This window comes from Euphorbia lathyris, chromosome 2, assembly GCF_963576675.1.
Source record: "Euphorbia lathyris chromosome 2, ddEupLath1.1, whole genome shotgun sequence".
In the NCBI taxonomy this organism is placed as follows: Eukaryota; Viridiplantae; Streptophyta; class Magnoliopsida; order Malpighiales; family Euphorbiaceae; genus Euphorbia; species Euphorbia lathyris.
Genome location: NC_088911.1, coordinates 35,485,776 through 35,557,864, shown reverse-complemented (window position 1 = coordinate 35,557,864; position 72,089 = coordinate 35,485,776). Strand labels below are relative to the sequence as shown.

Genomic DNA, 72,089 nt, shown 5'->3' with positions numbered 1-72,089 from the left:
TTTGCCTGCATCATCAGACCCGTATTTTTCTTTGAGGGTATCCCAAATTTCTTTGGCAGACTTTTTATTGATAAAAATATCGAACAGTGGGTTCGACATATGATTTAGGAGATGACCCCTAACTGTTTTGTTGTCTTTTTCGTATTTTGCAGAACGAGTGTCGTACTGCTGAACAATTAGAGACATGCCAGGACCATTTGGGTCAGAGGGTGGATCCTGGACAACAACATAGTCCAGTTCGAGCTGTTCAAAGAAAATCAGAATTTTCTGCGACCATCTTTTGTAATTAAGACCGTCTAGAGGTTCAAGTTTGGAGAGGTCAGGAAGGGATTTCGCAATTAAAGTAGACATGATTGCGAAACAGAATCGCTTTCAAATTATTAGAAACAAATGAGGGTTACAGAAAAAACGAATTGACATTAAGAACGGAAATCGGAAATCGAACTGTGCCGTGGCGAAGGCCACTGCCTTGAAAGCGATTTCGGCAGATCGAGGTGCAATTTGTAACTCCGGTCGCTCCCCAAGGTTAACACAGAAACCTTCGAACCTGTGCACTCAAAGTCGAAGATTGTAGAACAGCAGAAGAGTATTTTTAATTGCCCAGAAAAACGATTGAAAGAAAAGTATGTTTCCAAAGCTGGAAACTGGTTGTATTTATAGCCTTCAGAAATATGAACGTTAGAACGTTCATATACACGTTAGAACGTGGAGCAAGACCAGGAGAAAAATAAGGTTCGGTTTTTTACTAAATAAAAAGTTGAGGAAAAGTTCAAAGAAGTTAAACGGATAAAAAGAAAAATAAAATTCGGGCTCAGTCGGGTCGGGTGTCGCGCGAACGAACGAGCGAGCGCGCACGTGTGATATATTTGCTAAAAACCACTTAACACAATTTAAAGGCTTCTAAAGCCCAACTCTATATATACCCACTCAAAGGGTTATAAGTTTCCCATGTGGGATTGTAAAAGTGCTCTTGAGAGCAAAGTGGTTAAAGACAAATATACCCCACACTTTCAAAGCCATTTTTATTCAACACACCAAAGTTTCAAAGCCATTTTTCTAACACTTACCACCAAAAAATGCAACAAATTTGGGTGTCGAAAAGGACCATACCGACATTGAAGAAAAAGGAAAAGCCGAGTAGAAAACGGAGCGTAATAAAATTAAAGTACATTACCGACCATGTTTCATAACTCTGTCGACCATATCATGATTGATCCAATGTAGGTCAACAAGCATAAAAACTTCCAAAGCTTCTCTTAAAATTAAAAAGTAAAAAAATAGCTAGAGATTTTTTTTTTGTTTTCATTAAAAAAAATAATAACAAAAAATATAAAATGCCAGTCGTCTCACCGATAATGGGCACCACCTTGCCAAGATTGACAAGTTTGTAGTCGTCTCACCGAGATGGCACCATCTCTCCAAGACTGACGAGTTTATAGTCGTCTCATCGAGATGGGTAGCATCTCGGTGAGACCATCGTGATTGTTTTAAAAAAATTATTTATGTTTTTTCCGTTTTGTTCATTTTCTACTTTTCATTTCTCATCTTTTTAGTTGTTAGCTTTTGTAAATAAGTAACTTGCAAGTATATTCTGTTTTGCATTCATTAAAAAAAAATTGATGCAAACAAGCAAGAAAGAAAACTGAATTAATGATAAAAATAAGAACAAAAAAGCGACAAAAGAAAAAATTTCATGAGCTTGAAACTAGCTCTACAAGTCCCAAAATTTCAACACCACGTTGAAAAAATAAAGCCAATGTAAGAAGATATCGAATTGAAAATTATGAGATCAACTTTGGCAGTTTTGGTGCAAGTAGCCATGAAGACGTTGAAGCTTACTATGGCGCGATGAACTAAGTCCAAAGTACATGGGTTAAAGAGGAGCCGCCATAATGTAAAAAACAACCATGCGAGCAAGCTATCATCATATCAATGCCCGATGAAGATGGCGGGGGGGAGGCAACTCGGGTCATCAAAGATAAATCCAGCAAGGCAAACAGATTCTCAATTTTCAAGTTCACATATTTCAATTTAGAAGTCGTAAGAGAAGACTCCTTTGTAAAAAAAAATATGAAGTAGTGGCGAAGAAATAAAAATACAATTTAGCAGCGAAAACAGCGATGATGCTTAATTGGGGTAAATTACGTACATGGTGTACAACTTTTACCTATTTTCACACTTTGGTGTACAACCTTCAATTTTGCACACTAAAATGTACAACCTTTTGGTGACCTCCCACTAAAGTGTACAACAGGTAAGTGTGACCGGTCAACCCGAAGTCAACGCGCCACCTCAGCAATTTAACTTTTCTAAAAATAAAAAATTAACCCAATAAATATAAAATTACTTTTATACCCTTTATAAAATCATCTTATTCAACCTTCATCCTTATTTTCTTTCTACTTCATTTTCAAAAATTATTTCTCTCTCTTCAACCTTCATACTTCTTTTCTTTGTACTCAATTTTCAAAAATTATTTCTCTCTCTAACTCTCATCTCTCTCTTATTTTCTCTCTCATCTCTCTCATCACTTCTCTCTCTAACTCTTCCATCTCTCTCTTATTAGTTTGATATTTTCTGCACCAATTATTAGTTGTATAGGTAAATACTGAATTTCTTTCTTCCCAAATTGTTGTGGTGCAATTCAGGTTGAGGAAAAAGGAGGGTTGTTAAAGAGCCTTTTCAACATAGGATATAAGCGACGATTAGCAGATATAGAAGGAAGCTGGTTTGGTGCTTGGGGACTAGAGGCATCGTTGTGGGATGCCATTGTGTTTAAGTCGATACGCGCTGTACTTGGAGGAAAAATTCGATTCATATTATGTGGTGGATCATTTAAATTTGCAAAGAGGAATGTAGTTTCAAGATGTGATGATAAATATATATTCGAACGGAATATATGATAGTGTTAGTGATATCTTCAATTGTAACTTGTTGTCATGTTTGCTTCATTGGGCATTTCTTTACCATCCTTGTTTTAAGATATGCCCATTATTCAAGTCTATCATGAGTGAAGATCTTAGCATTTAATTATTTATTTTAATATACGTGGATGAAATTTGTGAGTTTGGATTTGTTATTTCTTGAAAAGGAACTTTCATTTTAACAGTTGAAAATAGATAAAACAAATTTAGATACCAAGTAATGTGAACTGAATGGTTTTTAAAGACATCGATCTTTAACTCAATGTTAAAGCAATTGAACCAAGATGACAGTTTATTACTGGCCTTGAGATTTTTGAATTACTGATATATAGAAGGAAGAGATATGCATATCATTTAATTGTGACTGCTTCTCGTCTAAGACGATTAACTGGTCATTTACTATTTACAGTGTTGTGCATTTGTGAAGTGCCTTCATATTATACAATAATTTTGCCTTCGAGAATAGCAACTAAGGTTGACTTTCTGTACACATTTTACATCTTCAGGACTCCGATAGGTCAGGGTTATGGCTTAACTGAAACTTGTGTTGGAGCTGCTTTTTCTGAGAAATTCCTCGCTTCAGCTGCGACGTGATTCCATCCATCTCCGTTACTGGCTGAGCTTTCAATTTTGAGCAATGGAAAGAGAGAATGAGGTAAAGGAAAGGGAAAGAAAAGAGAAAACGAAGATACAAAAATAGAAAGAGGAAAATAAGAAGATGATGTCTGATTAATTTTCTAACTAGTTTATAAGATTAGAGAGAGATATGGAAGAGTTAGAGAGAGAAGTGATGAGAGAGATGAGAGAGAAAATAAGAGAGAGATGAGAGTTAGAGAGAGAATGAGAGAGAAATAATTTTTGAAAATGGAGTACAAAGAAAACAAGTATGAAGGTTGAAGAGAGAGAAATAATTTTTGAAAACGGAGTAGAAAGAAAATAAGGGTGGAGGTTGAAGAATATGATTTTATAAAGGGTATAAAAGTAATGTTATATTTATTGGATTAATTTTTTATTTTTAGAAAAGTTAAATTGCTGAGGTGGCATGTTGACTTCGGGTTGACCAGTCACAATTACCTGTTGTACACTTTAGTGGGAGGTCACCAAAAGGTTGTACATTTTAGTGTGCAAAATTGAAGGTTGTACACCAAAGTGTGAAAATAGGTAAAGATTGTACACCACGTATGTAATTTACCCTGCTTAATTGAGCCAGATTTGGAGAAATAAGCAGTCAGCTTCCCGGTCTTGCCCAAGATGGAATCAATCAGACTCACACTCTGGGCGTAGCTGCGAGTTCAAATTACAAAAAAATCAATTCACAAGTTCGAGTTTATGGATAATTGAATTTTAAATTCTTAGCTTGTTAGACTGGCTAATATGTGAAGAATTGAAATTGCAAACTTGTTCATGCGAATCAAGCAATGATTAAAATAATAGCAAATGCACAAAAAAATAACTACTTGCCCATTTGATGATTGAAAAGACATGAGAATACTTTTAGATTTTGTTCTTCCATGATTACTAGTAAAAAAAAGATGAGTATGGTAGGGAAGAAGAGTGTGTGTAACGTGATGTTCAAATGGAGAGGAAGAGTTTTGTAATTTTTTGAATTTTTGAGTGATTTGGGTTGTAAACCCCATATCGGGTCACATTAAAAACTGTTAGGGATTATTGCCAGTTAATCAACTGTAGTTTGATCTTTGTTCGTTAACCATTGATTGAATAAAACCTTTTGGATCCGTTTAGGGATAAAAACTTACCCGGAATGTCTCTTTTAGAGACGATTGAAGAATCCACAAAGTAGCAAAATCTTCGTAGTCAGGTGCACGAACAGCTATTGAGCTAGAACCGGTGCTAGCCAAAGAACGGAGAAGAACTAGAGAGATTATGTAATTTTTCAAAATATTCACCCACTTTCCATATGAGTGTGGTCGAACTCAATATTACTCCAAAAAATCAATAAGTTGGTCGAATATCATAAGAACTAGTCTTGTACCCGTGTGATGCACGGTATGCATACTATTTTTAAATAATATTAAATATAAATAAATTAATATTAAAAATGTATTAATATGTAGTTTACAATCTAACTAATTTTACTATAATAATTCACTATAAATTATTAAAAATCTCTTTGAATAGTACATTTTGAGTACGATTACATATCATTTTTCATCATCAGAATAAGAATCTTCAATCTACTTTTACGTTTGACTCTAGATATACTGCAATATACATTTGACCATGATTAAAACCCGGACAGAGTAGATATAAATCAACATGTGAAAGTGATTGTCCTTCACTTTTGTTTATTATCATCACAAAACAAACCGCCAAAAGGATATATATTAGTTTTAAAAAGGTTACTAAACTTTATTTTACTTTAATAATATAATTGAATAAAGTCATCACAATCATTTCAAACATAAAAATCCATCCATATGTGAGGACAGACAGATAAACAAAAAATTTAAAAATTATATATATTTTATTTGATTCAACTCTTTGAAATTGTCAAGTAGCACTAAAAAATATAGACATACACATGGTTGTCATAGTATATGTAGCAAAGTTTTTTCCAATTTAATGTGACTTGATTTTGTTTGTCTAAATTGGTTAAACTGAGTTTATGAAAATAAAATAAAAACAATGAATTTATTGAAACAAAATAAAACTATGTATTTTTTTTAAAATTGGCCTCAAACTTCAATGACCATTATTACAATTTTCTTAATAATAGAATAATCTATAATTTAGATGGTGCCCGCTATCCTCACTTCCTTTAAAAACAAAGTAAAATTACTTTGTTATTTTTAAACCAATGATACAAAGACAAGTCACATGTTATTTTTTAGAATTCTTTACGGATCAACTTGCTACCTTCTCTTCCAGTCTCTTCCAATTTTCCTTTCTCCTCTCTCGATAGTGGCGAAGAAATACTACACCTTCATCTTCGACTTTCTCTTTCTTCTTATCCCCTACACCTTCATCTCCGACTTCGACTTTGACACCTCAACCTCTCCATCCTTTACATTCAGACTCCTTAGCCAATTTCTATCATTCTCAAGTTTGAGCACCAGCTTGAAGGAAAAAAAGAACTCCGATTCGATAGCATCTAGAGTAGCGAAAAAGGTGAAAAACAGTAAGAGCTCCTTCTGTGGCAGTAAAAATCGTGGGTATCTTGACTATTGATTCAATTTCGACAAGAGCGCATTCGATAGCATCCTCTTCTGGGCATCTAGATCGATTCCTAAGATCCTCTTATGCACTACGTTCTACTCCTACTGCAGATAGATGTCGACCCGCTTGACTGCTTGACTTTGCCTGCTTTCCTGTCTCAACAATAAGATAAGAAAGGAAATCAATCACTAAGCTTCCTAATTCATTATCCTCTGTATAGTCCAGGGCGTGTTGTGTTCAAGATTTCACCAAAGTGAGGGAAGTTTCAGTCATAAAAGGCCTTTTGATCATCTTGTACTCCAAAAAACAGGTGAGCAATCTGATCAATTGATTTTAATCATGGGGATTTATTTACATTGAACTGATAGGATTAGATTATATGTTATCTAGCAATTTCAATTGACTGAATTAAATTAGATTTTCCAATAATCACTTTATTTGAATACTGAGAAAGCTCTCAACCAGAACCCAGTAGAAACTTGGTAAATGCTTGGACCATTACTACATCAATTCTGTTTTTGATGACATCCTTTTACATTAATTTTCAATTTCTGAATTTTAAGCCCATTAGTTGGTTTTCATTATTCTTATGGCTTATATATTGTGGTCTTTGGTTTGAGCATACTTGGTTTTGATTACTTGGCTAATCTATTGCTGGTAATAATGCAAAATATATGCTTGTTTGAGGAACAAATGCTCCTTTAGTAATTAGACGTAACAGAAAGATTGATTTTTAAGAAGTAGAAAAGTTGAAAAAGAAGTAGACATAGAAAGTAGTCAATTTGAATTTGATGATAATGGTAATTAATACAAGAACTTGTGTTTGATAATGAGCAAGTCTATTGTGAGTTTAGGGATGATTGCTCCTTGGAGTAGGATTTTGGTTTAGCATTTTGGGTAGGCATAAAGACCATTTGGGCCCCTAAATTATATAGTCAAAACCAACTAGCCCCTCATTCTCTTTAAATCATCAAATGAGTCCCTAACCTTTACAAAAACCAATATTTGAACCCAACCCCTTATCTAAAGAACAGAGTAAACCAGATCCTGAAAATTGATTCAGTCATGAAGGTCTCAAATCTTTCAAAGATCTACAAAGATGGATTGCAAAATGCAAAGCTACACAATGGAGGATTTGCTTTCATATCACAAGAAAAAACGGCATCAGATTATGCTGAAATTTGGTTTCTCCAATCCAATAAACTAAAACGGAGCACCTTTGGTGTTTTGTTCCCAAAACCATAAGAAGCCATGTAAATGAAATTGAAAAAAAAACGAACAAAAGAATGGGAAAGTTTAGCTTGAAAACATAAGTGAAAGGAATAGTATATGTATATATAATCGAAAGGTGAAGAAGAAGAAATTATTTGAAAATAACCAGTGATGGATAATTAAAGAGGAAGGAAGGATAATAAATAATGGGAATAAAAATTATAGATGCAAGTTGATATGTAGAAGTAGAAAAATGGATTTGGGAATCTATTATTTGAAGAATGAGAAATGAATGAATATATAAATGAGTAGGAGTTCGTGATGCATTTTAATCTATTTGTAAAATTATGGTAAAGTGTTGGTTGGAGAAATAGATGTGTTTTTCACGGATCAAATTTCAAGATGATTGGATAGCTCTACCACTTTCATGGACGAACTCATGCTGCTGATTCTCTGGTTTACTCTGTTATTTATAGAAGGAGTTGGATTTAATTGCTAATTTTTGTAAAAGTTAGGGACTCATTTGATGATTTAAGGAGAATAAGGGGTCAATTGATTTTGACTATATAGTTTAGGGGCCCAAATGGGCTTTATGCCTTTTGGGTATATACAAATACAATATTGATGCTAAGTTAATTCATTTTAATGTCCCAAGTATTAGCATTGTAGAAGTTTGTTTTACTTGTATTTAACATGCTTGTTCTTCCTTTTTTTTCTGCCTCATTTCTATCGGTTGTGCTTATTCAATTGCACTTAGGTCCTAGTAATTAGTTCCTTGTTGACTTGGGTATTTCTCATGTTATAAGGGTTGGTGGCTCTTTCCATACATATGGCATATCTTTACTAGGTGTTGGGACATCAGTGCTGATGTTTCTAATAATAACTCTGAATGTCAGTACACAATGAGATTTTTTTGTAATGACTGTCAGAGATTAATATAAGATATATGATTGGGCTTTAACTATCAGTTCGAGCTTTTAGTTCAATCGGTTCCATGATATGGTATCAGAGCCAAAACCAAAACCTAAATTTAATCCCTCTAATCCTGCAATTTTTCAATTTTTTTATTTCTTCCTTCTTATTCTATGCTTCCGCTGACCTGCTTCTTTTCATCTGCTTCCTATCAATCTATTGATTACAGTTCAATTCGTTACCCTTTGTACAATATCAAATTCCAATTCGTTACCTTTTGTTCAATATTAAATTCCAGTTAGTAACTTTCTTCGCCTTTATTTGTTCATTCTCATTCGGATTTTGTTATTCTTGCAATTTTTCTTTTGATTCCTCAATTCCGCCGACTGCCTCCTTCCTCCCTGCTCATCATTTTTTTCACGCGTTCATCATTATTCATGTCTGTTTCTGAGTTCCTCATCTGTGTCTTTTCTTGCTTGCGGTTTGTGTCTGCAGTCTTCTGTTCTTCCTTCTGGTTTGTCTGTGTTATTGGTTCTTGAGTCAGTGATTCTCCCCTTCACTTTTTTGTTCATCTATGGCTGATTCCCAGCATATAGTTACCTCTGCCCCTACTACACCAGCAATATATGTCGCTGCCATTCAAAAGAAAATCTCCTGATTATCTATCATGCGTGTCCAGCTTTTCTACCTGGTTATTTCTTCTTTTTCTTCTGACATTCACCATCTAGCTTGTGGGTAGATTTTGTCTAACTTTTTATTTCCTCCGATTTGTTCTTGCATTTCATCATTAATTTTTTGAAAAACTTCTTCTTTATATACTCTTCTTCTCCCTTCTTCCACTTATTCACCGTTTTCCCCTTTCTCTCTCTACTGAATCAACGCTCACTCCGTCTTCTTCGTCTAATTTCAGCACTCCTTTTGCTTTGATTTGATTTCGTCCATTGCTGATCATTAGCAGCTCTTCTAATCGGTGTATTCGTCGTTGTCTTCTTCCCTATTTGCTTGATTGATTGAGTGATATCGATTCTTTGTCAGATTTCTCTGTTATTTGTGATCATTGAGGTTTTTTTTTTTGGTTCAGGGTGAGTGGTTATAGCTCGGGGGTGCCAACCTAGTTGGGATGTCCGAATGTTTCCCCCTAGTTCCAGCCTTTACTCATTGAGGTTGTTTTTGAGTTTTTGGGAGGTTCAATGTTTTGTTGCTTGGCTAATCAAACTTCTTTCTTCTTCTTCCCCGGTCCATCTTGTTCCAAACCTAACACTATTCTTCGTCTGTCTATCATCTTCAATTTTTAAAACGCTATTACTGGTTCTAGTTTTCAGTTGAGTTATTTTATTTCCCATTTTTAATCAGTTTAACCAAATCCTTTCTATCTCTTCTTTGTTCCCTGCTTGTCCAACTTCTCTCATCTTCTCTGTTTCAATTTGAAATTCCTAAATTCTACTATTCTCTTTGCCGAATCAAATTCAATCTTCCTTTCTCTTTTCTCTTAATTATTAATAGTTCAAATTCTGTGGGATTCCTTATTATCAATCCTATTTCTTCCTTCTTCTCTTCCCAATTCTGTTTTTTTATCCATTGTTTTTTATTTTTATTTTAGCATTTTATTTATCCTCTAAGATCGGATCAATCCACTTGAAGATATGGCTTACGCCTACCTCTTTAAATACATCATCACCGGTAACACTAGAGTTGGAAAATCATATCTTCTTATTTAATTCACTGATTGGAGGTTTCAGCTCGTCCATGACTTGACCACGGCATCCGCTTCATTCTGACTAATCAAGTTGCGGCTATCTTAATCAAGCCTCTTGCAAGAGCTCAGTGCGTTATACTTTGATCTTGCCTTTTGGTTTGCTCTCGCTATCGACTTGAGGGAGGGTGTTGGAGATAATTATTGTTAATTATCTCTTTAGATATCATTAGATACTAACGGATAACTATTAGACTTGTTTAGAGTTATCTAATAACTAGTGTTTATGTTTATCTATATTACGTATTGGCAATCCTAGTTAAACTCTAACTCATGTAATCTACTATATATACAAGGCTCTATAATCAACTCTGATTGAGGGAAATTCATTAAACACATAGTATCTATTCTATTATATCTCTATCGTATATTCAACAATGACAACAGTACATTTTGATGTATTGTTCTTCTCAAAGTCGTGGTTTTCTTTGCAGGTTCATTTTGACAGGGTGCTATGATGGTTTTGGAAGGTGAAATAGGGCAGACGCTTTATGTACCCTTTCTAGTTTCTGTGTTAGAATTCTTTGTTTCCTTTTGTAGTTAGCCTTCCTTCTGAAACATAATAGATTATGATCCAATTTATGTAAACTTTTGTCTATACTTCAGGGTTTGGAAGGCTACACACACATACTCGAGGGGCATGATGATGCTATTACTTCTGTACGTGTCCTCAACCCAAGAGGTATAAACAAGGAACTATCTCTTTTTGCTGAGCCATCTTCCTTGTCGTCACTTCTCTAAATGTTCTATTGTATTTACTTGCAAACTAAAGGATGAACACAAGCTTATTCGTAATAAAACATATTCAGTGTTCACCTACCTATGACCACAAACTGCATGCTGTAACAATTAATTCCTTTTCAAATTCAATCTGATGGAAAATTTATTCTGATGATCAATTGCCATTCTAGAAATTGATGGTGCTGATACTGAGGCATCGCTAAAGAACTAACTAAATATTATATTCAGAACACGTATATTTGCTTACTCTGAAATTAATCAATTGCTGATGTAAGTGGGTTTGACAAATGAATTTGTTGAAGTGGGGGAAGGAGATGGTCATACACAAATATGAAGTGCACTTGCAATTTAGTGGCTTGCTATCATTATCGTTTTGCTGGTTGTTTTGTTCACTACGAAAAGGATAAAGCTGGATCAAATAGGCATATGACATATTTATAAATGATGGAATGAATTCTTCATATGTTTTTAATTGGTATTGTGAGACTTAGAGCAAATGTGACCAAGTTGTCTTTGATTTGTCTGCATAGGTTTCTCATCTAAAGAATATGGGGAAGTTGGTTGAAAATATCTTACATGTCTATGTTTTTGTTTGTTGTTCATTGTGTTGAATTTATAATTTAGTTGAGTTCCCTTCAATCCAAAATTATATGTTTGAATCTTTTATAAGTAGTATGATGAAAACAAATGTGAATTCCGGAAGTACTCCTTTGAAGAAAATGACATGTAAAAAACACGACATTGCATCTTCTAAGGTATGTATGATATTTTTTATATATATATTTTATTCGGTTTTGTAAGATGATTGTATTTTTATAAGAAATGTAGTTGTGGTTTAAGTTGTTATTAATATGATGAAGCAAATAAATTAAAGACAATCAATAAAATAGATATTATTAAAATTTTCAGGTATATTTCGAAAGTCGATGCTCTATCCGCAAGTTTGTGAAACTAGTATTGAGTTTTGATAAACAGAAGACTGATGCCGTGAAACAACTTGGACTAGATGGTCTTCTTAAAATTCCAAATCAAAGCTTGAAAAATAAATTGATTGTAGATCTTGCGAATAGTTTTGATGCGGATAAATGTGAATTCCATGTTCATGGACGCACATTAAAACTTGCTGCTACAGATATTGAAAGAACTTTAGACCTGTCTTCGGAAGGTCAAGATGTTAAAGAGTTCTTAGGTGACTATGACATTAATATCTTGAGTCGTTTAAATATTCCTGAGAAAATGGTTAATGTTATGGAATTGTACAATGAGCTCAAAATTTTACCTAGTGGTGAGGAATTCCAAGCTAAGTTTTTATTGTTTGCTCTTAGTACAATTATTGCCCCATCTTCAAGTATACACGTTCCCAAAAAAAATATTGCCCTTTTAAATGGCATGTCTAAAATTAGAAGTATGAATTGGGCTGAGTACACATTACAGTGTCTTCGAGATGGACTTTCAAAGTTCAATGGAAGTGATTATAGTGATGGTAAACAGAGAATTAACGGTTGTATTTTTCTATTGCAGGTATTACATTAAATTTTTATTTAATATTGATTGCCTTGTTTGCGATTATAAAAAAAATTAATAGTTGTATTTTTTATAAAGTTTATAGATTTTTTATTTGGAACATACATATATTGGATATCCAATTTTATCAATGAGCAAGCAAGAGATTCCAACAATACAACTTTGGGATGCTAGTGTTGTTAATAAAGTTCACAACACGATTTTGAAGAAGGAAGGTATTAAGAGTGAAAAGGTATGCAATATATTTATATCATTTCACTATTCGTGCATTTGGAATTTGTAAATATTAAACCAACAGTTGAAATAATTGATTTTATTGCGATGTTTTGCAGGTTAAACTTTTATATGGAACTAGTACGGAGTCTTGCTAATGAAATGTGAGTTAACTCCGAAGAATGACATTTCTAATTTTAAAAGTAAATATAAATTATGAATATGATTTAATATCGATTCGTATTACATAGGATATTCGCATTGTGATCCAAGATCTTAAAAACGATATTCACGTGGCAACATAAGATTTGAAAGTTCAGTTGGAGACTTACAACCTTGAAATTTTGAATACCAGTATTGAAAAAGCACAAAATGTCACCGGTGTTAACAACTTGAAAACTAAAATTATTGATTTAAGAAATGAAGTTAGAGATTTCAAAAGTAATGTGCTATTGAAATTGGATCAAATAGCAATTACTACATCAGATTCCTCTTCTCGAGGCTTTCATAATCTATCTACTGAAGTATCAGATCTAAAAAAATTGTTGAAGGGAATATTGAAACAAGAACCTCGTTTGCAAGATCCAAAAGAAATTTTTATTCCAGTTGAGGAACGCACTCCAAAATTTTTTAGTAAAGTCTTAGGAGCTGCTAAACAAACAAGAGTCCGTAAGAAGCGTAAATCAAAGAAAGAATTACCTCACCAACCATGTCAAAAGGTGCGTATATTTTTCTATTGTTTTTAAGCTTACACTTCAGAATAATTTTGTTAAATGAATATTATTTTAACTAGTGTTGGTCTGATAATATTCACATGTAGACTTGTTCTCCAATTCATATATCGAGCTCAGGATCTATTATGGATGGAGCATCTAAGCACATGTTGAATGCAATAAATCCAAAATTATCCAATCAAAACAATCCCATTTTTGTGAAAGTTGAATCAAGCAGTGGAAGTAAAAGAAAGGAAAGGGAATGTTCCCCAGTTAGGGTAAGAAACTGTATTTGATGTTTTGCTAATTAAAATATATGATTTTCATATACAAGTGTTTAGGAGTTTGACACATTATATATATATATATATATATATATATATATATATATATATATATATATATATATATATATATATATATATGTAGAGTCTTAGTAAGGAGGATCTGGAAATGTCTTTTAAAGAGCTAGACGATCCTATAAATAATATATGTGATTTGATATTTGAAAAGCAACAAGTGATGAGGTAATGAATTAAAATTGAAATGTTAATTATCATTTTGAGTTTTTTTTTTTTTATTGGGCTTGTATATACATAATAAGTTCTATATATTATTTCAGATGTCCCAACCCTTGTGATTTTGGTGATGCACGTGCCACTATGGAGGAATTATTAAGCTTGCACCCGAAACAATGGATATGTTCAGGGGTAAGAAATGTATGCATGTGTTTCATTTACATTAGTCAAATTGAACATATTCCAATTTAATATATTTTATCATATAGGTAATAAATGTAATGGCAAAAGTATTAACCCTTGAAGAAAGAAAAAAGAAAAGAGGTTGGAAGAGATGGTACATGCCTGCTTATTTTTCGGTATGTATCAAATATAAGTTGGAACTATTATTTATTTATTTATTATACTCAATGTTCAACTTATTTGTTTAGCAACTAGTTTTACAAGAAGTACAACCTCCATAGGATACGTTTATTAAATGTTTCTGGAAAAATGATAAACACGTGACACGATTAGGGCATGTTGAGCAAGTAAGTCATCTTAAATTTACTGTATATTTTGAAAATGATAATGTCTTGATTATTTTCGCAACATTTTACGGTTATTTTTTAATGTCTAATAGATTTTCATACCAATAAATGAGGCGAACATGCATTGGTATTTACTGGTGATAGACTTCAACAACAATAAAGCCATACTATATAACACTCTTCGAGAAATGAACCAATCAGTTAGAGAGTCGACAGTTAAAAAATTGGTAATGTTCTGATGACCTTATTTCATTGAAAAATTGTTAAATATATTTAACTTAGAGCATTTACTATCATACTAACTCAAATTTAGTTGTTAACCTTAATGTTTTATTTACAGCTAGTATTCATGGATAATCTTTTCTCACTGCCTCAATTTCAAGGAAATGAGATCAATTCATGTTCATTTATTAGTACATATCCAATTAAGTCTAAATATACATTTCAACAACAAAATGGGTAAGTATAACTTTTGTTTCTTTCTTTAATACGTGGGTTTTGTGTTCTTTGTTCTAAAATTTCCCTACTTAATCAATGCTATGAATTTTATATTTTTGTAGCTTCGATTGTGGGGTTTATGTATTACAATACATGCGTCATTGTTTCTTGGAGATCCCTTTTGTGGTATATATATTTTTTTATTTTATCTTAAAATCCTAACACATCATAATAGTTATATATTGTCAATTATGATGTTTAGTGACATTAGTACTCTAAATTAATTATGTAGGAGGCAGATAAGGAATCTAATCAAATGCGGCGTGAGATTTTATATTGGATTATATCAAATTCTTCGAATATACAATGCACTAGAGTTGTATATGCAGCTTTTAATTACAATTATATGCACGGGGTTAGGAAAGGTCTTCGTACAACATCAAAAGTTCAAAAGGAATTGAAGGATCTACAGCCAAAAGTTACCCAAAATTCTCGCATGTGAAGTTTCAGTATGCTTCTTGCAATCATTTGATTGTTATGTCAATTATGCAAATCGTCTTTGCCTAAATACTTTATAGCTTAGCCAAAATAACTATTATTTTTGGGTTGCTTCATAAAAACGTACCCAAGAAACCTGATAAAAATATAACTTGAAGTTTGCTCGAAGTGCTCAGCAATGTCATCAGTCATATACATGGCAACAGACATGGCAACTAAAAGTGGGGTATTTTGAAGGCAAATATCCTTGAATTCACCCTCCAAACACAAGCACTTGAGATTTAAGGCATCAATGTTAAGAACCAAACTATCAAAATAGGACAATGAAAGACTATCAAGAAGAGGACAACCAGATATCAAACTTTCAATTGTCTCAGGAGCAACCAAAACTTGATAAAGATTGAGTTTTTTCAAACATAAGAATCATTTGAAGCTAGGAGGTGGATCAAATTCACAACGAGTAAGCTCCAAATGGGTCAATTTCGTACAATTGAAAAGACTTGAAGGGACCCCTAAACCATTCTCCTTCCCCTAATTCAAGATTCAACTCTTTGATACCAGACCTTGAGAGGAAAAGTAACCACTGATCAATATCAGGGCAACATTGGAGATAAGAAGTGGAAAGCTTAAACTCGTGAATGGGGCCTTGATGAAGAAAGAGTGTTCGAGTGATAAAATTGATAAGATTGCTTTCCACAGCCCCTTTGTCACAATAAATTGGAACACATTTATCATCAAAAATCAGGTGAGTAAGGGAAGCCCGTCGATACCTCCATTTGGTGGATAAGATGCTTGTTCTTACAGTATCTCTTATGGGCCATCGAGTTAGAATGATTTCAATAATGCTTTGAGGCAGATCACTGATCAAATCCTGAGCCTAAAAAAATGCCATTAAAAAATGCTGGTTCAGAAGCACACGCTTCAGTACTAAAGGGAAAGTGAACTGATTTGGTGAATGACCCGAATCAATCATAATTTATGCACAGAATTGATAAACTCATAATAGATTAGAGAGACAAAAAGATTAACGGAGAAAAATCATTAAGCAAAGATGAAATCCACAGTTAGTAGAGACAGAAGAAGAAGAAGAAGGATAGAGAGGGATAGATACCTTCAATTGGAATCATCGTACAGAAATATAGGAATTGGCATCTCTTCTCTAACCAGACTACAAAGAAAGCGGCTCGTAGTTACAGTGGCAGAAATATAGGCTCATTCTACGAGAGTTTGAAGAACTAGAAAGATCTAGGGTTTTGGAGGGTTTTGAAATGGGACAAGTGAGCTTACTGGTGGCAGCGATGGAGGCCACAAGACCTTTGGTTGAAAGACAAAATGAGAAATTAGATTTTCACTTTGGCTTTTATATGATGTCTAAAAGATTGGGCGCGTTAAAATTTTAGGAACTTTTTGCTCCCCCGCTTTTCTAATATTTGGTTTGTAACCCCCTCACTAGGATCACATGATATCTCACACAATATCAGTTATAAATATGCTTTCAATTCTCAATCATATAAACTTCAATCTCATATAAACTTTACATATTATACATAAGAGAAAGCATTTACAATTTACAATACACGTTTAAGTCATTATCCTACATAGAGGATTTACAAAACAAAAGTACATCACAAGACTCCAAAATGCCTAGATGAGAATGGACTGACACTACCGGTGCGACCTTAAGCAAGAAGAACTCCACCTAACCTGTAAAATCTGTTGGCAAGGGGTGAGCTGCCTACTCAATAAACATATTACGCATATATGTATATAAGAAAGTAATGTAAAGAGCACAAATCAAAATATATCATCAGTACCAAGTTAGAATTTTCAATAGAAAGATATTCATTTGTTTCACTTAGTATAGTAATACTTATTTTAGAAAGGCCTTACTATACTTAGACAATATATATAAAATGGTTATTGGGCCCAATCTGTATCCCGGCTCACTAAATTCGGAATACAATCATCTGCGCTACGGAGGAGTTAAACTTAACTCACGTACTCATATATCTCAACACATGTGCTTCCGGCTCATAATATTCGGATAGCACTCTCAACTTAGACCATTTCACATATCCATCTAAGCAAGCTCATATTCATTTATAATCCAACCATTATCCAGTTCCAGTATGTGTACAAGGCTCAACATGCCGTATTTACTCATAACACTGCAACATACTCAATCATACCACTTTCATATCTATCACAACGTATCGGAAACACTCAAACATTATTCACATCATTCACATCAGATTCAACCACATCTCACACTCAACAAGTCACAAGCCACAATACATTCATACACATATATAAGCAATATGCTTACCGTCGCACTCAGTTTGATCTATTCTACACGATCGGGTGTGCGTTCAATTCCACCTTGTCCTCCTAATGTCACATAACATTTATACAATTAGCCATAACATAAACTTAATGAAAATATAAACTAATGAATGCTATATGATTTACAAGACACTAACTCCACAAAGTTTATGCAATCTAATCATTTTGTCTTAGACAATCACATGACCTACTTGCACACATTCTGCCATAACTTTCTCTATATGAATCCAAATGCTCTGTTTCTTAAACCTAATGAAACTAGACATATATGGGTATAACATATCCAAAATTAAAATTAATATCCCTTCTACACAATATATGGCATGCAAAATGATTCTGTCCTGTTTCCAGCCAAGAAACAGACTACCCAGCTTTGCATCTACCATAATGCACTCAACCTAGCTCACACTAAACATAATGTATTGCCAAATCCTTTTATATACATATACTTAAAGTAGTTAGGTACACTTTTTTATAAATAAGCTTTCCCAAATTATGACTCTAAGATCCTCAAAATGCTACATCAACATGCCTACCTCACATGACATTAAATTTCGAGGCAGTCATGTTCCATCTAGGTTTTCTTCATCTATATATGGAATTAAAGTCCCATATTTTACAGAGGGTTGCATAACATATATGGGAACATAGTTTATTCTTTATGTATCTTCAAATTCGAACAATTTCAAGATGAAACACATGCTCCAAATGACTGAAAGCAGTACCCTATATTTCTGTTTAGGGCACTTGATACATATCTTTCATTTGGACAGCATAAAACCAATTCAAACAACACCAAAACTCAACAAACTCAATCACAACTCATCCACAGCAAATCCTATGATCATACCTAGGTATTTCAGAATCTCAAACTCATAGAAAACAAGCTAAAATAACATGCTAACCTTCAACTTGTGTCTATCACCTAGTATGCTTCCTAACTTGACTTGTTTGGCTTGAAAATGGAAGAAATTGGAAGAGTTTTGTTTGGAGGGTGTTAGGGTATGAAAAAGGAAAGTTTTTTGCAGCTCTCTTCGAAAATATGGCTGAAAATAATAAGGATGAAGTCTTGTACATCCTTTTAAAGATGAAGAGGTGTTGTTTGTCTTACCTTGGGTGACACCTCGTGCTTTATTGAGGTGCTTTCTCACAAACATCAAATTCAGCCCTCCTAAAGTGTAAGTTAATCAATTTAGGATATATGCATTTATTCATTTAAGTCCTCACTCAATTAACCAATCGTTACATCTTAACGACACACTAATCACCTCCTAATCGCATGGTAATCACATTATGCATATGAAACTTCTAATGACAATGTGATGAATCTAAAATGTATGTATTCAATCATGAAAACATATATGAATGTGGGAAGACTCATATGTTAGGGTTTTGGGGATGTTACATGGTTTCCGCTTTTTTATTTTCGTATAACAATGACAATGATTTATTCGCACTGTCGTCTGATGGTTAAGTGACTTTTTCATCAAAATCGCGTTTATTTTTTAGATGACAGAAGACTATAATCGTAACGTCATTTGAGAATCGAGCGCGTTTTTAATTCCGCCTTCAGATGACATAATGTTAAAATACTATCACGAAAAAAATTCAGACGACACGAAAACAAATGTCTGTCATGTATCTTGTGTCATGTGAAAGGGAAAATGGCATAGTGATTATGCGGGAAAAGCAAGGATTGTGAAAATGTTTCCATGGGTTCCTAGTTGTCGTCAACACAACTTTAACTAAAATTGGACCAATAGTTTTCAGTAATTAAAAATGTAAATATAATGAAGCAAACACCAGAGTTTTGGAATTTTTCTTTTATATTTACTTTAAAATGAGAGTTTTGGGTTATAATTAACCGAATGGAAATAATTACAACCAAGAAAATAGAAAATTAATATCCACGATGTCAAAAGCAATAATAATAATTGAAATTGAAATGAACAATTGAAATAAATTAACCGAAGCGGTGAGCAGTTGCGTCGAAGCATCACATTGAAACGTTGTGTCTGCCTGAGGTCGTTATCCCGAGACTGATGCTTGACTTAAGTAAAATGCGTGTTTAGTGGCCTTAATTGATTGGACTTGAGTATAGGTAAATCAGAATTGACGTGATAAGATTGATATTTTGGCTAGGAAATTGAGTTTGTAGTTGTGAATTTGAGTAGAAAAACGAATCAGAATTGTGTTTGATCGGAAAAGAGCAAATTATACTGAATCAGGGACCTAGATGGACGATTTTAGTGGCTAAAATCGGACAAAGGGGGCTGCTGAAAATTGGTGTTCAAATTGATGAACAAAAGTTTGAAATTGTAGAGATTGTAGCTAAAATTGATGATAAGAATCAAAGATTAATGATTGGAATTGGCTCGGAAGCTTGAGAATTGTATTTAGGGATGAATTTGGACCGAAAAAGGGACTGAATTTGGCTAGAAAGATATGAATAGACTGAATATATTTGAGAATTAGATTGATATGTGTTGTGTATTTGTTGTATTTGATTTGTTGATTGATTATTTTTATTGTTGATTTGGTTGGGTTGGGGGGAGGGGGTTGAATGAAGATGAAGAATGTTATTTATAGGAGAGATTTATGCCCACTAAGCATACACTCACCCACTACTCATGCCATGATTCCACCTTGAAGAAAATAGAGTTGTGCTTCTTTGATTTTAGGTCTCAACTTGGCTTGTGTAGTTTTGACCCGAAATTGCATTGTGTTTCTGCAGCTGACTTCGTAAAATTCCTACTCTCTCTGTGTTCGTTCTATGATGCTGCTGAAGATGGATCCAAAAAGCTGGGGACGTCTATTTTCTGGATCCAAGCTCACTTCTGATGTCCTTGAACGTTTAGCTCCCCGAATAATTTAATCAAAAGTGGCCAGAGACTTATTTCGGGTTTTCCTGCACTTTGAAATTAGTTTGATGTCATTTTCCACTTTGTCACCCACTAACCCATGTTCTTCTCTCCTTTGACTATTTCTTTTTTTGATTTTATATTTTTTATTGCTTTTATTTCTTTTCTTTTATTTTCTTTATTTTTACACCAAAAATAATAAAAATGACAAACGATAGGTTATAGTTATAACCTATGGTTTGAATGTGAATAAATGTAAAAATTGACAAACTTAGGTTATAATTATAACCTATGGTAAACATATAAATAAATATAGTGGCAAATATTTGCCACTATTTTTTTGCCAATTTAAAACCACAAATGTGGATGGAGCAGATCCGCATCTATATTAGTCAATGGTCTTTATTGATTTTTTTTTGTTTTTTTTTTCATCCTACCCATCATCATATGTTTGTTCATGCATTCACATACCCATTAAATTTATTTTATTTTTATTATAAATTAAGTTTATTTTCTTTAATATTTTAACAGTCGACCCATTAAAGGGACTGACGGCCGATGCTTACCTATAGGTAACGGCGCCATCACCCAAGGTGATGGTATTTGTCATCACCTTACTAGGTGATGGTGCCCTCATCTGGCAAGGTGGTGGCACTCTATTTATTTTTTAAATATATATATATATATATATATATATTATATTTATTATAATTTTTTAATATATATTTATACGAATTTTTTATGAATAAATCCTATGGGTATATTTCTAATTTGACAAATTTTAGACTGAAAATTAAACTAAACATTTCATAAAGGTTTTCATCATAGGATCCGGACTTCAGTGTCTACAACTACCCCTACTTACTTTATCATGCGTTGTAAAGTGCATGCATTTTGAAACAAAATTGATTTCAAAGTAAATGTTTTGCAAAACGGTATTTTGCCCCTACTTTGAAGAGGTTGACACAAAATGTGTGTAATGGAACAAAGTAGGATAAAGTAAATATTGATATGGAGTCGGAGCGATTGCGACCCAAGTGATTGTTGGTGCATTGTTTCTCATTCCGAAAACGTTACCAGACTTATTGTAAAAATGGCGTTCCCCATTCCGAAAATGACATGAATTGCCGATGTATTATTTCCCATTAAAAGATTACTAGACTAACTAAGAAAAAATGTCGTTCCTCATTCCGAGAATGACATGAATTGCCGATGTATCGTTTCCCATTCTGCAAACATTACCAGACTTACTAAGTTGAAAGTCATTCTCCATTATAAGAATGACATGAATTACCGATGTATTGCTTCCCATTCGAAAAACGTTACCGGACTTACTACGTTGGATGTCGTTTCCATTCCGAGAGTGACATGAGTTACCAATATATTGTTTCCCATTTCGAAAATGTTATCGGGCTTACTGAGTTGAATATCATTCCCCATTCCGAGAATGACATGAATTGTCAATGTATTATTTTCCATTTCGAAAACGTTACCAGGCTTACTGAGTTGAAGTATTCCCCATTCTGAGAGTGACATGAATTCCCGATGTATTCTTTCCCATTCCGAAAACATTATCGGGCTTACTGAGTTATCGATGTATTGTTTCCCATTCTGAAAACGTTACTAGGCTTACTGAGTTGAGATGTCGTTCCTCATTCCGAGAATGACATGAATTGTCGATGTATTGTTTCCATTCCGAAAACGTTACCGGGCTTACTGTGAAAAATGTTGTTCCCTATTCCAAGAGTGACATGAATTATTGATGTATTATGGGATGATTAGAAAATCAAGAATAATGGAATACGTATTTTGGGTTTCTGAAACGATATTTTATTCAGAGTATTTTGGTAAAGCTTCGCTAATTTTTGGTGTAATTTTTGTCCTCCCTTAGTTGCCTAAAGAGCTGCTATTTATAGGCTTTAAATAGGGTTCATGGTTGAAGTTGAAATTAATTAAATATGGCAGGCCTGAATTGGATTTTTTTACCTTTTGTTTCCATAAACCTAAAAGCAAAAATTAGCTTTGTTTTTTTAAAGGATAAAGGGATAGCTGCTGACAAATTAGGGAACGTGGCTGACATGTGCCAGTCACGCACCGACACGTGGCTCCCTCTCCAATCTCATTTTCGTTTTATTTTTAGTTTCGAAAGTGTTATTTTCGACCTCCGATTTCGATGATTTTTATTATGTTGGACTCGTTTCGACGAGATGGACATTTTTATGTCTACCTAAGGCTAAAAATAACCCGAACTAAGGTTATTGCTCATTTTCATTCCGAATTTTATCCAAAAACTTCATTTATTCATAACTTCTTCGTTATACTTCCGAATTCAGCCCAGAAAAGTGCATTTTGACACTCTTTGGGGACACTACCTACTAAGATATCCTAAAACTCATTTTTTCTCTCTTGAAAATTTTGATTTTGGATGGGAAAGGATTGATTTGGACTTCTTAACATGAATTTTTCCGTGATCCAATTTCCATCATATTTTTCCAATCATCTTTGAAGGTTTTCATAATAGGGTTTCGACTCCAGTATCTGCAACTGCATGAACATCATGAATCTTTCACAATTAAGTGTTGCTATAATAATGCTAGAAATAGCAGTGAAAATTTAGTTAAAGATGGTTGGAGGAAGCTCTGACATTAAAGTTAGGAATTTAATTTGGCGTGCATGTCATGAAGTTATGCCTACAACATATAATTTGATATGAAGGTATGTGAACATTTCTCAAAACTTCAAATGTTGTGATTTGGGGATGGAATCTAATTTGCATTTTTTTTGAACTGTCCTTTTGATGCTTCTGTCTAGGATTGTACTTTTTCAATTTCTATGCCACAATTTGTGCATGGTTTGTTCTTTGATTGGATGGAGCATATTTTTAATCACTTTAGTACAAATCAAAGTTGCTTATGGGCCTTAATCATTTGTAGTTTATGGTGTATCATGAATAATTTGGGTTGGAAGGACAATAGACCGACTGTGTTTGTTGTGTTTCGGTTGGCTTGTTCATTTCTTAGAGACTGGCAGAATGCCCAATCTATTAACCTTAATGTTTGTAGGATCAACTCTATTTCTCATAGTTCCGCTGGTCTTGGGGCTTGGATTAAGCCTCCTCCATTGATGCTCAAGTTGAATGTTGATGCTTCAGTTTACAGGCTCAGGTTCGCTAGGTGTTGGAGCAGTGATTCGAGACAGTGAAGGGCAATTTTGTGGAGCTTTCTCAAAATGGGTTGCTGGAAATTTTCTTCCAAGAGATGGAGAAGCCGTGGGTATAAAAAAAGCACCGAGTTAGGTTAAAAACAAAGGTTTAGATGAGTTTATAGTGGAGTTTGATGTTTTGAGTATTGTTGACCATCTCCAACAGTTAAAGTTTAGATCTTTTTATGGTTTAATATTAGAGGATTGTAAGTGGTTGAAGGGAAGTTGTTGGCTGAGCTCGAATATTGAGTAATTCTGTTTGCTGTGGTCTGCCACTAAATTTGGCATTGGAGGAATGTTGAGGTATTTGGAGAAGGAGCGATTGTCATTCCTAATTTGCTAGCTTTCTTCTTCAGAAAAGTTAATTCAATAATTGAGAGTTTCAAGGTTGATAGTTTAACAAGTTCTATCCAAAAGACGACTGTTCATCTGATAGACTGGGATAGACCAGGTGAAGGGATGGTAAAGTTGAACACCGATAGATCGCGTATAGAAGACGAAAGAATTGCTGCCAATGGTGTATTGAGAGATGCAAGAGGTGCTTGGTTGTCAGGTTTTGCTCAGATTTTGGGTTTGGGCTCCTCTTTTATTGCTGAGCTCTAGCGTATCTTTTCTGGCTTAGGGTGGCAGAGGATCTGAGGATTAGGAGGCTACTAGTGGAGTTAGACAATCTCGAAGCAATCAAGATGATTTCTGATAAAAAGGGCTCTGTGTTTAGGGAGCCAGAATTTAGTTAAAGCAATTAAAAGGATTTGCTCCTCTTTCGATTCTATCAACTTTTGCCATGTTTTCAGGGAGCAGAATCGGGTGGCATATCGATTTGCTGCTGAGGGCATGAGAGGGCTTTGGGCGTCTCTATTTTCTCTTCTCCTCCTGATTTCCTGTTACCTTTGCTTTCTGAAGATATTGTGGGGGTTAGCTTTGTTGGTCCCTTGTGATTAGTTCAAAATGGGGGGGGGGGGGTTAGGAACTAATGTAACTTTTTCGCTTTAATTACGCTGACTTAATTTAATTCTTTGAGTTTCACAACTCAGCTTTGGTCAGCGCGGCCGAGTATGGCGTAAGACGGCTTTAGTCAGATATTGACTAGAACTGTTTTACTTGTGAGTTGGGAAATGACACTTTTTACGGTCAGCTTCCAACTCAGCACTCTGATTTACTCAGTGTCAGTTTAAACAATTTATATACTGAGTAAATATAGCAATCAACACATACAGATATATATTGAAAGAGAGTTAGAATTTACTCAGCGCGACTTATCCTGGTTCGGCCTCTCCGCCTACGTCTAGTCCCCAGAATCCCTCCGGGCTTGTTAAATCCAATACTGAGCTCTTTAAAGGTAGAGCACAAACCGTTTATAGGGCAGTTGAATATGCAAGAGTACCGTCCTCTATTCGTCTACTCAACTCCACTAAGCGCTACAACCCAACAGTTAGATTTTCTCTACCACTGAGTACCAAACCGAGTACTCAGCACCACTCTCTCAACTATTACAATTGATACAGATTTGTTCTTTTCAGATGAAGAACACTTTAGATGATAACAAAATCAATCTAGCTTTTACACATGAATAGAACTTTGGTGTAAGATTTCTTTTCTTGTATTGATGTGCTTTTGTATGTATGCTCTTATTCTCTTTTTGTTTTCACAATCGGCAAAAGATCCAAGAAGTATACTTGTCCTTTTATAGTTGTATTCTGAAGACTTGTTCATTTGAATTCTAGATTTGTCCGTTGAATCCAAACGGCTCCTTTTTGAGACAAGGCTCTGGTCAGCTTCAGATTTGCAGGCCAATCCTGTCGTCTGGATTCCGCAGGCGTCAGGTTTGTCTTCTTCTCGCAGGTTTCGTCTTTTTGTGCCAGTTTGTCTTTTAGCGAAAGAACAGTTGACCCATACATCTTGAAATTGGCTTTTGCGTAATTCCAAGGTTTCTATTATTGGTGCAGACAGTTGTCAGATCTTGTCTTTTAGCAAACGGATCATTCGCGCTGTCCTGAAGATCACTCAGCTTGTCTTTGATAACCGTTGTCTTCGATTGTTGCTAATACAAATACTGAGTTCTCTTTTACTTAGCTTCCATGGTCAGCTTCGTTCTGCAAGATATAGTTCTCAAGAAGACTTCTCTACTTTTAATACTGAGTTCCGTTCCACTCAGCTTCGCTGATTTGTTTGATCTTTAAGCTTCTGTTCTGAAGATGACTTATCTTCTGTCACGCTGAGTTACACTCCACTCAGTTTGTGCTGTTTTCTTATGTTGTCTTCGTCCTGTCTTACTTTTATTTCTATTTCCATTTATATTTATACTCAACATTGAACAAACATATTACAATTAAATCAAAGCACTTAAATTTAATTGTCCCTTAATCATGGATTAACTTAAATAATTTTGTCAAATCAAAATCATGTGGAAAGGTGTTTCAACAAACTCCCCCATTTTGATGTTGGCAAAATATTTAATTGATGGAACTCAGTACGAGATTCCCCATGATTGAAATTCTTTTTATGCTTCTGAAATTACTCCCCCGTAAGGGTTGCATCTATTGACTTAACTCTAAACCTTCTAAGATTCAATTGAGTAAAATTAAGGCATGCTTATACTGACTTAGTTTATTTCTAGACCTTCCAAGATCTAATTCAGATGAGCCTAGGTCAGCTTTCAGAAGAGGTCAATGTATGTTTTGGCTCAGTTTTGATACATGGTTAGTTTGATATCAGAGTTATGGGAAAACATTATCAGAGCAAATGTATCAAGTTTAATGTGTACTGAGTATATTCCATTTTCTTTTGTTTGTTTGTTCATTAAGCCAGATCAGCATAATACGTAAGTAAGCATCACATAAGATTAGTCAATTTTGAATAAGAGATGCATAAGTTTATAGATAGTCAGCAAGACAAAGTATGACAGATAAGGAAAACAATAAAAAAATTACAAGTCAAGAATAAAAACTAGCAAATCTAGCCAAACTATTCCTTCCTATCGACTTGGACAGGATTAACTTTGCCTTTTCCCTTTTGTTGCTGCTGACTACTAGATGCTCCTCCTATTTCCCTTGAGTGGTGCTGAGTTCTATCAGCTTGTTCTTTCTCCCCCGTTTTGCCAGCATCGGGCGGAGGAGGTACGAAGGTGTCGTTAAGAGCAGCACGAGTTAACCTCACGGAATATGCCTTAAGCCTTTTCGTGCTTTCATTCAGACCATCAAAAATAGGAACACCGTCGTCCAAGACAGAACCGGGAATTCGAAGAGAGGCACTGAGCATACTCAAAATATATTATTGGGATTTGCCTACCCGGGTGATAGTGTCAGTCAGCATGCCGTAAGCTTGATGATACATCTTAAGTAAAGCCAAATCATAGAACTGACGTTGAGCATTCGTGTGGCGCATATGTTTGAAGGTAGCTCGGGAGTATTGCAAAAGTTCGTTCGTCTTGAGTTGGTCAGTTTCCATTTCTTCCTTACTCAAGTTGAGTAGGCGGACTGCCTCACTTATTTGCTCAATGGAACACTGGGACGAAGAGGAGATTAACTCATGAGTTCTTGTCTTCTCAGTGTTGAGCTGGGTGAAAAGTTGATGAACCTCAGCGGAGGTTGCATACATTGAGTTCACAGTTGACAAGTTATTGAGTTGACCCTGGAGAGAGTTTATATGGTTTACCATTGTCAGCTGGAGTTCAGCCAGCTTTACTATAGATTTCTGCTTGGGCTGTTGAGATTGGAGAGATGTCATGACACTCAGAAGATCCTTAAGACCTTTAATTTCAGTTAGAAGCTGAGTGACAGAGGAAAGTTGAGTTGGCTCAACATGATCAGACCCAGTGGCTTCGATATTGGAGTGATGAATATCCTGAAGTAGGGCTTGAGCTGAGTCGATGATTCGGTGTCCAGACTCAGTAGCATGCAAGTATGCGTAGGGTTCATTACTTTGTGGTCCAGATGCCAGAATATGAGTAGCACCTTGTGTTTGGTGCTGTCCAGAAGCAGATGTGCCAGTGAGGTCAGCGGCTGGAATTTTATTCAGATTAGGAGCTGACTGGTTTGCGTTTTGTGTTAACGGATTTGGAAGAGGTTGATCTGCAGAGTTATTCACTTGCTCAGTGTCAGCTGGAATTGGAGTTGGAGATTTTCGAAGCTGACTCGAGCAGACTTTTCCTGCACTGACTTAGAGGTCTGACCAGCAAGAACTTCAAGCACTTGCTTGGTAAGGATTGGATTTTCTGGAGTCTTAGGATCGGCTTGTTCCTCAGCTTGAGAAACAGAGGCTTGCTTTTTCTGTAGTTCCATTGGAGAAGGCTCAGTGGGATTGGAGAAGAATTTGAATTGCATGTCAGAGAGATCAGTGATGGGATCCCGTAGAGGAGAATCATCCAGAAGGTCAATAACTGAAGACTTATGAGCCTTTTTCTTGAGTCGCCTTAATTTCTTAGCCTTTGGAGGAGAGGGGTCAGCTTGAATAGAGTCAAGAGATTCAGAAGGTGAATTTACCCCTAGGTCAGCATGATCCTTTGCTGTTGGCTCAGCTTGTTCTTCAACCTATTCAGTGACCACTGTTATATGTTGCTCAACATCTGTTGTTTCCTCTGTGTCAAGCTGACTTCCTAAATTACCCAACTCTTCTTCTTGGTCAGCAGGTGGTTTTTCGAGATCAATTCCTTGGCTTCTCACAAAGTGTGAGTCTTCAGAAATCACCGAGGTAAGAGGGGGTGCATCTATAGGATTCAACCCAGATGAAAACTTTTTCTTCTTTCGCAGAGGCTGCTCGGGAGTGTCTTCTTTCTCTTCTTCCTCAGGCTCAACTTGCCTCTTTTGTTTTTCTGCTGACTTAGGTTCCACCTGACCTTGCTCAGCTTCAGCTCTCTTTCCTCTGGACACAAAATGAATCTTTTTTGGAGCAGCATCAGTGTCTTTAGAAGAGGTTTGAATCGCTTTCCTCTTTCTTTCAGTGCGGGCTTGCTTTACTTTCTTCCCTTCTCTAGTCAGCATGCCCTCTGTTTCCTTAACCCCGGCCCCCTTTCCTTTCTTGGGTACGATTAGTTGGTCGTAGGCCAAACCGAATAATATTCCAGCTATAATCTTCGTTCCCCAGACGTTGATTTCCTCTACTAAGCTCACTTGGTAGTCTTGGAGGATTTTGGTGATGAGGGAGCCTAACCTAAGGGTGCCACTACTTCTTTGAAAAGCGCCGATGAGAAAAACCGGCATGTTGAGTGGCTTGTAGGTCAGCATATGCCAGATAAAGCATTGTTCAAAGTTTGACGCTGAGGAGGTGGAGTTGACCTTGGGGAAGAGAAAGTTCGTCAAGATGTAGTGGGCCATCTTCTGATTCTGACCCATGAAAGTGCTTGCGATCTCCCCTACATGATCGGCGGGCTTGCAAAACTCAGTGGGATATTCGATTTTAGTATAGTCGTTGGTGGTTCTGAGTTTGGTTCCGCTATTGGTCAGCTTGAGCAATTTGGCGAGATAGGGAGGATTGACAAAGATTTCCTTTCCCTTAACCTGGGTAACCATATAGTCTCTGTCATCATCAGCAGCTTGCAAATTCACATAGAAGTGTTTTACCAGTTCTGGGTAGGTGGGTTCTCAAATAGAGAAGAGCTCACCCCAGCCATTTTTAGAGATCCATTTGCTGAACGGTTTCTCAGCGTCCACAAATCCCTTAGAAAACCATCGGGAGTGATCAACCTTGTATCCCCTGACACTGTTGTAGACTGGAGAGTAAGTTCTTTCCATTGGTTTCTTCCCCTTATCCTTTTTCTGTTTCTTTTTCGACGAAGTTGCTAGGTCAGCATGGGGGTTCTTACTTGGAGTTTGGTCATGCTGACCGTGTTCTTGAGACTTAGTTAGAGTCTCACTGTATTCCTGCTGAGCAGGAGATTGAGGGTTTTCATCGAAGCGGTTGTCATCGTAACCGGCACCGGAGATATTCTGAGAATCCGACATGATTTTTCAGAGATTTTTGAGAGGTTTGAGATTCTTAGATAGAGAGAGATTGATTGCCAGAAATTCTAAGTGTAAAGAGGTAGAAGTGGGAAATCATCCTCTATTTATAGGGGTGTCGAATTGATCTGAATCATTGAGGTGGCGATTTTGACCTCGAGATAATCAACCGACAATGGTTCTGGCATTTATGACACAATCGGCGCATGTGTTTTCTAATTATTGCGCTTACGTCATCCTAGGTGGCTATTTAATTCGCGTGCTAGCATTAATTGTGCAACAGATCTTTACTCAACGTTAGAAATTTTAAACGTTTGGTATTCTGAGTAGTCAGCATAAAGTGATTTTATGATATTTGTATTAGCTCAGTTTCAGTAAGTTACTTAGCATACATTAGCTACTAATTTAGCACAAATTACTCAGTATGGTAATCACTCATCATTCAATTTAAACATAGAATTTCATTGAAGAGGATTAGACATACCGATAGCTTCCCTTAGTATGTTGAATTGCTCACGAGCCAGAGGCTTCGTAAAGATATCCGCAAGTTGTTCATCTGTTGGAACATAAGTCAGCTTGATCTCACCCTTGAGTACATGGTCTCTGATGAAGTGATGCCTTATGCTGACATGCTTCATCCTGCTGTGTTGGATTGGATTTTTGGATAGGTCAATGGCACTCTTGTTGTCACATTTGACCTCTATTGTTTCGGTTTTGACTCCGTAATCCTCTAGCTGTTGCTTAATCCATAGGATCTGAGCCACACAGCTTCCAACAGCAATGTACTCAGCTTCAGTAGTAGACAGGGCCACTGACGATTGATTTTTACTGAACCAAGATACTAGACAGCTTCCTAGGAAGTGACATCCTCCCGAAGTGCTTTTACGTTCTAGCTTATCTCGTCCATAGTCAGCGTCAGTGTATCCAATGAGTGTGAAGTCATTTGTATTTGGATACCATAAACCTGCATTAGCTGAGCTCTGCAAATATCTGAAAATTCTTTTTACAGCTATAAGATGAGATTCTCTGGGGTCAGCTTGATATCTTGCGCAATAACATACTGAGTACTAAATGTCAGGTCTACTAGCAGTAAGATAAAGTAGAGAGCCTATCATACCTCGATATAGTTTGCTATCTACTGACTTACCTTTCTCGTCAGCGCAAAGGACAGTGTCAGTACCCATTGGGGTTGATATGGGCTTACATTCTTCCATATCAAATTTCTTTAACATTTCTTTGGCGTACTTGGACTGACTAATGAAGATGTCGTTCTTCCCTTGCTTGATTTGTAAACCAAGGAAGAAGTTGAGTTCGCCCATCATAGACATCTCGAACTCAGTTTGCATCTGTTTACTAAATTCTTTGCACATAGATTCGTCAGTAGCACCAAAGATTATATCATCTGCATAAATTTGTGCCAGCAGGGTATTTTTACCCTTTTTCTTAATGAACAAGGTTGTGTCAGCTTTGCCTCTGACATAATTCCTGGTCAGCAGGAAGTTGGTCAACCTCTCATACCAAGCTCTTGGAGCTTGCTTCAGGCCATATAAGGCCTTCTTGAGTTTATAAACGTGGTTTGGAAGTTTTGGATCTTCAAACCCCGGAGGCTGACTAACATATACCTCTTCATTTATAAAGCCATTAAGAAAGGCACTTTTGACATCCATTTGATATAATTTAAAGTTCATATAGCTAGCATATGCACACAATATACGTATAGCCTCTAACCTAGCAACAGGAGCAAAGGTCTCACCATAGTCAATGCCCTCTTGCTGACTATAGCCTTGGGCTACAAGTCGGGCTTTGTTTCTGACCACATTGCCTTGCTCATCTAGTTTATTTCTAAAGACCCAATTAGTTCCTATGGTCTTTTGATTCCTAGGTTTTGGTACTAAATCCCATACCTCATTTCTTTTGAATTGATCAAGCTCCTCTTGCATAGCATTGATCCAATGTTCGTCATGCTCAGCTTCTGAGAAGTTCTTTGGCTCCTGCACTGAGACAAATGCAACATTGCCGAGATACTTTCTAAACTGATCTCTTGTCATCAGCTTGTTGTCAGCGGCATCAAGAATGGACTTCTCTGAATGTCCTCTTGGAATTTTTATTTCTTTGGGTAATGTTGAGTTGTCTGGAATAGGTGTTTCTACAATGTCTGCAGGAGTAGATTGGTCAGCAAAGGTAATTTCGGTTTCGTTTTTACCTTTGGTCAGCCCTTGTACTAATGACTCAGCAGCTCTTGTTTGGTCAGCGGAAGCTGATCTTGGTTCATCTTCGGTGGGCTGAGTTGTCTTTCCTGCAGGGTCAGTTTCATCGAACTCTATATGGACAGACTCTTCTACAACTTGAGTTCTTTTATTATACACCCTATATGCTTTACTGTTAGTTGAGTACCCTAAAAAGATCGCTTCGTCAGCTTTAGCATCAAATTTAGCAAGGTTATCTTTTGTATTGAGTATAAAGCACTTACACCCAAAAGCACGAAAGTAGCTAATGTTGGGCTTTCGTCCTTTCCAAAGTTCATAGGGAGTTTTCTTGAGTATAGGTCTAACTAAAGCCCTATTCAGTATGTAGCATGCTGTGTGGACAACTTCACCCCATAAATACTTTGGAAGCCTATTTTCGCTCAGCATTGTCCTAGCAATTTCAACTATTGTTCTGTTCTTCCTTTCAACAATCCTATTTTGTTGAGGTGTCCTAGGAGCAGAAAAGTTATGGTCAATGCCACTGATTTCGCAGAATTCATCAAACTGTTGGTTTTTGAATTCTCCGCCATTGTCACTTCTAATATGAGCTACTCTTAGGTCTTTGTCATTTTCAAGCTTTTTAATTAACGTTGTGAACATCTCAAAAGTTTCATCCTTGCTACTCAGCAAGATGATCCAAGTATACCGAGAGAAATCGTCCACAATGACTAAGGAGAATTTCTTACCGCCCAAGCTGAGTGGATGGACAGGTCCGAAAAGGTCCAAATGTAGTAATTCCAATGGTCTCTTGGTTGAGACAATGTTTTTACTTTGAAAAGACTTTTTCGTTTGTTTACCTTGCTGACAAGCATTACATAATTGATCTTTTTCAAATTTCAATTTGGGCAGTCCCTCAACTAATTGCTTTCTAGCTAATTTGGCAAGGAGGTCCATGCTTACATGACCAAGTCTCCTATGCCATAGCCAGGAGTTATCCTCTTTAGACACTAAGCATATGTTTTTTGAAAAATGTTTTTCTAAACTCAACATATATACATTGTCAACACGAGGGGCAGTTAAAATCAACTTGTTTGTTTTTCCCTCGAGTATCCGACACTGAGTAGCATCAAATACAACCTGTCTACCGCTATCACACAGTTGAGCTACGCTCAATAGATTGTATTTGAGACCCTTAACTAAGGAGACTGACTCAATAGTAGGATTACCTCCGATAGTACCTGATCCTACTATCTTTCCCTTTTTATTGTCTCCAAAGCTTACGTTTCCACCTCATTTAAGCTCAAGTGTGATGAACCGAGTTTCATCACCAGTCATGTGCCTCGAGCATGCGCTATCAATATACCATAGTTTCGATTTCTCCACGCATCTCAGGCTCACCTGCATTTTAAACTATTCGTCTTTAGGTACCCAATTCTTTTTGGGTCCTCGTTTGTTAGCATAAACAGGTGCAAAATCAAGTTTTAATTTGTGACGGCATACTTTTATGGTGTGGCCTTGTTTGCCACAGAAGTCACAATGAGTTACCCTTTTGGGGTGACTTTGTTTTTGGTCAGCACCATTGTGCTGAGCATGCCAACATACCTTAGTGGTATGTCCTTTCTTTCCGCAGAAGTCACATTGGACAATCCGCTTGTTATACCAACACACATCTGTTGTGTGTCCCCTTTTCCCACAACAGTCACACTGTGTGAACTGTCTGCGATGACCAGTACCTGAGTACTCAACATGGGGTTTGTTTGAACCTTTTATTTGGTTCTTAAGGTTTGTGACATCCTTTCTCAGTTTCTTTGAATCTGATTGGACCTCCGAGACAAACTTGTGCATAATTTCTATGTTGCTATGCAAAGTTGAGTTGTCTTGGAGAAGATATTGAAGGTCACTAAGTTTGACCTCTTCGATCTCGTCACATCGCCTGCTGAGTGCCTTTATTTTCTTGTTACACTTTTTAGTCAGTGTATATAAATCACTCAGGGCGTTAATCATTTCATTTCTAAGCAAGTGTAAGGATGTTACTAGGGGTGAGCAAAACCGAACCAAAAACCAAAAACCAAAAAAACCAAACCAAAAAAACCAAACCAAAAAAACCGAACCAAACCGAACCAAACCGAACCAATTGGCAATTTGGTTCGATTTGGTTTTTATTTTTATACAATTTCGGTTTTTGGTTCGGTTCGGTTTGGTTCGGGTATAAACCGAAAAAACCTAAAAACCGAATTAGAGTATTATTTGGATATTAAAATTAAAGCTAGCATAAGCTTATAAAAAAATCGAATTGGAAAATTATTAGAATACTAGTTAGAGTAATATTAGACGGTTTGTACATAATGTACTAGCAATACAATTGCTATTAATATACTAATTAGTATAATAACAGAAACATTATCCTATTAGCAGTAGGATTCTTATTAATACAGTACACTATAGATATATATAAATTATAATTACTAACTTAGAATAAATAAATGAATAATTTATAAAAAAATTCCAACACTATAACATTATAAAAAAGTTCCAGAAATATTAATGTTTAATATTTTACATAATTTATAAACCAAGTAAATGGATAATAATGTTAAACAATAATAAAATTCCAGGGAATATTATTAACTATCTATAATTTGGTTTGGAATAGAACCAAACCGAAATAGTTTGGTTCGGTTTGAACCGAACCGAATTACAATTTGGTTCGGTTTGGTTTATAAAAATTACACTTATTTGATTCGGTTTTGTTTGGTTTGGTTCGGTTTTTGAACCGAACCGGACCATGCTCACCCCTAGATGTTACCTCATTTGAGTACTCCTCCTGTTCAGATTCTTCAGAGAGGTCAGCTTGCTCAGATCGAGTGTGGTCAGCGGCGTCATCGGCCATGAAGCATATGTTTGCTGACTCGGTGGCATCAGCTTCAGATGATGTTGACTCATCACTGTCACTCCATGTGGCCATCATTGCCTTTTTGCTTCCCTTCTTTTCTTTCTTCAGATTAGGGCAGCTTGACTTAATGTGCCCAGTTTGATGGCACTCAAAGCACGTGATAGGCTTGGAGCTGTCCTTTTTGTATTTATCATTGGACTCAGCTTTGTACCTATCGCCTCTTCTGAATGGCCTCTTGCTGTTCTTTTCATTTTTTCTGAACAATTTCTTCATCTTCCTTGTGAACATGGGCATTTCCTCATCATCCGATGAGTCAGCTTCGGTTGAGTCAGCTTTCATGACAAGTGATTTTTGTTTCTTGTCTTCTGACTTTTCTTTTGCTTCAAAATTTTTCATAGAGATCTCATGAGTCAGCAGAGATCCGATCAGCTCGTCGTATTTATATGTGGTCAAGTCTTGAGCTTCCTCCACGGCAGTTTTCTTAGCTTGCCAGCTCTTGGGCAAGCTTCTCAGGATTTTCTTCACCTTCTCTTCTTCAATGAAGTTCTTGCCGAGTCTCTTTAGCTCATTTATGATGTTGGTGAATCTAGCGTTCATTCCAGAGATGTCCTCATTGTCGTTCATCTCGAACAGCTCGTATAATCTCATATGTTGGTTCACCTTTGATTCCTTGACCTTGCTTGTACCTTCATAGGTTACTTCAAGCTTTTCCAAATCTCCTGTGCTAACTCGCAACCTGAAATCTTATTGTATTCTGCAGCGTCCAGCGCACAGTGAAGCATATTGATAGCCGAAGCATTATTTTATAGTTTCTTAAGGTCATCTTCTGACCACTCAGTTTCACTCTTGACAATTTTCTCATTGTCAACAGTTTTATAAGGCACATATGGGCATTGAACTATTGCAAGCCATGCACTCATGTTTGTGGCTTGAATAAAGTTCTTCATCCTATTCTTCCAGAACGTATAATTAGATCCAAAGAATAGGGGAGGCCGACTAATTGATAATCCCTCATGGAGTATCTGTGTTGTTTGGTTCCCTGGAAGGAAACGAGTGCTGTTCTCAGCCATTTATAGGGATCAGCTCAAGATAGTTATATCTTTGAGTAGTGAGCTATTTAGCTCTGATACCACTTGTTGGTCCCTTGTGATTAGTTCCAAAGGGGGGGGGGGATTAGGAACTAATGTAACTTTTTCGCTTTAATTACGCTGACTTAATTTAATTCTTTGAGTTTCACAACTCAGCTTTGGTCAGCGCGGCCGAGTACGGCGTAAGACGGCTTTAGTCAGATACTGACTAGAACTGTTTTACTTGTGAGTTGGGAAATGACACTTTTTACGGTCAGCTTCCAACTCAGCACTCTGATTTACTCAGTGTCAGTTTAAACAATTTATATACTGAGTAAATATAGCAATCAACACATACAGATATATATTGAAAGAGAGTTAGAATTTACTCAGCGCGACTTATCCTGGTTCGGCCTCTCCGCACCACTCTCTCAACTATTACAATTGATACAGTTTTGTTCTTTTCAGATGAAGAACACTTTAGATGATAACAAAATCAATCTAGCTTTTACACAGGAATAGAACTTTGGTGTAAGATTTATTTTCTTGTATTGATGTGCTTTTGTATGTATGCTCTTATTCCGTTTTTGTTTTCACAATCGGCAAAAGATCCAAGAAGTATACTTGTCCTTTTATAGTTGTATTCTGAAGACTTGTTCATTTGAATTCTGGATTTTTCCGTTGAATCCAAACGGCTCCTTTTTGAGACAAGGCTCTGGTCAGCTTCAGATTTGCAGGCCAATCCTGTCGTCTGAATTCCGCAGGCGTCAGGTTTGTCTTCTTCTCACAGGTTTCGTCTTTTTGTGCCAGTTTGTCTTTTAGCGAAAGAACAGTTGACCCATGCATCTTGAAATTGGCTTCTGCGTAATTCCAAGGTTTCTATTATTGGTGCAGACAGTTGTCAGATCTTGTCTTTTAGCAAACGGATCATTCGCGCTGTCCTGAAGATCACTCAGCTTGTCTTTGATAACCGTTGTCTTCGATTGTTGCTAATACAAATACTGAGTTCTCTTTTACTTAGCTTCCATGGCCAGCTTCGTTCTGCAAGACATAGTTCTCAAGAAGACTTCTCTACTTTTAATACTGAGTTCCGTTCCACTCAGCTTCACTGATTTGTTTGATCTTTAAGCTTCTGTTCTGAAGATGACTTATCTTCTGTCACGTTGAGTTACACTCCACTCAGTTTGTGCTATTTTCTTATGCTGTCTTCGTCCTGTCTTACTTTTTATTTCTATTTCCATTTATATTTCTACTCAACATTGAACAAACATATTAGTACAATTAAATCAAATCACTTAAATTTAATTGTCCCTTAATCATAGATTAACTTAAATAATTTTGTCAAATCAAAATCATGTGGAAAGGTGTTTCAACAAGTTTTCCTATGCTAATCCCGGGTTAATTTGTTGTGGTGTTTGTTTTGTCTTTACTTTCTTTTCCCTACTAAAAAAAATGGAGTAACTCATACCTTTGCTAGCCATTATACTAATGGAGTAACTTATTCAGTGTCAGAATTTATGGAATAAGTTATGTCCTTTAGGTTTCATTTCTCTATTGATATATCCCGATTCTCATTAATGAATTTTAACTATATATATTATAAATGTATGGATTTTAACAAAAAGTTTTATACAAATAGTTAGTTAAATATCCTAAACCAAAAAGGGTAAATTACATCCATGGCCACTGAATTTTATTCATTTTCACGGTATGACCACTAAATTTTAAAACGTAACATAAAACCATCAAATTTTACATTTTCTAATATTATGGTCATTAAACTTTAATGTAACATCTAAATCATTCAACTTAAATAACTGTTTACGACCTCAAAATAAAAATCTTCAAGAATTAAAGTTGTTTATAATGATATTTACTATGAAACCATATTTTTTATTTTCTAAAATCACAATTTTGCAACTTTTTTTCTCTAAAAGTTCGTTTGATTTCTTTTAAACAGCACCTAAATGACCTAAATACAAAATTTTTGAAGAATTAAAATTGTTTAGAATATCATCTGTTTTATGGCCCTGTTTGGTAAAGAGCGTTTTGGGATAAAAAGAGCGGTTTTGACCAACTTTAGAAGTTTGACCACTGAAACCGCTAATTGGAGTGTTGGTGGAGAGAGGTTTGGGAGAGAGTTTTGGGATGAAAACGCTAATTTAGAAAAAGCTCTTAAAAGGAGCTTTTTCAATTAGCGTTTTGCAATATTAAAATTAATGGACTTCTTTAACTCTAATAGATAGACTCACTCTTCTCCTGCGCCAAAATTAATGCCCTTATTCGTCTTTTTGCACAAACCGCTATTATCCATCAGCTAAACAGCTAATCAAATCAGCTAGTCAAATCAGCTAACAGCTAATGTAATTGCTAACAAACAGGACCATGTCTTTTTGAGTTGTTGCTAAATTACTGTTAGCTTTTAAAGTTTAGTAGTCATATTCCACGAGTAAAGTCTATGTAATTATGTAACCATTAAGGTAATAAATTAGTATTAATAATGTGTTTTACAGTTTGGTAGTTTAGTTGCATTGTTGCAGTTGAAGTGTTTTACACCATTGTGTTCTTCTCCTGATTGGGCAGTGGGTCATATGGAATCCCCAGCTGCCATTTTCTAGGTTGAAAGAGACACGGATCTTTTTCCTTTCTTCTTTCTTCTTTGAGTCTGTGTCTCCGCCAGAAAATCATACAGATCAGTTATGCAAATTCCACCCGAAAAACACGAAGAAAGAAGCTCAATCTTCTAATGTCTCACAGAACCCTGGATTCGCGTCATTCTATTGACTCCTGCACCTTCCATCTCCACTCTTGGAGACCCTTCAGCCACTTCCAACCTCTAGATTCTGATCCCCCTAAACCTTACTCTACAACTATTCTCCAGTCTCATGGTCTAGCTAAGCGTCCCTGCCTTTCTGATAGAACCACTTCCTTTGCAATTGATTCAATCGACATCTCCAAACTCTCAATTATCGACGACGATAAGCCGGTTGGTGCCGCCGCTACTCCCTTCAAGCGAGGGAGCTTACGGCTGATCGCGCGTAAGCGTAGACGGCGTGGTTCTCGTTCTGTCTCTGGGAGGAGCTCCGATCGGAGTGGGACCCGACGGTGTTGCTCAGTTGGAGCATCGGCTGCTCATGGGACCTGCTCCGATTTCCCTGTGGCTGTGGGGACCGATTCTAGCGGCGAGCTTTTTGGGAATGGAGACTCTAATTGGGCGTCGGATGTGAGTGAAGCGAAGAATTCGTCGAGGAGGGAGAAGGAGAGGGAGAGAGAGGAGAAAGATAATTCGGGTATTGGGTTTGGGCAGTTTGGTAATGTCGATGCTCAAGGGAATGAGTCTGGGTATGGGAGTGAGCCAGGGTATAGAGGAGATGCAGAATTTGGATATGAAGATGAGTTTGATGAAGAGGAGGAAGATGCAAGGTTATTGTTTTGGGGTCATCAATTTGGAGGTATTTACAATTTACCTATTCTCTTGTGTTTTTCCTCTTTTACATCCATGGACGGAAGATCAATTAGGGTTTGCTCTTTCCAGAAAATTTAATCAATCTGTGTGCTACTATATGAGAAGTGGGTTCAGGATTAGCAAGCACATAATACCAATTTCTGATCAGAAGTAGGTTATCTATGCTGGCATATTGTTTATGGAAAGGAATTGTTTTGCTCGGTTCATATCTAATCTTGGATCTTCTGGTATTTGACAAAGTGAAAAAGCACCTAAAATCCTTTCAACTGTACATTTCTTGGGTGAAAATGTGATGCTGGATCTGAAAATGCAATAAATATCCAGTTCTGTACTTGAACTTTATATTAACATCCTTAAGGAGGGAGCAATTTCGACATGCTTCACTACCTTGATTCTTTTTTTTTTTTTTTTTTTTTTGATGACAATAAAACTTGCATTAAGATGAATAAACATCAGTTCTGATACAAGCAGAGATACAATCTGGGTAATCTCCCAGCAGAATACATGGTTCAAGCAGACTAGCAAGCACCCACTGTGTGCCCCGTTTTGTTCCCGACCCTCGTGCTGAAACTGAACCCCGCTTCACTACCTTGATTTAGAGATTAAGTGTCCGTTTGATTCTCCTTTTCGTAGTTCCTTTTTGTTGTTTTAATCCGAACATGTTTGATTAGGATTGAGAAACAACTCGTGGAAGAAAAATCAGCAAATACCTACCAGCAATCAACAACAACAAACAACTAACACCAACACCACCTGAAGCAAACAGACCCTAAGACAGTTTTCAGTGTTTCGTGTTTGCCTTGAGTTACTATCTTTCTTTATCTCATCTAATTGTCCTAAATCAGTGATGAATAGGGTCCTTGCCTTTAGTGGGATGAACACATTAATTTTTGTAAGTAGGAATTCCTGACTCTTCTCCCTATTGTCATTCAGAATGTGATGACAACTGGGACAGTTTTTTCCCCATAAATACAATTGAACTAGCAGTATGGAGGATATCTTCTTTCTGTGTGTAATACGGGTGTCTATAGTAAGCAGAAAGTTCAAGTTTTAACATATAGAAACATTTTACTAGGATGTTGTTTTATTGAAGTAAGATCAACATTGAAGCAGTTGGTGAGAATGGTATGGCTGAAGTGGATGCAACTCTTGTAGGATGCTATTGCTTATGGAAACAACATTTATTTGCAAGAAAATGTGAACAGTTTAAAGTTGGGTCATTGAAAACTAATGATGCAGTTGCATTCTTTTGTTGCAAAAATGCTAAAATCATACTTGCTTTATGCATGCTGCTTCCGTGAAATGTTTCAAGCCTCTGCTTTCGGTGTCATTTGCTCACTATATTGTGTGAATGTCATCAGTAACAGCTATGTTGCACTGACATGCCTCTTCACTAGTGTTTCGTGAACATTTCTGTTTCCATTTCCATTTGAAGGCTATGTCTTGAAAGCTAAGTTTTAGAAATTATGTTTCCCCCTGTATCAGTTTCCGTTTCCATGCTACATAGAGTAACAGGGTTGGGAATATTGACAACTATTGCAGAAACAAATAATATTTCTAGTTTGCTATTGCATATATTAGTATGATGTAACTATTGGATGTTTGCTACTATTGGATGTCTGTTATCTTCAGAACTGTCACGTCGTTCAAATGCGAAGACACTTAGGTTTTTGTGGGTGCTTCATTAGTCATTACAAAGACATGCGGAGCAACACTAAGCTTTAATTATTTGATCTTTTCTTAGTACTGTGATCTTTCTGGTATTCTTATTATCGATGTATTTGTTGCGGCAGGTACAGATTCCACAATGGAGATGGTTGGGGAGAACACATTCTCTGATCAAAAGACACATTACAGATACCGTCGCAAGAAGAACGATTGCAGAATGACCGATTCTTTGAGATAAGGTACAGTAAACATTCATTCAGGTTTATTGGCACGTGGAAATGCCAATGCAAGATAAGTCGAGATGGCGATTTGTTGTGTTGCTTACTTGCTTACCTTTTACTTCTAATTTCACTTGCCGGTCTTTGTGATAAACTTGCAACTTGTTACCTCTCGCCTTCTTCCCGACGAAGTAGGGTTATTGATGGTTTTGTGTGCTGTAATATATACATTGATAACGAAACGTATACTAAGAGACTAACACAGTTGTTTACTTCTCTGCTGTCGGTTATGACTAACTTCTATGACAGTGAGTGCTCAAGCTCTCCTTGCCCCCTTAATCCGTCCCTGCTTCTATTGAGCTCATTAGTGACTATTAACGTTTTTCTACTCAGAACATAAAAGCCGTGCCTTTAAGGCATTTGGAAATGAAAGCAACCAAAGATTTTAATGATGCAAGGTTTAACAGCCTATTTGGGAGAAGATATCATATGCCTGATTTCAGCCACAATCATTCAACTGCAGAATCTTTAAAAGGACTGTAACATCAAATGAGAGAAATTCGATCTGTAAATAATCAACAATCTTTGGAGAATTTGACCATTAATAATAATAATAATAATAATAATAATAATAATACACATTTTGGGACTCCTAGAACTGTAAAATTCAAATTCAGACATAGAAATCATGAGTTACAAGTTCACTATGTTCATAATTGATGAAATTTCATCCAATTTAATAGAAACTTAATAGAACTATTGATATGTGACGATATTTTGAAAAATAGATACATTTTAGTTTAAGGATTTTTTTTTTTTGTTTTAATCTAATTAATTATTTTCGCATAATAAAATATGTGGTAAATAAACTTTAAAACGTAAGCGTGTCAAATCCATATTTTAAAATATCACCACATATAAGAAGGATAGTGATTTTGTCAAGGCTTCATCGAAATTAAGTGAAATTTTACCAATTGAGATAGTTTAGAGACCAAATTTGATCAAATAATAGATTAGTAGCCAAATAGTAAAATTTTAAATAAATGGCTAAATAACATTTTAAACTAAATTACAATTTAGGTCTTGATAACGGAACGTGATATAATATTTATCAAAACTTAACGGAGTAATATGAATTACGTGTCATATTTCGTTTTCGAGATTTAAATTGATATTCTTTTTTAAACGTTAAGTGTACACTATTTTATACGTGGAGCCCATATTGATAATTTTTTGAAAAAACTGCCTATTCTAATTAAAAAAACAAAACCCTCCTAGCCTTTACCAAGGCTAGAGAAACAATAACAATGAAACGGCGTCATATCCGTGTTTGAAGAGTATCCCTTACCTGCCTAGCATCAGAGAGAGAGAGAGAGAGGGAGATCAGAGATGATGAGAGGAGAAGCGTTAATCGCGTACAGAGCTCTGATACGAGCAACTCGGAATTCATTCGCTGGTGACACATTGATGTTGAAAGCGTCAGCCGCAGAGGTCAGGAAAAAATTCGAGGAAAATCGTCATGTCTCCTCTGAGACTGAGATCCAAAGGCTCCTGGAAGAAGCACGCGAAGCCTCTGAATTCATCTCTTCCAATATCGTTCAAGCTAAGCGCACCGACCGCGGCGGTTTTGGTATTATCATTTTTTCCGCACTTTTTTTTCTTTCTCCTTTGGTGTTTATTGTCTTATAATGCATACCACCTGCTTGTTAAATTGCCAGTATTGTCTACTATTAATTTTCTAAATCAAAAACAAATCCGAGAGTCCATTACCCATAAACCAAACCTAATTCAAAATTTCCAGGAGCAATTTTATAAATCAAATTGATTGGAGCATATAGAGGTGAGAATTTAATAGTTCTATCGATTAGGCTTGATATATAATTTACAAAATCTGTTAGCATAGGGTTCGGCTCTTTTAGGTAAGTACTGATTACTGAGTAGAGCATATATAAGAAGCTGATTATCAATGGGGATGGTGATTTATGCAGAGATGAAGGTTGGGCAAGACCACGCTGGAGCAACGCTCGAGCTTCCTTCTGAAGAGATTATTCGAAAGTCAGTATAAGGAAATGAAGAAGAGCATTAAATGCTACCTGTGAAAGATTTTCCTGTTTTAAGGTCTGCATCTATGCTTGAACTATATCATTGTTTTGAATCACTTAATCATAGGGGCTTTTGCCTTTGAGCCATTTGGTAATAATTCCCATTGCTTTTCATTTTCTTAATTAGTTCCTTTTTCCTCCTTTGTAATAGTTTGCTGGGAATTGATAGATTTATGGTCAATTTACAAACCATTTCCCATAATATACATGTTAAGAAACATATTCCCCTTTTATGGTTATATGATTCTCCATGTACCATATATTGTTCGAGGACGAACCAGTCAGAAGTTAGTGGAGAGAGCAGACTGAATATATTAGTAAAACATGTTTCTAATATATATATATATATATATATATATATTCTAAAGTTGTAACTTGTAAGACCCAATAAATAAAACTTGAGTCCATAGTTGTTAAAGCGCGCTCCACGCGAAGCTCAAGGTCCTGTGCATAAGAAGTCCTAGGCGAGGCTTTGTGTAAAAGGCATTCACATTGTGCGTCTCGTCTGGTCGGCGCAGGCCCTCCTAAAGCGTGCCTTTTTAATTTTTTTTTACTGCTCTCATTAAAATAAAAGATTAATTAGTCTCAACTGTTTATTCTATTTAGTAAATTTAAACATAAACCTTTGATATAAGTAAAATAAAAATAAAAAGAGACCTAAAAATAGGAGGGAAGGAGAGTAAGAGACTCTGCAGTGCGACACAAGAAACAAGCAGAGGTCTGTTCTAGTGTATTAGTCTCTGTTTTCAACACTAAACTTGTGTTTTTTTGAGGTATAATATTATGTTTTTTTGCAGTTTTGTCGTGTTTGTATGGTTATAAGTGTGTTTTTTTAGTTTATCATAACTTGTGTCTCAACTACTAAGAGTATTAGTGACATTAGTATTAAATATTGATAATTAAATTTTATGTCTATTTTTTTTTTCCATTTTCTGCGCCTTCTGTTCATCAGGCGCTGAACATTGCGCTTAAGCTCCAGACCTCGTAGTGTTTTAGTGCGCTTTGCGCTTTTAACAACTATGTTTGAGCTAAAGCATACAATATCTACATACATAGTATTGGACCGAATGGTTATAATCTTCAGCATCGACATCTTTTAAAGGGACGAATTGGTATGTAATTATGTATTCTCATCATGCAATAGGCATCTTATGATGCGGCAAACATACTACGAGGCGGGGGAGGTCAGCCTTGTAGTCTTCATCCTGCGACTCAACTCCCGGCTATGCTTGTTTGAATGATGGAAAAGAAAGGAGGAGAATGGAAGTTATTATTTTGATGGATGTATTTAGATCAAATTATACATTATTTTTCTTTTTTTTTTCTGGAAAAAGAAGTTGAGAATGGAATATGGGAGTCATTAATCAGTATCTCACCCAGCAAAAAATCTTGTTTCAGTTTGTATATTACTGATTATTTTTTTCACAAAGCTAAGCATCAGTGGCGGATATTTATGTCCTCAAGTTTCTGCCACTAATGCTAAATCTATTGCAAATTCGGAATAAATTGAGATTATCGATAAAAAATTATATATTCAAATTAAAAAAAAATTCAGTCGGTAACGGACCTTTTGTAAATTCATATCCCTCCCCATATAAAGGGATGTTAACGAGCCATGGTAGCTCATAAACTTTCAAGCTCGGCTCGAGACATTAACGAGCTGAGTCTGATTTTTTTTAAATTCGGTTAGAAAGCTCGCGAACAAGTCTAATTATGTTTTACTTTATATATTTTATTAATTTTTAATTCAAAATAAAAAATAAATTAAGGAAACTTAGTAATTAGTTTTCAACTTATACTCTCAAGTTATTACAACTCACAAGGCTCGTTCAAGAAAAACACTTAATGACTGCTTTGAGGTTTGAATTAGTTCGAAAATTAGGTATTCGAAGTTCAAAAAAACAAACTCTCTCTTCCCAAGTTTTCTCTCTGTACCTTGTTATCCATATTAGCAGCGTTAGCAATTATTGTACAACCACGTTGACAACAAATCAATAATTTATATGTTTGTCTTCTTCAATTACCAGTAGCATTTTTTTCATTTCGTTCAAATAAGAGTTGTACCCGTACGGAATTGTTCTGTTTCTCAGTATGATCTCTATCATCATCTCTATTCCCTTTATCAATTCTCCTATCCCACCTAGGTTTATGAATTTCTCTATCAATTCCATTACCTTATTCTTACCCATGAGGTTCCAACATTTGATCCTTAATTTCTCTAGGAGTTTTTCCCGGGAGACTTTCTTACTATTCGAAGGTCCTTCTAAGGTGCCTTTTAACTAGCTCGAAGGGAAATAGGTGGCAAACTATTCTAGCCTAGGGCTAGAAAAACACTTCAACTTCCACTCGAAATGCAACTCCATCGGTAAATATCCTGTACCACAAAGGGCCGTTACTATTCTTGAAGCTTGATTATAATAAGTTACTATTCTTGAAGCTTGATTATAACAAGTGGTTGTTTTATATAGATATATTACTCATGTGAAATATGTTATATGAAATAATTGTTTTTTAGGCTAATACCAAGCCTATCCAAATTCGGGTTGTCTTTTTTTTTTTTTTTTTTGCTCGTTAACACCCCTAATAATATATATATATATATCAAAAAGTAAAAAAATAAATAATGAATTTTCCATCAGGTTGATTTGCAGATATGTGTATATTGACACTGTAAATTAAGCAGTTTTACTATTTTCGACAACCTTTTCTACTTATTGCATTTATTTGTTCACTAATTAATTACAAAATGTTTACCACATATTCAATGGTTCATATCCACAACCAATCAATATACATGTCACATCATTATTGGAAGAACCATTTAATAAACTCCATTTTATTAAACTATCAACTCTAATAGTTAAATTCTATAACCACTAAGTGTTCAATACATTAAACTCATTCCAATGAGAGAGAGTTTAATATAAGGGTATAATGAGTTGATTCATTATACCCATTAGAAATGTTTTTTTATATAAAAATGTTTGCATCATTTCATTAAATGAAAAAGTACATAGGCTTAAAGCCCAATACAAGATCGATAAAGGGAAGAAAAATACTGGGGCTGATAATCAAGTTCTTGTACCCGTCTTCCACTCTGCAAATGCATTATATATATATATATATATATATATATATATATATATAAACCTAGAACGTCAATAATCCTTCAGATATTACCTTCCTCTTAATATCAATGCATTCCTTCCTTAATCCTCGTTGAATAAAGGGTTCAAGCAAAGGGTCAATTTGTTTATATTGCTTTCTTCTTTTTGGGTCATTTTCAATTGGGAAAGGCAATCAATTTATCATCCTATTTCACACATTTACTGAGGTACATAACCTTTATGGCGGTGTAAAAGCAAGTTGATTTGTGATAGATATCATTGAGTCTGTAAATATTTGGATGTAACAAATAAAATACAACACTATTGCTATTCAAAGCCTTTTTGAAAAAGAAAAAAACTCTCCCAGCAGCAGCACCTTCTTCATTTTCATATATTCATGTACTGCTTTGCTAGTCATTTTCTTCCATGTTTTCATCACCATCCTGATTTTCTTCTTCGTCTTCCTCCTCGCTATTCTGATTTTCCTCTTTCTGGTTTTTCTGCTCGCTAACAGTACCTGAACAGGTCACAAAGGATTCAGTTGTCCGCTTGATAATTTATCTCAATCAATTAATTCTGAACAGCAGGAAAAAAGATAACAGATGCTTAAAACGAGAGGAATACAAAAACATTCAAGTAGCACCAAACATTCTGCCACCATTTTGGACCTACTGAATTTCAGAAGTATACACTATATTGACGTTCCCAAAAGAGATGCGTATCATTAAAGTAGGAAAGATAGGTGAAAAAATGGGGTGCACATAATAAAAACCATTCTGCTGGAAGTAAAGCATGCATAATTTGATAACATTCTAAAAAAAGAATCATAAAGATTTACTTTTTTATCACACAAGAGAAACATTTTTCCAGTTAAGTTCCTACCTCCATCATAATTTTCCAGAATGTAATACAAGTAATAAGCTAGAAAAGAAGCATACCATATTCATTAAAGATGACACTGCCGGAACACAATCCTTCCTCAATTTTGATGAGTTGTAAGGTCATTCTGGGCCCAATTTCCTGAAGCCTGACAGCACTTTTACTAGAAGCCTTGTTAACTCTACCAAGATCACTGGACAGGGTAACATGTGCTGCTTCATCATCTGCCTCACTTTCTGATCCATAGCCAGCCCTTCAAAGATCAACATAGAAGTCAACAGTGAAAACTGAAAACTAAGAGTAGTCCACAGTTAGAATTATCACCAAATTAATTATTTTCCATTCTTGTATTTCCCCTTCATTTTGTCCAATTCTGATTATGACTGAATCATACAAATGAAAGGTTTTATTGTTACAAGTTAATCAGTATAAGCTTCATTTTTAGTTGGACAGAGAGGTAAAAAAAGCAAATGCAAAACCTACAATAAATAAGTTAAATCCTCGACTTCCCATTTAATACTGGCACTTGTGACACAAAAAAGAACATACAACTACATAAATTTTTAGAAACTAGAGAGAAACCTCACCTATTACTTAGTTCTAGTAAAGATTAGATAAAGCAGTCCATATTCATTAGATAGGTCATTCCATGCATAAAATTACTTGTAGAAACTACTATACTATCTGTGTGTTCCACATGTTGATTTTATGTCTCTGACCCCAGGGGGAAAAAAAAAACGAGAAGAACCTTACTTAGTAATGAAGTCACTCACGTCCTGGAGGCTCCTGAGATCAGGGACTTGATGACTCTGCACAAACTTTCTGATTCTGCGAGAGACGCCCACAGGTTGAAGTCTGATTGAGTAATGCCGAAACTCAATTAGCTTTGTTTCCTTGTCATAATTAAGAAGCACAATTCTTTGGCAGGATGGAAGTTTGACCTAAAAAACCCCACAAAAGGCATTATAGGAAGGGAGAATAGTCTACTGCATTTTAAAACTATCATTTTTTTAGTACTTACTGTGTTAATATCAATGGAAGGAAATATGTTCTGAAACATTATAGTTGTGAGCTTCAGATGTTGTTCGCCTGACCCAAAACCAGAAAGAACAATCTGCCAAAGAAAAATTTAAAGGATAAACAAACAACATGATCAAGACTCAACCATCCATCATGACACATGCAAAATCCGAGTATTAAGAAAAGAAAAATGCAAGAACAACTACGCTTCTACATTCAAATCTTACATTATACAAACCAAGAAGGGAAAAGCATGTATACAAAAGCAAAAGTATACCAATGGTGGATTTTTGAAAAGATCCTGAGGGCATCTAGGGCGTAGTTGAGATTGAACAATATCAGAAGCAGTCGAATACTCCTTTATCTTAAATGTTAGAGTAGGGCCTTGAGGGGTCCTTGCAACCCTCAGATAGGGCGCAGATTCAGTTTTTGACAATATAAGGAAATGTGTGACACCCATAGGTCCAGCAACATTCAAGAAGTCTTTGAGACTGTTTCGCTTCTTTTCCTGCAAGCCAAAACGAAAAGCCAGGAAATAGATGAGATAATTTGATAATTATAGCACAATCCACTTAGAATTGAAAATTTGTGTAGAAAATGGAATTCAGAAGATGTGCAGATGAAGCAATTGTGCCTTTTGACACTATTTTGCGTGTAAATAGTTTAATGTGACGCCGAGTTCAATCAAAATCAAATACTAAAATTCGTTATCTAATAAATCAATGACTTAAAACAAGAAGAAAACTGTGCATTACCTTAAGATTGAGAGCTGTATAAGGAAGCATCAGCTTTCGTAAGTCCATCTGAAGTTGCCTTAGAACAGCGGGAAGCTTCCCTCTCGCGAAAACAAAGCTCTTTGGGACCTTATCACCTGTTATGTGATTCACATTGTTCTGATTCTTCGCCACGATTGGCCTCACAAACATCTTCTTCTTCTGTTTATACAAAAAAGGAAGGCAATCAAGCAAACAGTAAAAATATGCCGACAGCCTAATAAACCTGATTCGTTCCTTCACTCGAAAAATCAAAATTCCAGCACTTTCTCGGCGACTAAATATGAATGAATTTTAATAAATCCGTCTGAAGAAAAAGAAAATCATTTACTCACATTTCGAACGCGAGCCATCTGATTTGCAGGTTAACGACAGATTGAATTTCAAGTAACGAACTCGTTTCTGGTTATAGTAGCAGGAAAATCAAGAGAAAAACAGAGATCACAATTGAAAAACTAAGGATTAGGGTTTTAGGGGAGGTTTTCGGGGACTTCTATTTTTCCTTTTTTGAGCACACGTGGTAGAGGTTTGGGTCGTTTTGCTGGCTCTACTTGATGGGCCTGGTATCAGCCTCATTCATTTGGAGGAATTTACTTGAAATGTTACCCCCTTTTTTTTTTTTTCCTCCGTGGGACTATATTATTTAGTCGCGATGATTTTCAAAACGAGTAAAACATTTTTTTATTAATAAATTTTAAAAAGTTTTGTTGATTTATATTTTATATAAACAAATATTAAAAAATTAGAAAAATATTTTCCTATACGATATTTTCCAGTAAACATACGGGGCGTAGATTTTGTTTGTATTTTGGTTTGATTGTTTTTGTGTTTGTTCTTTTTTTTTTTTTTTTGCATCCTTATTGTTGCAGGGGTTTGTAATGGTGAAAGAAAGTAAGAAAATGAATTTGAACATTTCTTCTCATAATGGAGAAACTTTACTGATTCTAGTTTTGAGAGTCTAAATAAGATTTTTTTTCTACAAATGATTGACGATTTGAATATTCCTAGACCTCTCAATATAGTTCGAAAGAGGAAAATGGTTCTGAAGATTGGTGTGTCGGTTAAGACTAAGAAGAAAGAGTTGGCAAATGAGTTGCATGCTGATGAGAAGAAAAGATTTTTTTCGAAAAAGTAATATGGGTAAGGTTGTTGAGTATGGTGTGAAGAAGGATACAAATGTTGGTAGAAAGATAGACGAGAAAAAGTGAGTGAAGAGATTGGAAAAATAATAATAAGCAAAGAAGCTTGTGAAGAAGTCATCTGTAAAATCTAAAAGAAAGGAAATTGTTGCGATTCTTAAATTTGAGGTATGTTGATTTTGGTTTTGTTTTAGTTCGAATTTAGTCAAATTTATAGGTTATTTGTACATATTAATTAGTTTTTTTTTTTGTTTTACTGAATTTCTGTAAGTTTTGGAAGAGTTGGAATCAGATGAAATTCAATGAAATTGAATGAAAGTTAATGTAAAGAAATTATATTAAATCGAAATAAATTATTAAATGAAATTCAATGCAATATAATGGAATCAGACTGAATTATTTTAAATTTGTTTAAATTTCATTGAAATTGTGTGAAATGTGTTGAAATTCGTTTTAAAACGATATATACTTTTTTTTTTTGTATTATATGTATTGCTTTTTTTATATAATACAATTTAAGTGAGTTTCGTCCATTTTGTTTATAGTTGAAATTGTTTGTTCAAGTTATTTCTTTTCAACTTAATTATTTATTTTGGCTTTATTTGTTTTGCGAAATTGATGATGCATATTTAATGTACAGTAAATATTGGGATTCTAATGTACAAAATGATAGTGATATTGTACTATATAAAAGCAAGATCGACTAAAGGGTAATTGAGTTTGTTCAAGAAGAATTATTTTGGTAAGTTTTATTTAAACAATTGTGAGTATCACAATTAGTTGATTCATTGTTTTATGATAAGGGAAACTTATTAATAGGATATGTTGTGTATTTGTATTCAAATTGGTGATGTGAAGATGAAGTTTGAGATCTATGAGTTATTATTATTATTATTAGTGGATTGAGTTGTTTGGATAATAGACACTATTCATCGGGGAATGGTAGATAGACCTGACAATTATCGTGTTCGAGTCGTGTTCGTGTCGTGTCATTTCGGGTTCGTGTCAAAAATGAGTAAACCCAAACCCAACCCAAAAACTTTCGTGTCAAAGTCGTGTTAACCTGTTCAGGTTAGTGTCGATTTCGTGTCGTGTTTTCAGGTTACATGTAATTTTTTTATGCATATATATTAATAATAACTCTTAAAAATATAAGAAGATATGGTACTGTTTTTAAACATTTTATATCATTTTTAGATTAGTATGTTAACAATAATTATCGAAAAGTTCGATAATATCATGTTAGAGGGTCATGTAATGTGTTTATAACAATTTAGGAAATTCAAATCAATATTTGCAATTAATAATTATAATTTTATTATCTTTATTAATAAAGTGACATAAAAAACACAAGAGAATATAACAATAATTTTCAATATCCATGTCATTTCGTGTCGTTTTCGGGTTCACATATCAACACTAACTCAACTAAAAAATTAGCGTGTCAGTTTCGTGTCAACCCAAAAATGACCCATTACCTATTAAGCTCAACACTAACACGACCTGACCTGCTGAACACGACCCAATCTGTCATTCCAAATATTTTGAACTTTACTTCAAATTCATAATTTGAAAAGTTAAAACCTAATAAGTTAAGATAATAAGATAAGATAGGGTTTTTTTTATACTCTTTATATTTATACTTTAATAAATAAGAAAAGTCATGTCTATTTTTAACCTAGTTTATCATAATTTTTAATTTCTTTAATTAAATTTTGGGTCAGTTTCGTGTTTTCGGATTGACACGAAAATGACACGAAAATTAACGTGTCATTTCGTGTCGTGTCAACTTTCGTGTCGTGTCATAAAGTCCTAAACACTAACACTAAAAAAGCATATCGTGTTCGTGTCGTGTCATCGGGTCGTGTATTGCTTTGCCGGGTCTAATGGTAGATTGTTGATTGTGAAGTATTAGTAGAAAGCTTTTGGTGATTGATGATGGTGTAGAATGTGTTTGTTTGAAAGATAATAAATTAATAAGATTAAATGATAATAAGATAAATACCATACGGAGATTTTTATGGTTTTTTTTTTGTTTGAATGTTTTACTTTTAGGATAGAGAGGTAAGAAGCTGTATGTATACATCATTTTGATTTTATACATGTGGAATCCAATTATTCATATGGGCAAGAAGTATTTTTTTTATATGACTATCCATTCTTTGAAAAAATAATTCTTCATCTCCGAATACTCCAACATATACTGTTAGCGATATTTTGCGAATATGCTAATTTTCAACTTTGCCACGTGTGGTTAGGGTGCAGACGTGTCAGAGAAATTATTTCTCAATTATTAAAGACGTTAAGTTTATAGATTTGCGCGCCAAAACTTGAAATGTAAACGAAGCGATTGACGTGGGACGCAAGGATTGAAAAAGTCCATCTTGGGTCTCTAGCGCGTTATAGAAACTTTGCTAGATAATTATTCTTATTTAAGCAATTAAGAATAAATTGAAGACGGGTAAAATAAAGAAATTAAAGGTGCGAAATTGACACAAGATTTGATGAAAATTTGGTATTTTATTGATAGGAATCAAGGTTTGAACACATGTTCAAAGCAAGAATAAAAGTGAAATTAATTACAATTGAAAAATTTCCGTACTAAACATATAGATAATCAATTGAATTGGGGAAAAACAAATCAATACAAGGAATTGAAATGCAATAAAAATAAATTGAAATTCAACGACAAACTCGGAGCCACAATAGCTATCTTGGTTGGACGTTGAATTTTGATGTCGGCTTGAAGTCTTCGGAGCACCGCGGTCGGTTGGCACTAGCGGAATTGATCTTGGAAAATTCTGACTTGTGGTAGGTAAAAATGGGACAGATTTGATCTTCAACTTCGGAGGGATAGTATGAATGTTTAAGAATATGGAATTGGATGATTAAAAAGGCTAAACTTAATTTCAGAAAGTCACGAACAAACTTCTATAAGGTATCGAAGGCTAAAACGAATTGTAAATGGACGAAATTGGAGTTGAAAATAACTGGTCGAATCTGGAAAAATCTGGAAACAGAATATCTAAAACGATTTGGGTTGCAAAGTTTGGCTTGTAAACAGAGTTTCTGAACACGGAATTGGGAAAATTAAAATGCTAAATTGAACATCAGGAAGTCAGGAACAAATTTGTTGAAGGGATTGAAATCAAAAAATGAATTTAAATGGACAAAATCGGGCTTTGAAAATAATTGGACGAATCTGGAAAATTAATCTGGAAACAGAATTCTAGCTAAGGATTGAGCAAACTAAAGGCTTAGGAATGCTAAATTGAATTGAAAAACTTAGAAAGAGGCTATTGGAACTTGAATTAAAGCTAAAGGCAAGCTAAAAAGAAGGACTTAAAGCTAAGAAAAATAAAGAACAAGGAGGAAGAACTCAAGAACTAAGAACTTACATAGAGAGCATTGGAAGGGACCTTAGGAAGAGATTTTGTTGTGTTGAGTGAGTTCTTGAGTTGAGTGTGAGAGGGTCTATTTATAGTTTTTTTGGAAGGGCAATTAGTATCATTTTTTCACCCCACTTCCCTTATATTTCTCTCAGAATTTCACCATAAAATGACACATCATCAACTAATTAACCTTCCATCAACCAATTCCTAACTTCCCTCAACCCCTTCCAACTTCCACCAACTAACATGCCACATCACTTAGCTAAATTAAGGTTAGGGAGAGATTTAAGGGTGGTCATAGGTGTGAGGAAGGGTTAGGTTTCGTGGGTCAGCTTTGGGTGTAGTTCGGTGCGCGTCAGGGAAGCCGGATGGGACGAACGAAGCCCTGGAAATTTATTCTAGGGGTAGGTCTCGCCAAGACCTCCATAGGCGACCTACCTTTTTTTTTTTTATTAATTCGCTTTATTTTGTTTTGTATAATTTAAAAACTTACATTAAAATTAACTATATAGTCTATTTACATATTTACATGAATAAATATATAAAATTTATTTATTGGACCAACATATACATATTGTAGCACTCTATTTTTTTCAAATGTAGATCTATGCGGTATGTGGTTTAGTTACTTGTTTGATAAAAGAATGTTTTTAGTTTTTTTTTTAATTTTTTTTTGGAAAAAATACATATTTTATCTTTAGTTTATACCCAGTGTTGATTTTATAGTTTTTAGGTTTAATTTCAATCATTTTAATGTGATTTCAATTTTTACTGTCAACTTTAGTCAACCTTTCACCTTAGGATTTTCGATTTAATGTTTCTAGTATTTATTTTCTTTCTTAAAAATTAATTTAGGTAATTAAATAAATAGTTAAGATATTTTGAATTTTGAATTTAATTTAATTAAATTTGTTAAGATTTTTAGTTATTAGATTTTATTTTGAAATTCTGAGTTTGAATTATATTTTGTTTATGGACAAGGATTGTGGAAATCTTATGCGGCTGCTAATTCAAACTTGGAAAGGATTTAAGATATTTTTTTTAGCTGATTTTGGGTTGAGGAAGATTTGAGAAAAAGATTGCTAACATTGCTTGTGTCTCATGCTTAACGAGAAAGTGTGGTAACCTGTGCAACACGCCATCTTAAGCCGAGGTGTACGAGGACTTCGTACAATATTTCTACAACACGACATGTTACACACAACAACACACCATGTTAATGTCACGACCCAACCCAGGTCATCACCGGCGCATAAATTAAGTTAACTTCAATATATGTTATCCTTAATTCTAAACTAATGAAAAGTCCAAAATTAACTAATAGAATATCAACTCGTCTCAATTACATCAATAATCCTTAAAGGGATCAAATGCGCAATTCTAAACCTCAGTAAACAAAAGTCTCCAATAGATAAAACGAAACTAAATTATTAAGCAGTCTCCTTCAACATCAATCCAAGGATTACCTCACGAACAGAGACCTTAGTTTGAAAAAGAAAGATTCAACGTGGTATGAGATTTTCGTCTATACGAGTGAAAACCTCAGTGAGCAGTAGCTATAACACACAATAAAAAAGGAACAGGCAGGCAAACTGATAATATTAAATTATGACAAATATAGTTCAAAATATAGTATTTCAAAATCAGTTAAACTAAAGGGCCAATATATAATCAATTCAAAATACCGGGAATCAATTGTCAAAACAATACTGAAGCCTTTCAAAAGATCAAATAATATAATAATCAGAAAACAAGGCAAAAGCTTTAAAACACATGGTACAGTGTAACAGAGTGGTGATACTGCACACCACCAGGGCCAGATAAATGGCAAGCGCTACCAATAACAAATACAGATAACAGATAATTGCCTTCACCGATCTTATACACGATTCTAATGTTGACACAACTGACGACAAAATTGACAACTGACATCATGACTCGAAGACAAATGCAAAGTCCTAATGTTATGAAGATCGGTGAAATGTCAGATAACATATCAGATATACTAAGCACTTGTACCAGTTTGAAAACATATAGTATACATATATAAATCAAAAAATCATAATTGATTGAATGAATTATCAGATTTCTAAAATAAAAGTAATAACGGTGATAAATCGCGTATCAGAAAGTACAAATCATATCAAATCAAATTTTTATAATTTCATTGTAACTGATAATAAAACAAATTAAATATAAATTCCTGTTTCCAGAATACACGCTCTAATACTAAGGATGTTTAGTAAACATAAGGTTCAAGATATACGCTTTTATAAAAAAAATCCAATCAAATGTCAATTTTTGACAAACAATTTCAAGTCTGATATTTCAATCAAATAGAGTCATGTACTATAATTAACACTCACCTGGAACTTAAGCAAAAATCCAAGCCCGACAGCTCGTCTCTCAATCAATGGGAGGAATATCATAATTTCCTATTGGTTCAGTAACAATGGTGAATGAGTAAACTAATCTTAATCATATCTAAACTAACGAGAATAATTATCACTTTAGGGGCACTATAATAGAACATTTTACAAATTATCAGGAAAAAAATATAATTGTAAAGAAATATGTATTTTATAAATAGTTTATGAACAAAATTAGACCAAAAAAATAATAAGATTTGCGAAACTCAGAAAACTAAAAACAATATAAAATCTATAAAATTCATAGGATTTACTTAAAGTTTTAGGTTAAAGCAAAAATTCTATAACCAAAAAGTAAACAAGGTTAACAAATAGATTTATACAACTATTAGAATAAAAAAGTGGTGTAGAAAACAAAGATAAAGATAATAGTTTAGCAGAGTTTGGTTTGTATGAGATGAACAAATAAATCTAGTGGATAAAAGATGGAACAAGAATCATAATAGGTTGAAAAAGGTAAAGTTGAAAGCGGTAATCATCAAAATATAAATAGAGGTAATGACTCTTTACAATAAATTAAATAAACTAAAATCTATGAAAACTTACTTGTATTTTTTTTAATAAGAGAATGGAGTCCAATCACTTCTGATTCAGTTCTTCAAGAGAGCAGGAAATGAATTTCAGAGGTTAGTTAGAACAGTAAAGGGTGTGATGGCTTTTCCTTCTAAAATTATATGTCGGTAGGTTTTGAGGAAGGGTAGCGGTGGAATTAATTTTAGGATTTTAAAAAGACCGAAAAATATATACTACTTGAAATATCAATTATTTAAAGACAAAATAAAACTTTAACTCAAACAAAAAAAAACTATATGCATAAAATATTTTAATTGGTGCCAAATAATAATATAACCTAAGTCATGTCATTACAGTTCAACTCAAGCGCCCAGTGCCTCGCAAACGTCGTGTTACACGCAACAACATGTCGTATTCAGCTCCAGCGCTTCAAACAATCGTGCATTCAAGGCCCAACATGTCATGTTACTCGTGCAACATGCTGCGTTGGCTTACTTTCTAGATTTTTTTTTACTGTAATTCAAATTTAATTTATTTTATTATTTTGCCACTAAAGCTTAGTTTTATACATAAACTCACTTAGAACTCATTTCAAGTATTCAAATTTTTAGATTTTGTATTCTCTATTTGTCACTCCCGAGCCAGATGTTCATTCATCCACTGATCACTCCACTTCAAGAAATATGTCGTCCATCTGGTAACGTGCAAAGGGTCCTCCCATGTTCATTCCATCGAAACTTAGTATTAGGTTAACAAGTGCTCTAGGGGCACATTTCCCTTTCTCTTAGGACATGTGTACTTCGATAAACTTAGTTAGTACGATTGTTACCTTTTGGATGCTCACGTTAATTTGTATAAATACATATTTTGATTTCAATACTTGCTAAGGCTTTTGCATAATTTTTATGCTTGCTTTCATAATCTTAATTGTGTCTAAATAACTTTATTTTCATCCAAGTTTATATTCGAGACATTCACTGGGAGTACCTTCTGAAATTGTAAGCCTGGTGACACTACGACTACTTACGAGTACTAGTTTTGAATAGACCTACAAGATTGCACAATAAGAAAATAAGATTGAATCAATACGGGAAATTCGAAAGTAAATATAATAGTTATATTTATTCCAAATGTAAATAAATATATATTGGTGCAATAGGTTATGACTGATTTAATATTGGATTAAAGTCAGGCCAAACCCGTTCCAGTTGGACTGAATTGAACGTCCACATAATCAATGTAAACTAATATTAGATATTAATTTGCATAAATTAATTTTAGCCTATAGTTAATTATATGTAAGATTAATTTGGATTAATTCTTTTTTTCTTCCTTCCTCTTCCATTGTTCTATCAATCTTTCTAGTTTGTTGATCTACTTTGAGGAGGACGAAGGATCTTCCTTCTTCCTCCTCACACCGGGTTAGGTTTCTGTATTTTTTTATTGTTTTTTTTAGTTTGTGTTCTTATATTTCATCGGAACTCTTCATCCGTCTGATTGTATCTGCTCTCTATTACTCTGTCGTTTATGCTTTTTTCGGATTTAGCAAGAGCGGAAATGGTTTATCTTGTCCGTAGATCAATAAATCTACGCGGTTGCAACAAAAAAAGGACTCAGATCCGAATGTTCGGAATGGTCTAAAGATGAAGTTTGGATTGCAGATGTCTTTTGTGGCATCTTTTTGCTCTTTGTAGTCATTTCTATCCCTTTGTGGATATTGTATTTGCTTTAGTCTGTAATCATGTGGGGTTTTATTCCTTACATTTTGCTTGTTGTACTTCTTTCCGTTTCATCTAATAAAATTACAAGCATTTCTCAAAAAAAAAAAGATTAATTTGGATTATGTTATATTAATTTTATTATTAAAAAAATATAAATTAATTAGATTAATTTATATTTGATTTTTATAAAATTAATTATTTGGAAATAGGAAAAGTTAATGGATAGTTATTTGGAAAGAAAACCATCCACTCTCTTCCTATAAGCAAAAATCGGCACCCCTTTCTCCCTCGTCAGTTTTTGTTTTTCCATTAACGCTACAAAACAAAAGAAAGATACATAGAGAAAGAAAAGCTTAAAGCTTTGCACAAATAGTCCATAGGGATCATGGTGATCATTCCTAGCATATCCAAGGATTCAATTGATGTTAGGGCGTATACAGGGGGCCTGGAGGGCCCCCTCCGGCCGCCGGAACCATGATCACGAGTAGTTTCGCCCCCCCTTAAATATTAGTGTATATACACTCTGTGTAGTAATATTTCATTGTTTAAAGGTAGATGAGAGGGTTAAAACACTTGCTTCTTTTTAAAAGGTCCTAGGTTCAATTCTCCCCCTAACCTCAATTTATTTTAGAAAGTGTTTATTTATTTAAATTTTATTTTTCAATAATTATAAAACTATGTTACCATTATTAATTAATTTATTTATTTTCATAACACTTTTGAACTCATTTTTATTATGTCTTTTCCATTAAAAAATTAATATCTTATTTTTGAGACTCAACCAACTTAATTTCTAAATTAAATTTTAAAATTTTAAAACTAAAAATAAAAAATGTAAAAATGTTATAATTTTTTTAGAAACTAGTATTGAACTAATAAAAAAAATTTAAATATATCCCATTACGTGTTTGGCTCGTCCAAAATTCAAAATTTCAATATTTTAGACCTATTAGGTACTACATAAATGCAAATTTCTAATTTTTTTAGGCCTGTTAGTCATTTCTAAATCTAAATTTCTAATTTTTTTTGGCTTGTTATGCCTCTATAAATCTAAATTTCTAATATATTTTTTTGGCTTGTTAGGCCTTTCTAAATCCAAATTTTTAATTTTTTGGCCTGTTAGGCCTCCATAAATCCAAATTTTCAATTTTTTTGCCTCTTAGGTCTCCTTAAAATTGGTTCTTGACCATTCAAATTATAACACGCATATATACAAAAAAAAAAAAAAAAACAAGTTCGAATTAGCAAAATTTTTTTCCCAAACGCACGTGTAAAATCGGCCCCCCCAACCGACTAATCCTGTATTCGCCACTGATTGATGTTCCTATGTGTGAAACGGTAGAGGGAGTTCGTCTTTCAACACCTCAAACCTGAACCAAAGGGATCGACTCTTATTACATAGTGTTCAGTAATTGAATTTTAATACCTTTTTAAGATACATCGGATTCTTGTTTAATTATTGAACTATTTTTCGTCATGTTTTCTATGATTAAACTCCATTACCCTATACAAAGAGTTTGAAACTAAAATTTACGGAAAAATATCTTTATATTTTGAGGATGCTTTTCGGATTTTGGGAATATAGCTATAATATAACCATTGGAATGGACCCAAATTGGATAACAGGGGCAATTTAGAAACCATGCGGACGAAACTCTAACTTCATAAATAATTCTCTAGAATATTTTAGTATTTCCTCGGACAGTTTCAGTGATAACAACAATGGATATGGTTATAATATAACTTTATATAATGGATTCATTGATCGAAGAATGTCGAAGGTATATTATTATATTTTAGGAACATTGTTTTTGGGAATAATTAATGAAATTTATTAACCGTAGACATGATTATGGCATAATCATATGTAGGGGGGAAAATATCAAGAAAATACTATTATATTCTAGAGCTATAATAATATTCATGAACAATTATATAACTTTCATAACCACAGGGGCGGAACCAAGGGGGGGTTGGGCTCTAGTTTCGGCAGGCGGCCGGAGAATTGAGAATTTGTTTTAGTAATAATGTCTGGTAATATTTTGGAGAGAATTATTGACTCTATATAGTATTATTTCAATGTTTAAAGGTAGATGAGATTGTTAAGGATGCTTACTTTATTTGAGAGGTCTTATGTTCAACTCTCTTTAACCTCATTTTCTTTTAAATTTTTTTTATTTATTTTAATTTTATTTTTCAATAATTATAAAAACATGCTACCATTATTAATTAATTTAAATGGACTCTTTATTTTTATTTTGATAACACTTTTGAATTCATTTTTAATATGTCTTTACCATTAAAAAAAAGTAAACATATTTAATATTCATTTTTATTATGTCTTTACCATTAAAAAAAGTAAACATGTTTAATTTTCTATTAGTTCAATGCTAGTTTCTAAAAAAATGATAATATTTTTATAGTTTTAACGCGTTGGAGGCTAAAAACATTTTGCCCAGCCCTAACGTGCTGAACTTTGAAAATTTACCGTCCATCGCACAGTTAATTTTGATTTTTTTTTGACGTTTTGAATTTTTTTTACAGATATATTTGAGCCCCCGGTCATCCGGGGTCCTGGTTCCACTACTCCATAACCATATAAGAGGAAACAAGCTTTTTTTTCGCTGAGTTTCAACCACTTTCACTAAGTTTCGGTCCTATTTTCACTCAATTTGAAGTGGTTTCACTATCTCATTGCTCCCTTTGCTCTCTCGCCCTCTTTCAGTAGTGTGGTCGTCCCTCCTTTTAATTGTGGTCTCTCTTTTTCTTATTTGGCACGTGAATGGCAGCCATTCATTTCTCTTTGTTTTGTCTTTTTTTTCTTTGCAATTGTTGAGAGCATGTGATTTTTTTGATTATGACCGAAAATGCATATGATTTTTGGTTTTGTCTTTATCTTTGACTTGATACATCATCATTTGTGTGTTGAACTTGTTAAAAAATTTAATTAACCTTCTGAATTTTCAAAGTGTCTCGATGCGTAAAATGTCCAGTTAGCACTCTGAACTTACGTAAAATATAATCAATTAATCACTCGATCGAAAAGAAGTAAGTTAAATGCGGAAGACGTATTCCACACATCTTAGAATTTTATTGCATAATTCAAAAATAGATTAAAAAAAGAAATTATTACTTGCTAAACTATAAAACTTATCTTCTCTAATATTAGAATCGCATAACCTGATTTTGGTCATTTTACTTTTTTTAAGACTCGTACAGTACATCTTTCGCATTTAACTTACTTTTTTGTAATCAAGTGATCAACTGATTACATTTTATGCAAGTTCAACGGGCAAACTGAACACATACATTTTCCGCATTTAACTTACTTTTTTTTTTTGCAATCGAGTGATCAATTGATTACATTTTATGCAAGTTCAAAGGACAAACTGAACATATTATGTAAGTTTAGGGAGCTATCGAGACACTTTAAAAATTCAAAGAGTCAATTAATTTTTAGACAAAAGTTCACGCATAAATGATGTATTAAGCCTTTGTCTTTCTTTATTTTGTCCTAACCTAACCTTGGTGGACTATCTTCTCTTCCTTTCAAGACTTTCTCAATTTATTTGTTTTTCCTTTTCGGAACAAATTTTTTGTATTCCAAGTGATTTTTATTTTATTTCATTTCACTTCATTGACAAAAAAAAAAAAAAAAAACAATAACAACCATGATGTTAATTGTAATGTTAATAATCGGTTTTGATCACATGGACCTTAATGACCATGTACTATTTGGTTATTTACTTTAAGATTTAGGTTGATTAGAATCCTAAGGTGAAGATTCAAAGCATCATGCAGCTTAGATTTAATAAGTCTAGATCTAACGGTGAATGACCAAATTCACTTGGTCATTAAAGTGCATGTGAACATTCATGTGTTAATAATATAAGTACGTATTCAAGAATAATATAGTGTAATAGTAATAATAAGTGAAAGGCTAAACTAATAAAATTTAGATAAATAGTAAATAATAATTAAATTTGTGAAAATGGTAAAATATGAATAAATGTCGGGAGTTTTGGTTTTTTAAAGCCGTTCTTTCATTTGTGAAGTCTTTCCACACCGCCGAATTATCGAGAAACAAGGAGCCATTTATTTCTTCATCGATTCTAGCCAACATGTCACTATATTTTGTAATGAAAATATAATTATCATTCTTCATTTTTTTATTTTTCATTTAATTATTATTTAATAACTTGATTTATATTCTAAATATTAATCCATCCGTTATAAGTTAGTTTTGAAAAAATATATTCTAAACACAATTTATAACAAAGAAAATCAATTTTAAAGTTAGTGGTTGTTAGTCCATTTTTGACGGGACAACCAACTCCGACATAGAGGGGCCATCAATTCCCTTGTTTGAGGATGCTAGTCCCATTGTAAAGAAATTCCTTCATTTGGGGCCGACGACCTATTTCGTAGGGTATTGACCCTAATCTCCAGTCCATCAGTCCAAACCTTAGGGATGGCGTGAGGCGGCACCTTTCATTTGGGACCATCGGTCCTAACCTCAAGGATGGCGTGAGGCGGCATCCTTCGTTTGGGTTGGGACCAGCGGCCCCTATTTTGGAGCCGCCATACCTTTCTTTCGTGGAGTTAAACCCACGAAATTCCTAAACCAAATGGGTAAGTAAGAGAGAGAGGAGGGTTAATGAGAGAAAGAAAGAAGAGAAAGAAAGAGAGGGAAAGTCTTAGAATTCTAGAAAGCAAAATTCCTAACTCTCTCTAGTGGATATTGCATTCCAACTCGAGGAATTAGACGTCTGAGATCTATTGAATTTTATCCAAAGATTCGAAACGTTTCAAGAGGACTCTTGCCGCTGAATCTACACCACATATTAGAGGCACATCGCAAGGATAACACACTGAGGGGACATAAAATCCCTAACGTTTTGTTTGCTTAATTAATTTACGCACTTACGAGTTTAGTTTGAAATATTAACTACACTTTAGTATATTTATTTTATATATGTATATTTTTTCAAATGAATTTATTAAAAGTAAATAAACTTGACTTTTATTAGTTTTGGTTCCTTCATGAGATTAAAATATTACTTTTAGCCCTAAACTTTATTTTATTTTTAAAATTTTACAAATACATTTAAAACTCCAAAAAGATATAATTTCTCAATTTTACTCCATAAAAAATTATGATTTTAATCCCTGAAACTTACTTTCTTTACAAAATCATGGTTTAATAAAATATTTATTTTCAATAAAACCCTTTTCATTATTTTCAACAAAACCTTTCCCAAACCATTTTCGATATCTTAGATTACCTTACAAGTATACTGCAATTAATGTACTAATGTAGATATATACAACTTTAAATAACCGTAGAAAATATAGAAAAACCATTAATTGAAGTTTAAATGTGTTTAAAAATTACAAAGTAAGTGATTGTCTATGAACCTAGTCTCTAGATGGTAGGGTTGTCCTTCAGGATCGACTTTATTGAATTTTACCGCTTGGCAGGAACAGGGTGACGAATTGTTCTTTCACAAACCAAGATTTTCAAAGTATTCAATAATATCGAACTACGCGATACGATTCCCTATAGGCTCTCCTGAAAAGTAAGCAGTATTTAGATGATGGAAAAACCTTACTATCCATTGGAAGTAACATCGGAAGTCCCTAAGAAGCAACCATGAAAACCCTGGTCAAAAATGAAAAATCACACGAAGGGAGTGTCCGACAACTCACAGTCGGATGAAGAAATACTAAAATCAATAGAGATGTCCAATCAATTTTTTTTGTCATAATTTCATTTACAAAAACAAAAGATTAGCATCTGAGAAGATAGATTTCGAAATAATAGTCTAGATGAATCCATTGTCTGCTCTCAATGGACAAAAATTTCTAGTGAAAATGATGACTTGAAGTTATTTTGTATATTTATAAAAATAGCGAAATGAAATATCTAGACAAACAAAAATGATAGGACATAAAATTTCTTCAATTTTAACCGTGTTACTAAAAATCATTTTTTATGCTAATATCAAAAACCACAAGTACTATTTTGTTGACGCTAGACTTGAATAGAATTATTATAAAGAGTTGTGTTGTTTAATGAATAGTCATCTTGTTTAGTGAAAAGCCGTGTATTTTAGTGAAGAGTCATCCTAGATGATAAGTATTTGCCTTGTAATTGGGTCAAGTTGAGTGAAATAAACTAATCAGGAAATAATCTATTTTTACTCCTTTATTATTCTTTGTTTATTCTCAAAATTTCAGTTTATATTTAACATATTTTATCACAATATATTTTTTTGAACTTATCCCATATTTATTTAGAGTAGTATATATATGGAAGATATAGTAAAATAGTAATCAGTATATATATATATAGTAATAAAAGTTGGATGGATATTCAATGTTTGGATAGTGAAATCTGGTATAGTGAAATCTGGTAATTGAATCTGGTATTTATTCTTTTATGTTACCACAAGTAAGGATGGAAAGTATTTAAACAATTATTTTTCTTTAGTTTATTTTTTTTTTTTGGTAGAAAAGGAAAAGAAAAACGAATAACAACAAACTACCCAGGAATTAGCCTAGGGAAGCTAACCCCAATCCTATCTTCTAAGAGAAGATGAGAGATGAAACTAGGGGAAACAGGAAGGGTAGTAACGCCTAACGTCCCTTCATGGCCCGCCGCCGCCAAGCGATCAGCAACACGATTCTGCTCTCTAAAAATGTGTCTGAACTCTACGAACTCAAAGGAGGAGCAAAGCCTTATAATAGCTTTGATGAGGTTGCGACTGTTAAGACCCATAGAATGATTCTCAGAAATCATTTTGATTGCTTCCAAATTATCAGACTCCACAGAGAGCCTCTTAACACCCAGCCTTTTAGCAAGATTGATTCCAGTAAGAATAGCCCAGAGCTCCGCAGAAAAGGAAGAACCCAACCCTAAATTCTGGGAGAACCCAGAAAGCCAGACGCCCCCTACATCTCTAAGCACACCTCCAGCCGCAATCTTACCGTTACTGAGGCAGGAACCATCAGTATTCAGCTTCACAACCCCCTCTCTTGGCCTGCTCCATCCCACGAGATGGACATCACAACACTGAGAGGCTCTGGCAAGGGACTCTCCTTTGAAACTATCGATAATAGAGAAAAGTTTTTTCGAGAAGAAATCAGCTAAGTTTGTCATAAAAACAGTTTTATCTCCAAAAATCTCCTCGTTTCTCCATTTCCAAACTTGGTGACAGATAATAGCAAAGAAAATGTCACCATGCTCCATGTATGGAAGCAACTTTCCTCTAACACCATCAGAGAACCAGTCGACCTCAGAATGTGCCATGAAGGAAGAGAAAATATGGTGTCCTCCAAACCTCTTTACTATTAGAGCAATCTCTAAGAGCATGGCACAAAGTCTCAACATGGCCTCTGCATCTACTGCAAGCTCCAGAATCAGCCAAGTGCCTTCTGTGCCTATCCGAATTAGTAAGAAGCATGTCCTTAACGCCCAGCCACAGGAAACTCCTAATACGGAAAGGAACTTTAAGGGTCCAAATCGACTTCCACACATCCGAGGGAGGATCAGATCTAAAGAGAGAGAAAGCTTCAAAGGCCGATTTGCAAGAATAAACTCCATTGTTAGTCAGCGCCCAACAGTGCCTATCCAAGTCTTCCTCTTGATTACTCACCTTCACTCCCCGCATTCTAAGGAGAGTCTCAAGGCTAAAGAAAGTATCAAACTTTGACCAGATCCAGTCCCCTTCCGAGTCAACCATATCGGCAATCCTCCAGTTGCGTATATCACTAGGCGGGGGGGAAGAACACACCTCAATTAACGGTTTATCCCCAATCCAGTTATCAAACCAGAAACTAATGGACTTACCATTCCCCACCTCCAGGCCAACTCCCAAGCAGAACTCATCAAACACAGCACTAAGTCCTTTCCAGAGGAAGGAACAATTAGCACCTCTCTCTTTCGGGCCCCCGAAGATTTTGTCTTTCCGACACCATTGACCAAGGTTTTTATATAAAATAAAATTTAGATTTCACGTACAAAATAGCATCAATATAGGTTTAATATTTAAAAAAATATATATATAATGACAAAACTTAACAGAGTAATATTAATGACGTATCTCATTCTGTTATCAATGCCTAAATTGCTACCATTTTTCAAATGTTAGGATTATATTGATGCTATTTTGTATATAGAGTCTAAATTGATACTTTTCTAAAAACCATAAACCTATTTTACTACCTTATCCCTAAAATAAAATGAACCAAATAATTCATCAAATATTCAAATGTAATACTTTTGCTCTCCTTTCTTCCATTCCATTGGAGCAACTTCAACATTTAAAAAATAACAACCTTTAAAGATAATAAATTAATCAAAGATCAATGCTCACTAGACCTGTTCTCTAGACATGGATCCGGGTACCCGTCCAGTCTAGTCAGACCCATGTTCCCTGGACCGGACTTGAACAAGAAAATTTATACTTAGGCCGAGCACGGATCCGCTAAAGTCCATGTTTTTGGCGGGCTTGAGATTTATAAAAATAGCACGGTCCGACCCAGTCCGGCTCGCCTATTAATATTAATTAATAAATTTATATATTTATATATTTATATTTATTTTAAGTAGAAAATTTATTTTTTATTAGTAAAAATTATACATATATATTTAGGTGGGTTTACATGGCTTGAGCTTATTGGAATTTGATTTTTGTGCCCGAACCCGCCTAAATTAACAGCGGGCTGGGCTGGGCCTGTGATGAACAGTTTTAGATAAAAACGCATTGTGCCCGGCCCATCCCGACCCATGAACAGGTCCAATTTTTGGATACTAGGTTAGTGAAATGTGGACATATATTTACAGAATCTGGACATTGAATTAGCACTTGTGTGTGCTATATATATCTTAGTAGAAAAACACACTACTTTTCTTCTCTTCTGTCTGTGCTTCAATCTTCTTATCTTCTTTTCCTATTCAACATGACTGAAACATCAAAGCTATCATCTGCAGAAATTCAAGATAATTGGAGTATTGTAAAATTCGAAACAGATGAAGAGAGAAACATTTCTCTACCTTCTTCAAAAACAGCAAAAACACCCAAAACAGCAAAAACACCCAAAACAGAAAAAACACCCAGGAGACCAAGATCAAAATCTGCTTTAACATTGGAAAGATTGAAAAAAATATTGGAAGAAGTGGAAGCAATCTCTACAACCGAGTCACCCTCAATTCTAAACTCGGGTTCTCATTACTTTTCTGGAACTTTGTTTGATCTTCCGTCTGGATGGCTAGTCGAGCAAAGACCCAGGACACATGAGAATTATGTTGGGAAATCAGACCAGGTTCTTCTTCTTTTCTCTTTTTTTAGGGTTTACTTCTTCAACTTAATTTAGGGTTTCTGATCTGTGTTAACATTGATGGATAAAAGATTGTTTGATGTGTTAGATTCCCTTTAGAAGACTCCGATCCCCAATCTAGTGAAGAAACCCTAGCAATCTAGGGTTTACTTCTTAAACTTAATTCACCTTTCGATTCCTATTTTTAAAATTGGGTTAAGGTACAAAAAATACTTAGGGTCAGGAGCAATTTTACCCCTAACGTCTAAAATGGTGCAATTTTGCCTCTAACGTTTGTAGCCAAGAGCAATTTTAACCCTAACGTTGATAATTTGGGTCAATTTCAGAAATAATTCATCAAACGAAATCCTTTTTTTTTAGAATGAATTGATAGGCAATTGGTACAAAATAATGAACAAAAATATCTGTGTTTTATAATAGTGTCTGAAATTGACCCAAATTATCAACGTTAGGGGTAAAATTGCTCTTGGCTACAAACGTTAGGGGCAAAATTGCACCATTTTAGACGTTAGGGGTAAAATTGCTCCTGACCCAAAACGTTAGGGGTATTTTTGCACCTTAACCCTTTTAAAATTCTATTTATCAATTTTCGAGTTTCAACGTCTTAACTGCAGGAAATCCCAATTCTTTTATAACAATGATTTTAGTGAGAAAAAATTAATTAACTATTTTTTATAACATGAGTTAAATATAAATTAATTGTATAAGTATCCAAAAAACTTAAGGAATACATTGTTATCTCAAAGTAATTGTATAAGCACAAAAGTACTATATTTTGCTACTGTGGACTCATCATGTTTATATTCATTCTTGTCAACTGTAATCATTTTCTCATAAATTCATTATTATTTTAAAAACAAATATAAATTAATGTCAATAATATAATGGATCGTTGCATCTATTTATACGTAAATATGTACATATAAATATATACAATGCGATTAAAGTAATATTTGTCGTTTTGTAATTTAACGAAGTGATTGATTCTTTGTTGATAAATTTATACTATGTAAAAAAAAAAAAAAGATATATGAACTTCTATAACTAACCGGTACATAAGAAATTATGATTTAGTGGTAATAGAGTCATTTTAATTAAACTTGTACTAAGATAAAGTGTACATTATACACGTGCTTATATATTGTTAACAGTATATACGACATGAGTACTGTCGTTTTGTAATGAATTGAATGATTCTTTGTTGATAAATTTATACTATATTTAGGAAGACAGTACATATGAACTTCTATAACTAACCGGTACATAAGATAAATTGTACATTTTACACGTGCGTATATTATTAGTACATATGACACGAGAAAAGTGATATTTGTCGTTTTCTAATTAAATAAATTGAATGAAATTATATGCACACTTATTACATATGATTTAAATCTTTCAACTAATAATTAATCTTAACAAAGATTATTGTAAATGCAGTATTTTTATGAGGCATGTACCGGCAAACAATTCCGGTCAATGAAAGCAGCTCGGGAATACATTTCCGAACAAAATCAGGAATCATCATCATCAAAATTACTCCAAATAGAAGATGGATCAACATTGAATCCAAGTACTGATCATGAGCATGAAAAGGTAAGAATATATATTTACTCAGCATTAATAAATTACTGATTCATTCACGCTCGGGCTCCTAGTATGCCGCGAGCATGAATATATCAGATATAATAATAATAAAAGCTATTAACGAATCTATCTAAATATAGAAGTTGAACAAGAGTGAAGAAGGAGAGGTGAAGGAAAGCAATCCATTGAAGGAGATGGAGAAGAAGAACAAGAGGAAGAGAGGAACTCCAAGTACTGATCAGAAGCATGAGAAGGTAAGAATATTTAAGAATTTGCGGCGAGCGGGAATATGTTAGAGATAATAATAAAAACTATTAACGAAGTTTAGCTAATTGAAAAATGTGTGTAAATGTGGAAGGTGAGCAAGAGTGGGAAAGGAAAGGATGAGATGCAGAAGAGGTATAAGAGGAAGAGAGCAAATCCAAGCGACTTTGAAAATCCTCCAGCATCTATAACATGGTGCCTTGTAAAAGCTGAAGATAATTTATGGATTCCAGAAGTTGAAGATAGCTCCGAGGATCCTTACCAACTTAGAGATCGTTGGACTCAGATCTTTCTCTCCTATTTGAATGATTATCCTAATCCTCAATAAGGTATTCATTTTCTCTAACATTCAAGTAGATTTTTAGGGGGAAGTTCGAGCTGATCTAAAAAGTATTAGGTTCCGTTTGGTTTACCTGCTTTCGGGAACCACCCTTGAGAGGGATGTTTAAGATCCCTTGTCTTCACAAAAAGCGGTTAATGGGGTGCAATTTGGCACCCCCAACTTTTTAAGTCTGTATTCGCTACTATTCGGCACCCTTATTTGTCGAAATGACATGAACCGTATCTAGATGAAAGTTTGAGTCAACAGTTCCATGTTAACTTTAAAGTCTACAATATCAGCAAATAAAGGTGTGAGCTATGAAGTACAGACTCTTCCCTGGGTCGCCGTGGACGTGTCGGACTCGCCGGGACACGGCGGTGACATGGGACACGGATGGGACTAGGCAGTGATACGGATGGGACTTGGTGGGACACGGCGGGGACTTATGGTTCAATTACAAATTTGACAAAAAAAAACTTATCGCGATTAAATGCTTAGGGCTTTTTTCTCTTCCTTCTTCGATTTGTTTTGTGATTTAACAAGTTTTTTTATATATTTTATATCTAATATATATATATATAATTAATTATATAGAATTTGCCGTGGCCTACCGCACCCGTGTCTCATATTTGCTAAAAATGCCGTTTGCCGTGTCCGCATCCGTATCCGTACCCGAGTCGGTGCTTCATAGGGTGTCAGGGATTTAAAGACATAGGTGTCGAGTAACCGAACATTCTGATGCTAAGAAGAACATTAAATTCACAGCGAGTGATCTGCCCTTAAAAGTCTAGTGTTGTGCTTAGGGCACAACAAACACAAAATGATGCATTCATAGTATTTTTGTGTGTTTGCCTTTGTGTTGAAGTTTTTGTTTTATGGAAGTGGATATGATAAAATTGACAAATGCAGGCTTCTTAGCTAGTGGATATGGAAGTGGATAAACCGAGCAAGAGAGGTGCTTTCAATGAATTGGGGACTTAGTTTTCTTTTTTTTACAAAGCAATTACTTGCTATATACATGAGCAAGGTGTTTTAACCACAAATGATTCTCATCATCTAGGATCTTTGTTGAACCACAAATTCACCTATAGATTCTTATTTTTGTTATACATGGATCAAAGGTATTTTTAAAATTGGATCTATCAATTTCAAGTTTTAATTTACATATACTACTGTCAGTTTGTCATAATTTTTCATTTTATCATCCTTATGTGTATATATTATTAAATAGTATACACGCGCGCGGTAAAGTAATATTCGTTATTTTGTAATTTAATGGATTGTATGAGCTTTGTTGAGAAATTAATACCATATCAATAACCTATATCCATAAGATAAAGTAGATGAATTTAGAAGCTTAGGCTAACAGGAGCATGAAAATGAGCAACCAAACGGGCATACATATACTATTTCGCCTAAGGCCTTAAATTCTTAGGACTGTCCCTCTATGCCATACCATTGATCCCATAACCCTACCCCAAATATTTTGAAAAAAATCACTTGAAAACCATCCGAAAATATAACCTTCTGAAAGCCTTTGTCCTATAGCTAGCTTCAAACCATAGTACTAACACAAAAGCTCAGCTACATATCATCATTCAAGAAAAAAAAACCCCAAGCCACATACAAGACCCCAGCAGAAACAAACCTTCCTGCTTATCTACACAACCTCGAAGACTTTCTTTTCAGTGAAGTTCAACTTTTTTTTTTTTTTTTTTTTTTTTTTTTTTACAACAAAGAAACATATATTAAGAATCAAGAAGAAGCATATTACAAATAAAATCAGGGGTACAGAAAACCACACAATCGATGTAAAGGTAAAATACTACTTCTAGCTAACAAATGAGCAACAGAATTTGCGGAACGACAGACAAATCGAATAGAGCAGTTAGAAAACTCGTTCAATGAAAACTGACAATCAATGGCTAAGGCGTTAAAAGGAGATGAAGCCTTTAACGGGCGGGCCATAAGGTACCATTTTAGCTGCAACAAACTGGCCCAACTCGTCCCGAACGATACACCCAAACCCAGCCACATACTCGTCCGCAAACGAAGCACCATCCACATTCAGTTTTAGAAAACCTGCAGGAGGACGATGCCACACCGTCGGGCTCGGCACAGCCGGACTGCCTGAAGGAGAACTTCTACGGTGGACCGGGTCTAACGTATCAAACCAATTGTACGTGGAGGGAGAAATCAGAATTTAACGAAGTAATAGGAATGACGTGTCCTTTCCGTTCTTGAGATCTAAATTGATACATTTTTTAAACGTTAAGCCTATATTGGTACTATTTTGTACGTGAAACCTAAATTGATATTTCCCCAAAAACCATAAACGTACCTTATCTTAAAAAAACTACCGCTAACTAGAGCTGTCAAAATGAGTCATAACCCATTTATTGACCCATTTAACCCATCATTTAAATAGGTTAGGGTTGACCCTTTTATGAATTGGGTCATAAAGAGGTTGAGCCATTTAACCTATATAATAAAAGGGTTGAATAGGT

The 72,089-nt window shown here is 34.6% G+C and overlaps 4 protein-coding genes and 1 pseudogene across 4 annotated transcripts; 3 read left to right on the top strand and 2 right to left on the bottom strand.

Moving 5' to 3' along the window:
• Positions 1–15,234: 15,234 nt before the first annotated feature.
• On the bottom strand, positions 15,235–21,929 carry LOC136216840 (F-box/FBD/LRR-repeat protein At1g13570-like; annotated as a pseudogene).
• A 16,247-nt stretch (positions 21,930–38,176) lies between these two features.
• On the top strand, positions 38,177–43,345 carry LOC136217750 (uncharacterized). Its single transcript, XM_066004399.1, has 3 exons — positions 38,177–39,092; positions 40,900–41,013; positions 42,981–43,345. Exons 1-2 carry the CDS (start codon positions 38,387–38,389, stop codon positions 41,010–41,012), a joined length of 819 nt encoding a protein of 272 aa, XP_065860471.1. The 5' UTR covers positions 38,177–38,386; the 3' UTR covers position 41,013; positions 42,981–43,345.
• LOC136217751 (mitochondrial zinc maintenance protein 1, mitochondrial) lies at positions 42,284–43,345 on the top strand. Its single transcript, XM_066004400.1, has 2 exons — positions 42,284–42,622; positions 42,981–43,345. The coding sequence occupies exons 1-2, from the start codon at positions 42,382–42,384 to the stop codon at positions 43,055–43,057; spliced, it is 318 nt and encodes a 105-aa protein (XP_065860472.1). The 5' UTR covers positions 42,284–42,381; the 3' UTR covers positions 43,058–43,345.
• A 3,036-nt stretch (positions 43,346–46,381) lies between these two features.
• On the bottom strand, positions 46,382–49,404 carry LOC136217749 (peter Pan-like protein). Its single transcript, XM_066004398.1, has 7 exons — positions 49,209–49,404; positions 48,856–49,035; positions 48,378–48,608; positions 48,102–48,194; positions 47,834–48,021; positions 47,140–47,333; positions 46,382–46,718 (listed from the first exon to the last, which is right to left on the bottom strand). Exons 1-7 carry the CDS (start codon positions 49,224–49,226, stop codon positions 46,612–46,614), a joined length of 1,011 nt encoding a protein of 336 aa, XP_065860470.1. The 5' UTR covers positions 49,227–49,404; the 3' UTR covers positions 46,382–46,611.
• Positions 49,405–66,961: 17,557 nt separating this feature from the next.
• LOC136220572 (methyl-CpG-binding domain-containing protein 7-like) lies at positions 66,962–70,734 on the top strand. Its single transcript, XM_066008388.1, has 5 exons — positions 66,962–67,394; positions 68,850–69,005; positions 69,137–69,250; positions 69,355–69,589; positions 70,492–70,734. The coding sequence occupies exons 1-4, from the start codon at positions 67,032–67,034 to the stop codon at positions 69,586–69,588; spliced, it is 867 nt and encodes a 288-aa protein (XP_065864460.1). The 5' UTR covers positions 66,962–67,031; the 3' UTR covers position 69,589; positions 70,492–70,734.
• Positions 70,735–72,089: the final 1,355 nt, after the last annotated feature.

What these genes read in the sequence shown, in the direction of transcription:
- LOC136217751 (XM_066004400.1), top strand. Translation starts at nt 42,382, where the DNA reads ATGATGAGAGGAGAAGCGTTAATCGCGTACAGAGCTCTGATACGAGCA. An exon ending in CACCGACCGCGGCGGTTTTG is followed by an intron (nt 42,623 to 42,980) that starts GTATTATCATTT and finishes TGATTTATGCAG; the next exon opens with AGATGAAGGTTGGGCAAGAC.
- LOC136217749 (XM_066004398.1), bottom strand. An exon ending in TTTTCAAAAATCCACCATTG is followed by an intron (nt 48,195 to 48,377) that starts GTATACTTTTGC and finishes TTTCTTTGGCAG; the next exon opens with ATTGTTCTTTCTGGTTTTGG. An exon ending in CTTCCATTGATATTAACACA is followed by an intron (nt 48,022 to 48,101) that starts GTAAGTACTAAA and finishes GGGGTTTTTTAG; the next exon opens with GTCAAACTTCCATCCTGCCA.
- LOC136217750 (XM_066004399.1), top strand. Translation starts at nt 38,387, where the DNA reads ATGTCTCACAGAACCCTGGATTCGCGTCATTCTATTGACTCCTGCACC. An exon ending in TTGGGGTCATCAATTTGGAG is followed by an intron (nt 39,093 to 40,899) that starts GTATTTACAATT and finishes TTGTTGCGGCAG; the next exon opens with GTACAGATTCCACAATGGAG.
- LOC136220572 (XM_066008388.1), top strand. Translation starts at nt 67,032, where the DNA reads ATGACTGAAACATCAAAGCTATCATCTGCAGAAATTCAAGATAATTGG. An exon ending in ATGTTGGGAAATCAGACCAG is followed by an intron (nt 67,395 to 68,849) that starts GTTCTTCTTCTT and finishes TTGTAAATGCAG; the next exon opens with TATTTTTATGAGGCATGTAC. An exon ending in CTGATCAGAAGCATGAGAAG is followed by an intron (nt 69,251 to 69,354) that starts GTAAGAATATTT and finishes TAAATGTGGAAG; the next exon opens with GTGAGCAAGAGTGGGAAAGG.